The sequence below is a fragment of the Phragmites australis genome, chromosome 2, assembly GCF_958298935.1.
Source record: "Phragmites australis chromosome 2, lpPhrAust1.1, whole genome shotgun sequence".
Classification (NCBI taxonomy): Eukaryota; Viridiplantae; Streptophyta; class Magnoliopsida; order Poales; family Poaceae; genus Phragmites; species Phragmites australis.
Window position 1 is genome coordinate 44,965,359 of NC_084922.1, and position 72,089 is coordinate 45,037,447.

Genomic DNA, 72,089 nt, shown 5'->3' on the forward strand with positions numbered 1-72,089 from the left:
AATTGGACAAGTTCTAAGAAAAATGTACACGCCGAATGATCCGGCGATAGAGGTGTTGGTACACACTGAAGCATTCTTCCCGTCTGTTTTGTACATGCTAGATGGTCTAACGATGAAGATTTGGCTACACTAGAGCATATTTCAGAAGAGGTTGCTATTGTTGAAGATTGAAGATCAACACACTAGGCGTTTCGGTGCTCATACCAGATACTTACACCGAAGTAATTGCAATTGCTAGTTTTTGTGTGGTTGTAAATGCTGGATGTCCTGACACATTGAAGATCTACATGTTAGATAAATGCACAGTAAAGAAAAGTGGCTCGGTTGGCTCAAGTCTATACACTAGATAGTTCGATGATGGAGTTCAAGGTAAATCGGATCATCTGATGTTCACAATGAGATTGAATGGGGGTCCAACGGCTAGTTATTGCTTCTATACATGCCGGATGTTCCGGTGCCTATACTACTTTTAACACCGGAACATCTGGTATTCACGGTTTTTTGAGCCATCGAAGCAACGACTAGTTCGCGGGGTTGAGACTATATAAACCCCCCACTCAGTTATTTGAAGGTGCTAGAGTCCAGAGAAGCTTACATACATTTGATAATACATCCAAGCCACCAAAGTGCTAAAAGTTATCATCCAAGGCAATTAGTATAAGATTAGAGAGTGATCAGTGCTATTAGGCCTAGACAGAGTCATTGCTAGGTATTGCTGCATAGAGCAGGGATCAAGGAGTGATCCTATTTTATACCAAGTGGTACGCCGATGTCTTAGAGTCTTGGTGACTTGCCGATATCGTGAGCCTTGGTGACTCAAACTTGTCAGTCCTCCAGTTTCATATGGAGGGGCGGCAAGAAGTTTGTATGGAGATGCGGAGACCCTTGCCTTAATGGCTTAAGCTCCGAAATGAAGACGGTGGTAAGTGACCGGAAGAGTGGTTTGTGGTGAGTATTACCTTTGTAGCTTGGTGGCTCAACCTACTTGAGGTCTAGGTAGCTCAAGGATCGTGATTGGGTGCTGACCAAGAGCAATAGCCTAAGTGGCTCTCCAACATGTACCAGAGGTGGTGTTTATGTCATCGATACTACGAGATAAAAACCCTTTTGTGTCAAGTTTGCTCTCTCTACCTTCTTTATGTTTCCCCATTTATATACTTGCAATTTACATTTGCATGTTTACATTTTTAGAGTAGTTTGTTAGGATTGTCTATATGTTACAAACACTTTTGAACGGTAGAGTATACACACTAGATAACTCTAGAATACATTGAGATAGAAATTGATAAATATTTATCTTGTAAAGTTTTTGAAGCTGATAAATTTCAGATATCATAATTTACCCCTTGTTAGAACGTCATATATCCTTTCACCAACTTCGAAGGCTAAATCTAAAAAAAATACACCAACTATTTTTAAATAGAATTAGTTGATTAGTACTAGCCTACTACTAGATGGATGAACACGTAGCTCTTGCTCACGAACAGACGTGCCTGCTAGGAATTACCATAGGTATATGCATGAATATAAGCATGGAAATAGTTTACCGTAAAAAAGTATGAAAATAACAATAATGGAATATGGATATATCATCAGTGGTGAACAGGTTAATTATAGTATGCCATGCAGGCACCAGAAAAGAACGAAAAAAGTAGTACATCTGATGATGAAAAGATCAAGGAAAAGGCAGTTGAAATCTCATCTGCTTGCTCTTTCCTTGATCCTCTCGGATTCTGCATGTCAACGTTGGTAGAGCGTACAGCACATGCCGTATCTCATCTCGTACATCTATTGATGTTGCTAGCTAGAATCAAGAACTACACAATGATGTGCGCGACAAGGCGACAACCGCAGCTGCGGCCTGCGATCTAGAGACTGAAGCTGCAGAGCCTGAGCTCCAGCGGTGGATCCCGGCCGGCAGCGACGTCGAAGAAGGAGATCTCCCTGCACTGCTCGCCGGCGCCGCCCCTCACATACCGTAGCTTCTCCGGCTCGAGGTCGTACGACTTGAGGGGGAACAGCTCCAGCGTCTCCACCTCCCTCGTCGGCCGCTCCCACATCGCCTCTTGATGCTCCACCACGTCCCTCACGTAGCCTGCATGCTCGAGGTCAGCACACGGATGAGTTGATCTGATGAGGGCCAGTACATACGTAGCTAGTAACGGTGTGCATGCAGCGTGCTTACATGTCATGAGCCGATGATGGTGGCTGTAGCTTCTGGCCTCCCGCTTGCTCTCTGGAGGCTGCAGCACGAGGTCGGCCTCGGCCTCGTGGGAGGCAGCACGGCCATATTCCTCGTTGCTGCCGCTGCCGCTGTCGGGGGAGGACGCGCCGCGGCGGCGCTTCTTGTGGTGGTGGCGCTCGCGGGCCTTGTGGTTCTGGAACCAGTAGAAGACGTTCTTGCTCTCCACCTTGCCGAACGCGCTGAGGTGGGTGGAGATACGCTGGATCTGCTCCGTGCTCGGCGTCCGCAGCCCCGCGCGGAAGAGTTCCGTCAGGACCTTCACCTGCTCCGCCGTAGGGTTCCACCGCCCGCACTTCACCCCTACCCGCCCGCTCAGCGCCTCCATGATCGAAGAAGACCTATATGATGATCTTGCTATCTTAACTAACAATCCCGAATGGATTTGATTCAACTACGTGGTGTGTGAAAGATCAATCAAGAAGCTGGATGCAACACGCAGCTACGTGCTAGTGCAAACTACTCTAACTACGGCTTACGATAAGAGCTACGTTAAGCTTCTGATTTGGTTTCTTCCGGGATCTTCTTCTGGTCAGAAGCAATGCTGAAATCAATAGATGCGCAGAGGGGGCACTTATATAACCGAGCAGGGGCAGGGCCGAGGCCGTGGTCGTGGCAGTGGCAGTAGCGGATTGGAAGGTCTCGGTGCTTTCTTTTTGTTTTCTCGAACGGTGAGAGCAGAGAGCTAGAGCGAGCGAGAGAGGAAGAATGGGAGGGAGACATGCGCAAAAGCGGCCATTGTTTGCAAAAACGCTGCTCTCGTGGGACGCGCCCGACATCCTTAAGGGCGCTTGATAATGAGGTTTTGGTCGCCCATGCATGCAAATCTAAGTGCCGTCCTGTCGCTTAGCACCATGTCTTAGAATGAACCCTGTTTGCCAAGTTCATGATTATTCTAATGCGGCCGTGGCGAGTGCTGATTTGGGGTGCATTGTTCCATGTAAATCTCTGGCTCTTTGCATGGGTCGCGACTAGTCGAAGAGAATCGTGGTGAGGACCAGGCTCACGGCGCATGGACAATCTGGTTTCGGAGTTCGCTCAGCTGGTCTAGTCTGACGGACCCATCGAAGCGCTTGCGCATTGAATAAACGGCGTACATCTCTTGAGTAAAAAACTTCTGAAGAACAAGTTAAGTGGCAACAAGACAGACCTGCATTTCTCTCGCAGCAAACTACACCTACCACCAAGACGATGCCAGTCTCCCAGAAATTACCTTTTTTGTTTATTGCTTTCCAATCTTTACCTTATATGATGGCAATGGGTTTGAATATGCACGCGAGTTAATTATTGGTTACTGCGTGGATGTTTTCTGCATGCGGTTGTAGACTTGGAGTCAAACTTGTCAGCGGCTCAGCGCTTGCCCAAATTAGTGTGATCATGCATGGAATTCAAAAGAGATGTCAGGGCGGTAACATGTTACTGGGCCTTTCCTGTCCGTCAAGTGGAGCAAGCCCGATCTATCCAGCTAGTCAGTACCGCGGCAATTCCACTGGAGCGGCAACTATACTGTTGGTCATGTGAGGAGTAGTCGCTGCGCTAGCTACCAGCACCTCTGCCCTTTTTCACACGACGACAGCCACAAAAACGTGCGCGCCAATGAAACACGCCAATCATCACGACATGCATACGAGTTAACGCAAAACGCAAGCACCGTACGTGCATGACACTCGATCCGGCCGAATTCCTGTCGTCTGCTAGCTTTGCACAAACTCTCAGCGCCAGCTGAAAAAGGTGGCACCCACGTTCCACCCACAAGGCCACAACCAGTAGATGAGTAGACAGTACGCGCCTAAGCAAAGCAAGCCGTCCTCTCACCAGACAAACAAGACCAGGGCCTAACCTAATCAACCCGCGTCACTCGCCGCTCGTTATCCGGCTTGTTCGGAGTGCAGTAGCTAGCTTTGCAAACACCCGTTAAGTCCGCAGAAATCAAGCTTTTCGACGACCTGAACTCCTGAAAAGCTGAGGATGTCATGCTTTTGGGGCGTCGCTCGGCAGATACCAATGATAGGGCCACACGGCCCGGCCGCGGCAGGGGCGGGCAGTCGGAATGAGATCGCGAGCGGCCGCTCCGGAAAGCGGTGGCAGCACCACCTCATTCCTTTTGCTTTGCCGCATTTTTTAAGCCCGGGGTGTCACGGCTGAGGGGGGAACGGACCGTGCGGTTTGAATAATGGCGCCGCACCGGTGTGCCGAGCCCCCCCGGCCGCGCGCTCCCGCTGCATCGTGTTGCCCTGCGCCTGCTGCTCTGCGGTACTGTGCTCATCTGCATGCGGTCTCGGGCGCGCGCGTCGGTCGTGGCGCCGGCCGTGCCGGCTTTACGGCCTTTGGGCGTTCCCGAGCGCGCCGTGCACGGAAAATCCGTGCTGCGTGGGAGCCAATTCCCGAGGCGCGGGCGCGGCCGGCCGGCCGGCCGGGTCTTGCCCGTGGTCCGCCTGCGCGATCTTTCGGGCCTTCGGCTAGCCGGATCGCCCCTGCCTGAGCGTGGTCCAGCTCCAAAGACGTCGTGATTGCTAACGTGCCGCCAAGCGAGGAGTTGTTAAGTCGCGCAATCCTTTCTCGCGTGAGGAATGGATTGGATAGACGCGACGGTGACGGGGGCCATGATTGGTTTCTCCTCCTGATCGACCTCACCGAATCGTTTACGTGTGCGTCTTTTCGTGGCAAAAGTGATTGACGAGGGTGCATGCATGCATGCATAGCGAGATCCTTTTTATCATGAAGAGGTGTGCGTCATGTGTTCAAGGGTCGTGCTGGTGCATGCGAGCGAGCATGAACCGGCTCCTCCGCGGTAAAGTTGTTTCGGGGGGATAATTATCGTGGCTTTGTGTGATTCGTTATGATGTATTTGATCGGTATCCTACGTTTTCAGCATGACCCTCCTTGATTAGCTAGGACTACTTTGCCCCCCGACAAAGCATCAGCAAAAGTAAAGCAAATTGGAATTTGTGGAGCTTAAATGCATAAACGTAGTATGAATCATTATAGCTGCAGCTGGCTCATGTGGATACCCTGAAAGATGATACTACTCCTAACTCAAGATCCATGCTTGGCCACTTGGGCCATGTCAAAAAGTTTTTTTTTTCTTCTACGAAATACATGATGGATCAGTATACATAGGTTTTTTGCAAATTAAAGCGTACTGATAAGAGACGACTCCTGACATATAAGTATAACCTGACAACGATATTCAATTTTGTGGTCAATACAATACAGTCGATACAATCAGACGAAGATGAACATGATCAATACAGTCAATGATTAACAAGTAGAGTAACTAGTACTAGTAGATGTGCATGGCGGAAGACATGTTGTCCTGACATGTTCGTCGAAAACAGATTCGATCGCCTTACTTTGATCGCCGGCGATTCTTTTATCCTCGCGCGCACAACCATCTGGGATTTGGTCTAACCATGAGGCCTTCTCGCAGTCCGGCCTTACGTTGCATCTCCATGTCCGTTCTCCCTTGTCTTCCACAAAATCCACCACAGATCTCGATGCGACGCCCCACGCCACCGGCGCCCCTGACCCTGCACGCGCGCCGAACTCCGATCAACTCGATGCCCGGCCCGTAGCTATCTAATTTTCTGAACTCCAGAGTGACCAACTATTTGGGGTAACCAAATCTGGAGTTGTGCACGGCGATGGGGTCAGACCGACACGGGACGCCCTTTGACTTCAGAAGATGGCTTGGCGCGGCTCGGTTTGGACGGTTCCATCTGACCGCAAGCGCCGGTAATTCCCAATGCAGGGGTAGCCAAACGGATAGCGATCGGCGTCGTCGTCGCTTCCAACGAGCTTCTCTGCTCTGGTCCGTCGACAAGTAGTCTTCCGAGACGAACCACTGGACTGTACACTTCGATTGGCAGCAAAACACAGGCACGGCGCTTGATCTTTTTTTGGCGAACGGTGCTTCATCGTCTATCTAGTGTTGGTTCGTCTCTTGCATTCTACCGTTTGTTGGTTTAGAACAAGAGTTCCTTCACCTTTTTAGGTGATGTTTTCAGAGAATACATGGCAGGTGCACACACTCTTCTACAAATGCTAGAAATTTATCGGAGGTGACCAAAACAACATGGAAGACAGGTACGCACAGCATTGATTGCTGAATTCGCCAACTGGTTTTTTTTTTTGTCGGGCTTGGCTTTTTTTTTTTACTAGAGGAAAGTGGGGATTTTATTATGCAAAAAGTATATAATGCCTCTCTTAACTATTACTCGAGTCTGCTTAAACTATAAAATCAGATATCCCACCTCCTCTAACTATTCAAACTGGTGAATTTTACCTTCTTAACTAGTTTTTACGGTGGTTTCATCCTACGTGGTGACAACTATGTAATGCCGACTGGGTTCTGAGGCTGAGGTGGCTAGCACGTGGGATCGAGGTGGATAATGACTGGGCAACTGGCTGACTATGATTATGAAGGACATGTGGTGGCTCCTGACTGGTTGCTGCGGCGACCATTGAGACGGCGAAGGGGCTCGGGGACGACGGCAGCATCGCAGGAGTTGGGTGGAGACCTCATTGCCGACCTTGGAACTCGATAGCTAGTGGCGGGGAGTATCAGGGCCAGACAAGGATCTCACCTCGAGCAATAGGGAGGTCAAAGAGGGGGCGAGGAGGCTCTAACGAGTGAGGATGGTGACAACCTCGGGACTTCAACGATGACGACGCTCCGGTAGCTAGGGAGTGAGGGCGAGGGCGAGGGCGTTGGAGCGGCCAGCAGGCGACGATGAAGCTCTGGGTCGACCTGATAGCGGCAATATGGCGCGAAATCGACGTGGTAGGCAAAGAGTAGAGGCGGCAAGGATCCACAAAGGTACTGTCACCTCCTTCTTGTAGTTCCTGCCTCTACCACCCTCCTCCTTGTCATATGCCTTCGTTCGCCTTGACTTCCCCTCCCTTCGCCAGGGTGGTGCGCACCTCGCGAGCCCGCTTAATGCCACCGTCGACGCCAAGCTCATCGCCACCTGCCACAACCTTCGTCCATGCTTCTTCTTCTCCACCTCCGACCATTATTGTCACTCCCTCACTGTAGCGAAAATGACCCTATTAGATCAGGATTGTGATCTTGATGATTAATGACAACAGAGTCATTGAGATTAACATATTTGTCAAGAATATATATGTTAGTATATCTCATTGATGCAATACATCAAGAAACCACCATAGCCGGGACAAAGTTTGATTGAATTATAAAAGTCCCAGGAAGATTTGCCCCACTGAAAGATTTGGTGCAGAGGATTTTGCACTCACCGGAGCATTGTGTCCAGAATTTGATAGTCTCACCAAATAATACGGTGAATAGGACATGAGACCACAAGAGCATTTCTAACAAAGGGGGAGAAGGCTGAGAACCTCACTAGATAGTTTGGTGATATGCACTAGGTAAAACCGGAGTATTTCCTACAGAGAAGAATGCAAGTGTAGAAGACTAATGATCAACTCACAGTATAGTCTGATGCTTGGTTTGTCCACACCGGATTATAGCATCGGAGTATTTCTTGCAAAGATGACTGCAAGTGTTGAAGACTGAAAAAAAAACCCACCGGAAGGTCAGGTACTCTGAGGATGAATGCACCGGAGCATTTACACAGAAAGGTTACAAAGGCTCGGATGGATCAAGATAACTTAGTGGAAGGTACGGTGATAGATTTAAAGGTACACTAGAGTGTCTGGTGTTTACAGAGGTATTGAGTAGAGTTCTAACAACTAGTTTCTGATGTTGTACTCACTGGATGATTCGGTGTCAGTACTACTGTACTCACCTGATCATCCGGTGTTAATAGCTTTTTTGAGCCGTTAGGAAAACGGCTAGTTGGTGGATCTGAGGCTATAAATACATTTCCACTTAGTCATTTAAGGTGTGACATACTGCTGGAGTCTAGAGGAAGCTCATACATACTTTGAGAAATATCCAAGCCGCAAAAGTGCTTCAAATGACCGTCCAAAGCGATTAAGCACAAGATTAGAGAGTGTGTAATGCTTATAGGTCAAGGGTGACTAGTAGCTAGGTGCTACAGCTTAAATAAGGGATCAATGAGTGATCCTAGCTTGTACCGAGAGGTACACTGGCACCTTGGAGTCTTGGTGACTCGCTGGCATATTGGGCCTTAGTGGCTCATGCTTGTTGACCTTCCGACTTGGTGTGGAGCAGCGGTAAGACACGTGTACAGGGACGTGGAGACCATTACCTTGGTGGCTTGGTGACTTAAGAGTTATGACCTAGTGCTGACCGGAAGCATATCCTTTGTGGAGCTCCAGTATGGATAGGGGTGACATTCATACCATCGATACCAAATGATAAAAATCCCTTGTGCAAGTTTGTCTCTCTACCTTATTTACATTTTCACATTTACTTACTTGTAATTTTACCTTGTTAGAGTAAATTGTAATCCTCTTGAGCGGTAGAGTAAACACACTAGATCAACCTAGAGCACATTTAGATAGAAATCAATATAGATTTATCTTGTAAAGTTTTGGAGCTAATTTGGTTTGGGTTTTTAAGTATCGTAATTCACCCTCCCCTCTTAGGACGTCACCGTTCCTCATAATTGGTATCAGAGCCTCGTGCTCTTGATAGCCTTTACATCCTAGAGCTGTAACGTCCGGGGTTGGGATGGATACCCATAGCGCTCCATATTTCGACGCCACTAATTTTCCCCGATGAAAAAATCTTATGACTTGTTATTTGCAAGCTAAATGTTTAGATATTTGGAGGATTACCGAGGAAGGAATGAGACCTCGCATCACTAATAAGGAGAGGCAATTAGATGTATTGGCGAAGAGTATCCTTTTATCATCTTTAAATATTGATGCATTTAATTGTGTTTATTTTTTCACCAATGCACATGATATTTAGAATAGTCTAATTGAAATACATGAAGGCATAAAGGATATGCGCAATGAGAAATATCATGTGCTTGTTACTAAGCTTAATAGCATCAAATAATTTACCCATAAAAGTACTAATGACATGTACTCACGCTTGAATATTCTTATGAATGAGATAAATAGGTTAGGTTTGACGCAAATGGATAATGATTAAGTGGTGAGAAGAATATTTTAAGCTCTTATTCCAAAGTACAAGCTAATTGTCTCTATCATCTACAATAACTATGTCTTGAGCAAGATGACTCCTAACCAAGTTCGAGACAAGATCACCACTCATGAGATGACCATGAACATAGGGGTTGAAGCTTCTACTTCATCCTACATCAAGAACCTTGCTCTCACAAGTAAGAAAGCTCAATGCCAACTCATGAAGGTAAGGATGATGAGACAAGAGTAAGAATCAAGGTCAAACGAAGATGATGGTGATCAAGATGAAGAAAGCTATGGAGAGGATCAAAGCACATCAAGAGATAAAAAAATTGATCCAAGATGACCAAACTCATGTTACAAGTAGAGAAGAACATCAAGAGGATCAATACCAAGACTAATCATCCTCCTTAAAAGACTTGGTCAAAGGAGTGATCCTAACTTGTACCGAGAGGTACGCCGGTATCTTAGAGTCTTGGTGACTCACCGGCATCTTGGGTCTTTATGGCTCAAGCTTGTTGACCATCCGACTTGGTGTAGAGCGGCGACAAGATAAGTGTATGGGGACATAAAGACCCCGGACTTGATGGCTTGGTGGCTCAAGAGTCATGACCGGGTATCGACCGAGAGTATAACGTTTGTGCAGCACCAACGTAGACTAGGGTGGCATTGATACCATCGGTACCACAGGATAAAAATCTCTTGTGCCGAGTTTGTCTCTCTACCTTATTTATGTTTCAGTATTTACTTACTTGCAATTTACCTTGTTAGAGTAGGTTACAATCCTTTTGAGCGGTAGAGTAAATACACTAGATAAATCTAGAGCATATTTAGATAGAAATTGAGATATGTTTATCTTGTGAAGTTTTTGAAGCTAATTTGATTTAGATTTTTAAGTGTCCTAATTCACCCTCTCCCTCTTAAGATGTCATCGATCATCACACTCCCCGATGCTCCGTTGCCCCAACCGAGCACACCGTCATGCTCCTGGTAACTCACTAGTCCTGTTTTTGTCCTTCCCCAAGCCCAATTTTTGCCAAAGCTAAGATGCCCAAATCAGACCACCACCGCTGTCGAGCTCAATTTCTTCTTGTCAGTAAGGGCTCCATCCAATTCCCCTCTTCTCCACCATCTCCTAGGCTCTATCTATCTTGCCACATCTCCAATTTACACCATCATTCATCGAGCTATACCGGCGTTGTGTTGCCACCTCCGCTGCTAATCGTGCACCGCCGTGAGCTCAACCCCAGCAAGCATTGATCCCCCATCCACTTTCTCACATACACCACAACATCTAGCTTTATCTCGAACTGAGCCCGATTGAACTCGATCCCTTTCCTTTGCCATGGCCACATTAGACACCCGACGAGCTTCGTCGCCGCCGCTAGCCACCGTTGGCTTTTCTTTCTCCAATCCACTCTGAATACACTGTCTAGTAGACTCTACCTCACTCCTCGTATCTTCAATTCGAGCCTTATCTCACCGAATATCTCCCACGCCGAGCCACCTCTCTCTCCGCCTCAGTGCACTGTCACTGGCCCATCTCTGGCAACCACGTGCGCTCTTCCCACCTCCATGTGTGTTGCCTTGCCCTAGAGATGCCTCAACCCGAAGCAATTGAGCCCGAGTGCCTTCCGCACCGAATGGTTGCTGGTGGCTGAAACAAGTGTTCCGCCACCGACCTCCGTCAGCCGCTCACGCGCCCATCCGAGCCATTGCTCAACACACCGTGCGCGTGGTGCATAGGAGCCGAGTCGCTAGCATGCAAGCACGTGCACCTGATCCATGGTGCTTCCAGGCCCGTGCCCATCTCCCTCGTACTCCTGCCACGTGTCATCTGATATGTGGGCGGCCACTGCCACACGTGAGCCACTTAGGACAAAACCAGGGTTAAAACCACGCGGGGAAAAAATCTAGTTTAGATAATTGAGAGAGCAACAATATCTGATTTTGCGGTTAAAGGGGGAAACTAGACTCAAACAATAATTGATAAAGGTAAAATGGACTTTTTCCTTTTATTATTCATCCAAATTTAGAGTTGCTTCCAAGATTACAGGAGTAACAGGCCATACGTGGCGGGCTGGAACATGAGGACAAGCAAATCAGCCCAATCTATATTGAATCGGTCCAACCGAGCTTAACCCAATCAGTGGCCCAGGGATACTATACAGGGCCGGATTTATAGCCTATGCCATTTTCGGTTGGGTTCTAGCTTCAGTTAAGTCCGTCATATTTCTAAGGCCCATTTACACCCTCACAGAACCGAACCAAACCCAACCCAGTCAGTGGCTCAGCACAACTGTTGACCTGTTGCGGATTCGGTCCGTTATGTAAAGGGTATGATCAATACTATGTGCTTATAGTTAGGTGTTTAATAAAAGTATCAAGTATTATATAAAATACAAGAAAAAACTGTACATGCTTAAATATGATTAACTATCTTATTAACACTAATATAAGTATCGGTGCTAAATAAATAGCTTGCTCCTCGGCTAAGCACCTGTGCCCATGCAATTGAGAAAAAAACTCAAACCTAATTTTTTTTTTATAAACACATCCTCTAAATACTCCATTGTACATTCTCTAAGGATCAAAGAACAGTCCAATAAACACAAAAAAAATTCACTTGTCTTTTTAGGGAACTTTATTGATTACTCAACAATAGAGGTACAAACCTTAGCAGAGCATGGTGACAAGACTCCAGGGTGGAGTCAAGCCGACGAAGATTCGATTCTCTCATCCTACACTCCTAGGACTCCTATAAAGTCCATACAGTTTGAGAGGCACCGGTAAAAAAAGATAGAGGTACAAACCTGGGCAATCAACTGCTTCACAAAATGGGAACCTGCCACACCACAAAATTGTGCGAGCTCACGAGCAATAGTGTTATGTTCTCTCCTCACGGCTTAGAATTTAACTTCCGGCACCAAATTCTTCACTCATCCATACATAATACCGAATCAATAATTCTGCAAGATTAGCAGAATTTGCCTATCGTTATTTTTTATTATTGAGGTTGAACGTATGAAAATGATACATGTATATTTGTTACGAAAAGCACTTTTATAATTTCATGATTTTACTGTGTTTTGTAAATATAGTTCAAAATAATTAGTAGCCAAAGTCGTGAGTTGAATGTTATCATTGTCCAAAATAATATATTTTTTACCGGTAGGAGTACGTCATAAATGGGGGCAACTGTGCCAACTCGTTAGTCAGCTATCAACAAACATTTGATATTTTATGGACGAAACATTTGGATTTTATGCATCCTAAATTGTAACTATAAACAAACTTTGTTTTAATTGTACTCAGCAATACCTGGAATTTCTTTGACAAAAATAGATAAAGGAAAAGAACGTCTGATTATCTCGGTATTTACTATCCTTTGGATATTGTCGACCCACATCTCTTCGTACGTACAATATTTTGCTTCCTGCACATTTAAATTTTGTTTCTTATTTAATTCGCCGGATGAATATTTGTAGGCGAGCTGCAGGATATTTCTCACCAACTACTTTGCCAAGTTATGAAGCAAACTTGGGAGGATTGCCTGCTTCTAGTACGTGAAAGGTGAGACATTTGACGAATCGGATTGGTAAAAGTATGGGCAACCTTCCCGGTAGTTGCGCTAACAAGAAAGAAAGCCAGAGCTCTTCAAGGCAACACACGCACTTATTTTTCTGCAACGAAACCATTGTCCAATACCTACAGCGCTCCTTGCTTTCTGTTACACTCTTAACACTCTTAAAACAAACAGCACCAACCGCAATTAGTTTAGTCGCTAGCAGTACGTTCACCGAAGTGAGCAACATTGCTAAAGATTCTTGTTGAGCAGAATGGCCAACAAGGCAAGAAGTATGCACAAGAGCAACCCGTTTTATTTGCCTTGATGAATTCAAAATCTTACGAGACTAGACCACAATAAAACTTGGGCGCTGAGGAAACTCTCACCACACGGCTCGTGTGCAGAGTATAAATATACACGAGGGCGCCAAACACATTTCCCAACTCACCAAGCACCACGCCATTTCTTAATCGCAGCGCCTAAACCCAGCCCTCTTAATTATATCGCTACTGTGTTAGTACAACCAGTGCGGTAACAAGCTTAAAACGCACTACCATGGCCACGGTGCCGGATGGCGGTGTGTTGCATTTGCACCCCTATGCCGTCGCCACGGCCGCGGTGGCATTGGCTTCGGCGTACATGGTGTGGTTCTGGGCGCTGTCACGGCGACTGTCCGGGCCGCGAATGTGGCCGCTCGTCGGCAGCCTTCCCAGCGTCGTGCTCAACCGGGCGCGGGTGCACGACTGGATCGTCGACAACCTGCGCGCTACGGGCGAAGCAGCCACGTACCAGACGTGCATCCTGCCGTTGCCACTCTTGGCGCGGCGCCAGGGGCTGGTGACTGTCACGTGCAACCCGCGGAACCTGGAGCACATCCTGCGCACGCGCTTCGACAACTACCCCAAGGGCCCCATGTGGCAGGCGGCGTTCCACGACCTCCTCGGCCAGGGCATCTTCAACTCCGACGGCGAGACGTGGCTGCTCCAGCGCAAGACGGCGGCGCTCGAGTTTACCACACGGACATTGCGCCAGGCGATGGCACGTTGGGCCAACCGCATAATCAAGTACCGTCTGTGGAGTATCCTCGCAGACCACTGTGAAGCCGCAGCAAGCGTTGACCTCCAAGACCTGCTCCTGCGTCTCACCTTCGACAACATTTGCGGCCTCACCTTCGGCAAGGACCCCGAGACGTTGTCCCCGGGGTTGCAGGAGAACCCCTTCGCCAACGCTTTCGACACGGCCACTGAGGCGACGATGCAGAGGTTCTTGTTCCCCAGCTTCCTGTGGCGCATCAAGAAGGCGCTCGGCATCGGCAGCGAGCAGAGCCTCCGCGAGAGCCTCGCGGTGGTGGACCATTACATGACGGAGGCCATTGCGGCGCGCAAGGCGACGCCGTCCGACGACCTGCTCTCCAGGTTCATGAAGAAGCGCGACGGAAACGGCAGGGCGTTCCCGGAGGACGTGCTCCAGTGGATCGCGCTTAACTTCGTGCTCGCCGGGCGCGACACGTCGTCCGTCGCGCTCAGCTGGTTCTTCTGGATGCTCATGCAACGGCGCGAAGTCGAGCGCAAGGTGGTTCTGGAGATCGCCTCCGTGCTCAGGCAGACACGGGGCGACGACACTGGGAGGTGGACGGAGGAGCCACTGGACTTCGACGAGCTGGATCGCCTCGTTTACCTGAAGGCGGCATTGGCGGAGACGCTACGGCTGTACCCGTCGGTGCCGCAGGACTCCAAGTACGTCGTGGCGGACGACGTGTTGCCAAACGGCACCGTAGTTCCTGCCGGCTCGGCGATCACCTACTCCATCTACTCTGTTGGAAGGATGGAGAGCATTTGGGGGAAGGACTGCGCGGATTTCCGGCCTGAGCGGTGGCTGTCGGCTGACGGGACGCGATTCGAGCCGGCCAAGGACGCGTACCGATTCGTGGCGTTCAACGGCGGGCCGAGGACTTGCCTCGGCAAGGACCTGGCCTACCTGCAGATGAAGTCCATCGCGTCGGCCGTGCTGCTGCGCCACTCAGTTGAGCTCGTCCCGGGGCACAAGGTGGAGCAGAAGATGTCACTCACGCTGTTCATGAAGAATGGTCTCCGCGTGTACGTCAAGCCGCGGGACCTTGCCGGCTACGTTGCGCCACCGAACGAGGCACCGCATCAGGGAGCCGTCGTGATCCCGACCACCACCGCAGCAGCTGCATAGCCTTGCATTGCATGTGCCCACGCACATTGGCTTCTCATGCCTGCTGCCTGCTGAAGTTGTTCTGCCTGTCAAAGTCACATCGTTTTCACCTACTTTCCCCTGCATTAGATTGTTAGGTTTGTTCGCACCAGGTTTCATATGGTTGTACTTGTGTACGTTTGCGTGCATCGGTTTGTGTACTTTTGTTGAGGTCTGCTGAATCGACCAAACTGGAGCTTTTACTTTACACATACGAACGAATGTCAATACAGATATTTTTAAAAGTTCTGTATGGCGGGACCTGTATTCTCAGCAACAGCAAGGCCGGCGAGTTCTCGTTTTAAACCAGATTTGATTAAAAATCTGTTCATACGTGGTTGGGCGATGTTCCTCTAACTACAGTAGCGAAACATGAAGAAAACTTAATTTTGTTTCGAGGGAAATGCAACGGGAAAGTAGTATGTTATGCTGGATACATGCAGGACGCACACAACCGTCATACACTACATGTACACGCACACATGCGTGCATGTTTCTTGTCGGATTCTGATTTGAATTCTAGTTGCATCGTATGAGAGACGTCTTCAACCCACATTTCAGAATAATTCGTATTAAACTTGAGTCGTATATGTCCATATTTAAAATATATCTTATAAGTCGCACTAGAAGTTAAGATGCTTATTGTAATCTTTTGTATTGTATATATCTTCTGATACAGTGAAGATCGTCGACTGATGCTCGTGATTCTTTTCTCATAAGAGTTTTTCATGTAAATATCGTGTCTCGTATTCAATCGTATCGTGCTTAATTTATAACATTTCTTACACACGCTAGGGATAGATCGGAGAGCTCTAGACTCTCTGTGCATGAGAAATGCACAGCACAACTGAATGCGCATGTGTGTGTATCTGCAGCCTATTCGAGATCTAATCTTGAGGGTAAACATGCATAGAATTTAGTCCCAGGCAAAAGGTGAGCACTTGTGCCGAGCGAGGCTAGAATGCAGGTGGACTTGGTGGTACGCCAGTAACCTTGCCAATGGAGCTGAGCTTGCCTATGGTAAGACATTTTATAATTTCTTTTCAAAGAGTTCTCCCCCTCTCTAACTTGGCAAAGCCCTAACATAGAGACCATGCGCACACGCATCGCCATCCTGAGAGCAGAGGAGGTTGAGCTTGCCTGATCGTCAGATCAATAAGAGACCATGTATCTAATCCCACTTATATAAATCGATACTAGTATAGATAGATATATGACCATTGCAGTAAGTGTGGTGCATTATTGGATCACCCATAGTCAATCATTGTAATTGAGAGAAGTTGCTTGGCTACTATTGAAATGAAACACCGTTTTGCTAAAATTTGATTCAAATTCTAGTTGAATAGGGGGTGCCCTTGTCACTTGGTGGTCCACACTTCATTCGATTTGATCCAATTCTACCAGCGAGAGGAAGACTGCGAGCAAGAGCAAGATGGTGGTTTTTAGAGCTTAGATCTAGTCACTAAGGGCCCGCAGCCCTGGCTGACACAGGGGTACAATGGTCCAAGCTGACATGGCTGGGGAGGCAGCGGCCTCAGTCGACGTGGTGCAAGCGCGAGCATCCCTAAAGGAGAGGGATGGCAGCGCCCGACTTCAACTGCGGGTAGGGATGGCCATGGACTCTGTTCCCATCTGGGAATTCCTTTACCAGAGGATTAAGATTGAGGTTCCCCCCCTCCCCGACGGGTTGCGGGGACAGAGAGTTCCTTTGCCCCCCCCCCCCCATGCATGGGATCTTGATTAAAAGTATAACAAGTGATCTATAGTTAAATACTAAAATAAAATAAGAGGTAATTCACTACCTATATCTTATATAGTTGATAGAACATTGTATTACATATTAAATCTCTTTTAATAGGTACATAAGTCAATTTATATTAGTTTTGACTCTTTAAAATTGTTATCTTGATAATAAACCTATGCTATTTTGTTGTTATTCTTAACAATTATGTGTGACTGCTATCGGGGATGGGGACCCGTTCCCCTGACGGGGAGCGGGGATGGGGAAAAATACTTCTCTAAGGCTAGGGCGGGGACGGAGACGAGGAATTTTCTTTTGCTCAGGGACGGAGATGTTTTAGTACTCCCCATGGAGAATTTCTCCGTTGCTAATCCCTAGCTATGAGCGAGAGTGGGCATAAGAGGGGGTTAGGGGTATTTTTGCCATTTTTGAAGAACATAACGAGCCTTAAAGATAGCAATGGCATATATGAAACAAAATTTGAATCTAGATGGTATGGAAGGGAACTAGGCTTTTTTAGCAAATCATGGGTTTTCTCTCGTCATGTTCATCTGATTGACTCCTTGACTGTTGGGGCATGAAAAAGTGCCCCAGGACAGAGTGCGATGAGAGCCTCTTTCAACGAGGAGGCTCAAGCTTAGGGACGGCTAATAGCCTTCAGGAAGAAGGAGAGCAAGAGGAAGAGAGCCTATATAATGTGAGGGGAAAATCTATGTCCCTTCTATTGCCCTTTAAAGACTTATTTTATAGAGAGAATGGGCAGGAGAAATTACCACCCTACATGTCATGTGGTAACTGAGAGACTATGATCGCTATAGCAATGCAACAACACATTGTCTAAATATCTCAGGTTGGGGCGTTTCGCCCAACAACACCCCCTCATCCGCTGATTCCGCAGTTCTGAGGGATGAGCAGATACAAAGAGATTTAGCTCCAGCCCCTTTCGGAGGAAGAATACCCTGGACAACCTTTCGTCATCATAGAGCGGACGTCTTGATTTAGGAGCGAGGGCCGCAAGGTTCGCGAGTGGCGCGGACGAGGCTCGACGGAGGAGACATCGCTTGGAGCACCACAATAGGAGGAAGTTTGCAACACCCTCGATGTTAACCATGGCGAGGCTCGACGAAGGCAGGGCCGCTTGGAGTAGCGCGGTGATGGCCGAAGACGTAGTCGACGGCGGGACTGAGGGAGGAAGTATGCGACCCCCTTAGTGCTAGCCGTCGTGAGGCTCGACGGAGGCAAGGCTGCCTAGATCCATGCGACGGTGGCTGGAGGCGTAATCGATAGCGAGGTTGAGGGAGGGAGTCTACGACATCCTTAGCACTAGCTGCGATGAAGCTCGACAAAGGCAGGGCAACCTGTAGCCACGCGACAGTGGCCGGAGGTGTAGTCGATGGCAGAACCGAGGGAGGAAGTATGTGACCCCATCAGTGCTAGCCGCAGCGAGGCTCAATAGAGGTAGGGCCGCCCGGAGCCACATGACGGTGGCTGGAGGCGTAATCGACGGCGAGGCTGAGAGAGGGAGTCTGCGACCCCCTCAACACTAGTCGTGGTAAGGCTTGATAAAGGAAGGGCTGCCTAGAGCCACATGGCAGTGGCCAGAGGCGTAGTTGATGACGAAGCCGATGGAGGAAGTATACGACCCCTCTGCGCTAGCCACGGTGAGGCTTGATGGAGGCAAGACCGCCCTGAGACACGTGGCAATGGCCAAAGGTGTAATCTATGGTGGTGTTGAGGGAGAAAATTTGTGACCCCCTCAGCGCTATTCGTGGTGGGTCTCGACAGAGGTAGTGCCATTTGGAGCCATGCGACGGTGGCCGGAGACGTAGTCAATGACGAGTCTGAGGGAGGAAGTCTGCGAACCCCTCGGCGGTAGCCACTGCGAGGCTCGATGGAGGTAGGGCCGCCTAGAGCCGCACGACGATGGTTGGAGGTGTGGTCGATGGTCGAGATGAGGGAAGAAATTTGCGACCCCCTTAGCGCTAGCCGCGGCGAGGCTCAACGGAGGCAGGGCTGCCTGGATCCAACCGGCGATGGCTAGAGCTGTAATCGACAGCGAGGCTGAGGGTCATCTTTATGATGGTGAGGCCCCGGAGCCAACATATTCTGAGCCCCACTCAAGTTCCTGGAGATCTCGGTCCTTGCCTTGTTCCTGCAATTGTCTTGAAAATAATGTATTTTGATAGGGTTAGCGAAATATGTGTCGTATGCAGTGCGTCATCCCCCGACCCCCTTGCATCTTTTGGTCGCGAGCGAGCGGAGGGCACATCCCACACCTTATGTGCCGCATTCGATGCATGGCGCGTCATTGCCTAACCTAGTCACGCCTTTCTGCGCGAGCGAGCGGAGGGTGTGACTGCGGGGACACTTAGCTGCCACTAGAGCGACAATGCAACACACTAGTGATTTCATTTTGAGGATCTTGGTCCGAGGCCTTCGGTCCTCTGAGCTACAGCTCAATGCGATGGAGGCATATAGTCTTCGAGGTGGCAGAGGAATTTGTGCTCGATGTGACGGAGGCCTATAGCCTTCAAGGCGACTGGAGGTAGGCCGTCAAGGCATTACTGGCACGATGGTGGACTTTTATTTTTACACCGAGGCTGGAGCCATAGAGGTGTTCTCCAAGGCCTAGGGTCATCGACGTATTACTGCCACGTGGTGGACTTTTATTTTTACACCGAGGCTGGAGCCCTCGAGGTGTCCGCCGAGGCTTAGGGTCATCGAGATGTTATTGCCACGGCCGTGGGCTTTTGCTAGCACGGGACCGTCGAGGCGATACATCACGCGACCAAGTCTTATAACCTACGAGGTCTGGAGCAAGTTCCACTATGATAGGCTTTTGCCATCATCGTGGGTTTTTGTCGAGGCACGGGAGCGTTGAGGCGATACATCACGTGACTGAGGCTTATAGCCTATGAGGTGCAGAGCAAGTGCCATTGTGATGGGCTTTTTCCATTGTCGTAGGCTTTTGCCAAGGCACGAGGCTGTCAAGGTGATATGTCACGCGACCGAGGCTTATAGCCTACAAGATGCAGAGTAAGTGCCACTGTGATGGGCTTTTACTATCCTCATGGGCTTTTACCGAGGCACAGGACCATTGAGACATTTTGTTACACGGCTAAGGCATGGAGCCTGTGAGGTGCGAAGTCGTACCACAACAGTGGATTTATTGGTGCAACCGTTGTTGGCTTCTGCCGAGGCGCGGAGCCTTCAAAGCGATGTTCCCGCTGCAACTTATTCAGTTTTAAACACAACAATGAGGGGCTCCGCTGGGTCAAAGCCAGCCAGTCGAAGCCAGAGAGGGCGTCCGCCCCGGCCAGAGCCAGCTGAGGCCGGAGGAGAATTTTTTTATATATTTTATTTCTTTAATATTCTCAAGAATACAAAGTTGTTTAAAAAAATCACAGGTTTAACCTACCGTCGCCCGTTCAGCGGGCGAGAACAAGATCTCGCCCATTGAACGGGCGAGATCTTGTGGGCCCTGGCAATTAACAAATTAAATAACCGGAGAGAGGAAGATCTCGCCCGTTCAACAGGTGAGACCTTGTTCTCGCCTGTTGAACGGACGAGACCTTTATGTTGCTGGTTTAGCAAGCGAGAAATTGATCTCGCCCACTGAACGAGCGATATGTGCATATAATTTTTATTTTTTTTTTGTTTAACTTTTTTTATACAGAAATTTGAAAAATAGTGCATATTGGTTCGCTGAGAAATGTTAGTTATTCAAATAGTTGTCAACAATGGTTATTGTTTTGAAAATTTTGGTTCGATGTAAATTTGTCGACATTTGTTTAGTTCTTTGATTTAAAATTGTATGAGTATTTTTTGTGAAGTTATGTTGGGAGGATATAAAATCTATTTTTTCGAACAATTATAGTTGTGAGGTACTATTAGCATAGACTCGGCACAGAGGTTACACACGCTGACAAATATTATATGGAACATAGGTTTTATAATCGCTGCGCGAAATGACCCTAACCATAAACAGATTACGACAACAAACATTGGCATGTATGGTACGCCTAAAGACTAATCTAATAGTGTACCACTACTAATCCTAATATGCCTTAGGGAATGAAAAAATATCGGATTACAATAGATGATCTCTACTGAGTGCACCTAGGATATTTACCCTTTCACAATGCTTCGGGACCGTGCATCTTAGCGCGACGGTCCCTCTCCCGCTTCCTTTCCCTCTCTGATTTGCGTGCTTTAGCCGTGGCATGCTCCTTCGTTATCTTCCTCATGAGCTACTCCTCTTGACGCTTTAGTAATAGCTCCTCCTGCTGTTGCTCATACTCCCGATGTTCATACGCTTCTCTCCTCCACCACATGCTCATATCAACCCACCGATTTTGATGTTTATTTTGCTCCATATCGAGCCATTCCATGATGTCAGAGATAGGTGTAGGAGACAATACAAATGAAAGAAGATGAGAGATTAGTAAAACAGTATATGAAATCATATGAAAAGTGTCACATGAGGGATCTATGTCGCTATATTGGTGGATACTCGTACAATCCATGTTGAGGCTTGTCGTAATGGTAGTTGGCACATATGAAGAAACATAGGCTACATGTGTAGGAGATGTCCTGGGACTCGTGAAGCATATAAGGGTCGCCATAGAAGCACATCGGTGGTTCGACCCCATACGGGATGAAAATCCCCCAATGTTTCTTGGGTGGGTTTGGTGGAGCTGAGGAAGATATTGCAATTGAGATAGTTGAGAAATGAGTGGTGTATTAATGGATGAGGGTGGGTTTATTTATAGTGGCTAGGAGCTGGTGTATGGATCAAGTGCATGGGCTTTCATGGAGCTGGAGCATAGGATTCACTATGAAAGCCGAAAAAGGTGTGGCATTGATGCTTTATAGAGATTTCCTGCGAAAGTTATTGCCTGGTGTACTCATTTTATTCTATAAAAGTTCAGCAAAGAGTTATTATTGCATCTATATGTAAGGCAGGGAATCCTATGAAAGCATTGGACTTAGAAAAAACGTATTGGTACAATGATAAAACCGTATCATTTTATTGAAGAAAGTAAAGTACATCACAAATAAGAGTCATCGTAAGCATTCATTGTCTGTCTGTGAGTACAATACATAAGGCAATATGCACCGACTCGTCACACTTTGTGACAAGTTACACAGGCCCTGGCACAGCTGATACACCACACACGCATTGTGGAGAAACCTGCATGTTACTGCATGTAGTGAGGTACTTATCCTACCACTCTTCATTGAGCTCCTGTAGCCTCATCTTCGCCCATTCAACAGCCGTGTAACTCACTGCCTCAGCCTTATCGTAGCCGTAGTTGATGTTCGTATACTTTTCTTCATCCAGATACCATTCGAGGTCTAAGTACCCACCGACTTGCCGGGTCTCCATCCCCCTGCCCCGGTTGGGGCAAGATGGGCGGGGCACCGGCCGGGATAGGGTGGGGACGGGTCAAGGTCTGCCCTGCACTGCCCTGCCTTGGAGTATATGGTATATGCACGCTTAGTGAGTTTATTAAAAAAAAATTATTATCCTTTTGTATTGAAACTTTTAGTAAACTAATGCATATGTGTAACTATTGTCATATTATGTTAGGTCTTGTAAACCTCAGATGCAGTTTTTTATTGATTTGTATATTGTGGTAGCTATTACCTCATAATTAAACTTGATCTAGAGATTTTAATGACTTTAATCGGGGTGGGATGGGTCGGGTCAAAGTTGGGGCTCCACGGGGCAGGGCGGGGGACATGCGAGTGGGGACGGGTGAAGGCAAAACCCTCCCTCGCCCTACTCCATCTAGATCTCTACGTACCATTCATACTTACACCTAGGCTTGTCATACCGTTGGAGGGAAGCAGATAAATTAGATGAAATTCATAGCGCGATAGGATGTCATGCGCACTTACCCCACAATAGAACCAAGCAACCGTTGCAAGCAGGAACAATTTTAGACTTGCTATTGTACCGCAGTCGCACCGTGGCATGTGTGTCTCATGCTCTTCTATCTCCAACTCCAACTCTCTCTTGTTCTGCTCTTGGTCTTCATTTCTTCTTCGCTTTTTGTCCTCATGCTTCATCTATCAAGGATGTTGCGCCATAGCTCGTAAGGGCCCATCTTGCCCTTACCCTTGTCGGACTTGGAAGCCATGGAAGGTATTGTGTTTGACTGTGTTGGAGAACAAGTAGCCATGGATGGGTTACCCTTACATACACAAGGGGAGTATAGTGTTAGGAACCGTTGAGTGTGGCTGAGGGATTCCTTTCGCGCGGATATTGAAAGCGCCTGTAGACAGAGAGAGAAAGATGTGCGGTACTATAGAAGAAGGGATAAGGTCATGGGTGAGTGTTTCCTTATCATTTTACCGCATGTAGTTAGGATGTGTCCAAGCTATAGGATAGGATGCTTAAAGCTCTGTCGTATGGTCACTTCGTGTGTAAAGTCTAAGTCATAATAGAGGTGCTGTCATTTTATGGTTAAAGATGAGTCGTGTAGTCACTGTATTTCTAAAGTATGAGTCACGACAGAGATACTATGCTGTAGTAAGGTGTTGTCATTTCATGCTAAAAGTTCAGACGTGTGGTCACTTCATGTCTCAAGCACCATGTTCTTGTTTGGAGCTTGTGACGACGATGCCTTTTTACTCAATGATAAATGATATTTACAGAAAGTTGAGTATACATCCGATTGCATCTATTTTGCAAAACAATGTAAAGAAAGAACAAGTGTTGCCGCATCTACTCACACATCTCGTGACCTCAAATTGAATAGAGAGAATGGCATATCCTCATCCTCTCGATGGCCCCATCGATCCACCACCTTCATACCCCCTTTTAGAGGTCTATGATAGAAATTTCTATGAAAACCATAATGCACTTTCTTGCTTGTTTTGGCTGCCATGTCGACATGGAGATGATGTTGTAATCCAAATTTATGAGCATTTCGATGACGTGGGATGTCGATTCTTCCGTTATCCACATTTTAGAGTACGAAAAAATAGTACTCATCTTCTTTCCTATTTTCGCAACACCATTTACTTATCTCATCTATAATTTTTTTCCAAATGGATGATTATGGGTTCCAGTACTGTATTGACCCGCGCATAGAACCACACATTCAAGCATATATCCATCACCTTCACGTCGTCATCGAGGAACTACAGGAACAATTGCACCAAGAGAGAGCCACGTAAGAAGAAGCTATATCTCGCCTCGCATGACGGGTCAAAGGAACAACTGGGAGTAATATCAATGTGATCTATGGTAGATAAAGGATTTAATTTCGTATTTGACGTGTACTTTTTCTCATTCCCTAGGACATGTAAGGTGAAGCGCCAGTACACCACAAAGGGTGTCGTATATGCCATTGTACGTTCGGTTGACATGTTTTTCATGCCACTGTTATAAAATGGTCATTGTACGAGTAGTTTGAAGAAAGATATTATGACAATAAAAATAATCAGAGCTGCTTAAAGAAAGACAATTACAGAACACCATGAAAGTAGCAATGACATAGCTGCCTATAAGTTACGTCCCCTATTAGGGATGAGACCTCTAGTCGCATCCGTCCTCAGGACCCTACGCCTCCTCGCTCTCACCTAGTTAGCTAAGTACGTGAGGTGGTCTGGTGGAACAATCGGTCACACAGGACGTCTAGCCGGCAATGGAGTAGCGTACTCGTCCTGGGAGGGTTGTGTCCTCAAGCTTGGCGTGCTAGGTAGTTGTGACGAACCAAGCTCATCGCCATGTTCAAAGATGAAGTTGTACCTAGGGACCTAAGTAACATCCCTGCTAAGCTAAGCAGCTCCATATAGCTACCATGCACCTCTATGTCCCGGAGACCCTCGATCTCTGGACATGGAACAAAAAAGAAAACATGTTAACATCGATAAATTGTGACATACGTAACAATTTGTTATGCATGAAGCGAATGTCGTACCTAAGACGGAGATGTCAGAACTCGAACGACCTGGGTCTACGGAGTAAGGGTGTGTCACCCCGCTGGTGGCGTAGAAGGGGTGACCAGCTCCAGTGAAGGACCATCTCACCGTATTAGGGGTCAAATAGGAAGTTGGGATCGAAGACGTCCTCGACGAGTCGATGTTGAAACTCGAATGTACTGGTGGGTGCGGCGGCTCGGTGAAGGTGGGGGACGGGCATAACAGGATATGAGCCAACGCTCGTGGTCCCGTCCTAACATCCGAGGACGAACTACGGCTCATCGATCAGAAGACCTTGGCCACATTCTAGATAATGCGACCAAACAACATGCTCATCTCTGCCCTTGGGACCTCGCCGCCACTGTCGAGCCGCAGCTTCGACCCACGTACATCGGTATCAATCTGGCGCAATATGTTCTTCTGCAAAGGAAACATTCAGTTAATTAAACAATTTTTTACCATCTATTGTAGTAAATATATATTCGCGTAGTGTTATTCGTACCTCAAGAGAACGCGTCTGATCCCTATGCGTCGGGTACGTGTCACGCACGTTTGCCACAAGGCGTGGAAGCTCAGCTGGTGTGTGCATGATCTGGATCCACGCCCGAGGCACGAACCATGAGAAGTACGCCGCGTACGCTTCCATAGAGTGTGATCCATCCTCGTCAACAACGTGCTCGACAACTTGGTCCCTTTCGTCAATCCACCGCTGCACATGCAACGCAAACATGCTCGTGGAATGAGCCACTTCTGTGTCAACCTGCAAAAGCAAATATACATGAAAATAGGTGGAGAAGAGTATCGTATGAAAATGTAATTACAATGTTATGCACCTGTGTATGTTGATAGGCACCGACCTAGCCACCTGTAGTGGGAACGCTTTGAACTTCTTGAATTGTTGTATCACGTGATGTGGTGAGTACTCCTCAACGTAGATATCAAAGATGAGGGCACAAGTCATGAGTCAGTACTCCCGATCACATAAGCATAGCACTTAAAGTCCAAGCAGAGTGTGTCGATGTACCTCGACCTCCATGTATGGAGTCCAGTGGACACAGTCCACCATCAGATCATCGAACTAGTGAACAAAGTCTAGGTACACGCTATGTGTATGCACGCTGGACCAACTCAGTTGTGCAACCAAACTAAGTTAGAGAAACAAAAATATATCCATAATGAACATATACGTACACAAGTAGCATAGCACTCACCCTACGTCTACACCACAAGGACCCCATGGTCGGGCCGTCGATGTCGTCTACAGCAAACTGGTACGTGCTATGGTCAACAACGGGCTTGCCAATGGCAATGCGCTTGTACGATCACATCTAAAGCAGCAGGGGGCACCCGGTCAGGATCCGTTGATGTTGGTCTTCGTGTAGCCGTCGCACAGTCCACGGTATGTCGTAGCCAACATAGTTGAAGCCCAACTGTACTGCGGGACCTCCCAGGGTCCCGCATCCGCAACCTCTCTGGCGTAAGGGATCATACTCCTCGAGACCGTGTTTCCGTGAGTCTCAGTGAACATGATCCAACCGAACAATCATAGGATGTATGCCTCCAATGGCACGAGACACCCTCGTCGCCTGCCTGAGGGTGAATGTTGTCAACCTATAAAAAAGGCACAAGTACCAATATCTTATTGCATTAGTGACCTAACAAAGATGATAAAATAGTACGATATATACGTATAACAAACTAAACGAGAAAAGTCTTTGTCGGGTCGTGCTTCTTGGTCCTTGAAAAAGGTCTGAGTCAGAGCATTGTCCTCATCATCCGAGATATCATACTCAGGGGATTCGTTAGCCTCATGATCATCCCACTCTATCTGTTCAATTAGAGAAGGGATTCATTCCCCTTCATCAGCCTCATCGGCAGATTCATTCGAATAATTCGGTGAATGTGCACCATCCAGATCGACATCCTCGTCATACTCTTCCTTAGCACCCTCCTCCTCCGCGTACCCCCACCCTACATCTCCCCAACTACCTCCTTATTCTTTCATTGCACAAGCAACATAGGAGACCAACCTCTGTGCACAATATCTTGTAGGTACCTCTTCCACACTTCATCTTCCCAGAGCGGGAACTCCTTCCAATACACACATTCTCTGTAATTGTTTCCCACAATATTAATGGTCTTCTCTTGAATCTCAGGATCTATTATGAAACCCCGCATTAATCAGGCATACAAGTGTCCGACACTTATACATAGGTCTGAAAATACCCTTATTCATTGACTAAAATATGGTCAATATTACCCATTCTGAACCATATAATATTTCACTGTCCCTATAAAAATCATAAACTGACATATATCTGACATACCTAGAAACCATCGACAAAATCCTAGCATTATTGCAACATAATATAAATAATTATGTAAAACTACATCTACAATAGAAAATTCATTACAGACATAACCCAACATATAATCTATACTGCAACAAAATATTTTTGGATCATACATCAAATACATCTAAATTCTACATCTACCACATCAGTTATGACTACACTATATATAAAATCTATATTTAATATCTAACATATGTATAAATATTACATCTAATTGCTAAAATATACTTATAAATATGATATTTTTTTAACATATATCAAACCCTAATTCTAAAACTAGATCCATAATCTAACCTACGTCTAGTGGCTATCCTACTAGATTTGTAAAAAAAAAAATCTAAATCTAGTATCTAACCTATGTTAAAATCAAAGAAAAGAAAGCATACCTTTTTCTCTGACAAGGCTTCGCCGCACAATTTCCTCCTCTGCCCTCCCCTCCTCTCCCTTTCTCTCCTCTCGGCTTAGTGGGAAATAAATAAGGCGTGACGTCGGTAAGGCCGGCCACACTGATTTAAATACCCAAGGTCTCGCTCCCTCAACGGGAGGGATTTTTTGGGTGGGCTCACACGGCGAAGACACCATGAAGGTTTCGCCCGTTCAGCACGCGAGAACTTAATCTCACACGATGAACATGCGAGATTTTACTCTATCCGGTTATTTAATTCGCTGCCCGCTAGGGCCTATAAACGGACGAGATCTTGTTTTTATCCGTTGAACGGACGACGATGGGTTAGATCTGTGATTTTTTTCAAACAGCTGTGTATTTAAAAAATATTAAAGAAATAAAATATATATAAAAAATTCGTCGGAAGAGGGGCTCAGCTTGGGCCTCCGAGAAGGCGGCTAGGTCGCCCTGTCGGAGCGGGCCTCATGCGGAGTGGCCCGGTACCGGAGGTGATACCTCAGGGGAGCCTTCGCAGCAGGAGGTCCGTGGGTGGTGGTGGCTCCGGTCCCGGGACGACCACTTCACGTCGCCCATCCGTGCGTCGTGTCCCGAAGATTAACGAAGGCACTCTTGTTCCTCGTGAGGGCCCGGCTTCGCGCGCCTGTTTCCGTTCGGCCGCTAGATGCAGAGTCGCTCTTGCTGCATGCTCGGTTAGTGATGCAAGAAAAGGAAGCTGATGTCCCATCACGAGATCACCTAGCACTTGAGGATAAGATATTTATTGGGTATTAGATCACCTTTAACCGTATTTCTTTTATTTTGTTTTTTCTCATTTTTATTCTTTTTATTTTTTTTATCTCTAACAGTTTTTCTTTAATAAATTAAAAAGAAAGAAGATAATTCTAAAATAAAAAGAATAGCTTTAAAATCCCGTTATAAAAAATCATAAAAGAAAACCATTAAAACACTTAAGTGAATAAAAATCACTTAGGAAAGAAACGGGACTCGTGCAAGTACTTGGAAATCGCCTTACAACCTACACAAATCGTTGTGCTCGTGCAAGTTATGGCGATTTAATTATATTTAATTAGCACAGTTTCAGCGCCTAGCCCAGCAGCTGAGCAGTAACCAGCGATCGCCACGCCTGGCACTATAGACCTTTTGGCTTTAAGGCACCGTGACACAAATGCTGAACGTACAGGCCTATTGCTGCTGTTACACTCAGTCCCGCCTCCTACCATTATGACCCTGCTGTGGACAGGACTGAATGATGCGTCCTTTTTCCTCTGAGCGCTTTAAAAGCCATCTTCAATGTTATAAATAGCTAGTATCTTTTTAAAAAACGAACATATTTTTTAAAATTTATATAGATCTTGTTATTCATAATTTTTTATATTTTATAGAGGTAAGATGTGCTAAACTAATTTATAAGTACTAATTTTTTATCTCTACTTTTTAAGAGCTAATAATTATTTCTCTTTTACTTTTATGTGGTATGAAAAAACATGCTAATCACACCATTAAAAATTATGCTCTTTCAATTAAAAAAATAATAACTACCTTCATGTCCTCACGGATCGAACAAGCTCGCGACGGGCGCGGAGGCAGGAGCGCATCGATGCGTCCGTCCTCACTCCTCAGGATGCCATCATATTCAATCACCCTGGAATCCGGCCAGGCCGTGCATTCATTCACTGCACCGTCTCCGACGCCACTGCGCCATGGCAGGCGGAGCCCGGCGATGCGAGCTCACACGTCTTGTACGTGCGGAACTCTTGGCTTGAAGCGCATAGGGCGACGGACTTCGAGAGGGCGTCCATGTCATGCATGCCTAGCTACCTGACGCTAGGACCGGACAAGACAACACAAGGAGCGCAAGCTTTGCCAGCGTTGTTCGAAATTGGTCTAGTCGAGGTAGTTGGTCCATAGAGCATTACGGTTTACCTCTAGTTCCTGGACTTGTGCTTCGGTACTCCCTCGTGATATACCAGTTGTTGCTTTAAGACATATCGCTCGTCATGTTATTAATGGTATGATCTTTAGCATAATTTTATTGCTGAGATCTAGTGTGAATTGTTATGATCTATATCAATTTTTGATGTTGTTTTGAGGTTTATGTGCACTTGTACTGCAGGCAGTAAGCACTTGTATTGTTTCTATGATGAGGAAGTTTAAACTTGATGTTAGTGAGCATGTAGGTCATGATAATAGCAAGGATGGGCGGTTCTTTGTTTGAAGGCTTCATTTATCTTTGTGAATTTCCTAAATCAGTGGCTGATTGAGTATTGTGAAGTGGGTCTGTATTGGCAGATTGAGTACTATGGGAATAAATGGCCTTCTTGCATTTGCATAATTGGGAAAGTATATGAGTTAGTGGCACATTGAGTACTATGAAGTGGTTTTGTTTGGAATCTTGTTTCAATTTTGTCTTTTTGGGGGGCACAAACAATCATGAAAAGAGGAAAAAAATTGAACTTTTGTGCAGTAGACTAGTGGCTCTAATGGAGCATTTCTGAACATTACATTGCATGGCTTGTGTGAATGAAAGGCAACCAGGTGCTAGATATATCAATTTTTGGTTGAAAATTGAAGTATTTTTTTCTTGTGATGTGCAGGTATTCCATGGATCTTTTTATGAGAGTTTTCTTTAGGATGGAGTACAGCGGATGACATGGTCGGAGCCGCCGATGCAAGGGGACCCTCCACTTTTGCACCTACGGCGGAGATGGGCCACTTCCTAGGTGCGGAAACTCATGACTTGCAACCCTTATCCGATGGGGAACCAGTCAGTTCAGCATGGGTAGCGATGACATAAGAACGAACAAAGGTGACCACCTCCAAGAGGAAGAAGAAGAAGGCGCTGAAGACAGACCGAACAAAGTGGACATGCGTGGAGGATGAGTTGCTTGTGTCCGCATGATTGAACGTGAGCTAGGATCCTATAGTGGGAGCTGATCAGACCAATGATATGTATTAGGAAAGGATCACGAACTACTTCAACACATATAGGAAGCTGTCTATGCTACCATGGTCAAACAAGGCTTTGATAAACCACATGAAGCTGATCACGGACGCAGTTAGCAAGTTTGCGATGCATGTGAGGAAGGTGGAGCAGCTGAATTCTAGCGGGACCAACGAGCGTGATAATGTATGCTCATAAAACATGTTGCATACGAGCTATGTTATCACTGTACTGAGCTAAATATGGTTGCAGCAGCACTAAGCCTGCTCTGAAGTCAATTAGGTAGCAGTCATGAAGAACTTTTTTCTTCATGCACGCGTGTATTAGTATTTCAGCAAACTATCAACCATTGCATTGTTATTTCTGCTCGCTATTCGTTCATAATATCTGGTAAAAATAATTATTCGCACATAATATCTGTTATATTTGTGCAGTACCTTTCGAGTTCAGTAAGCAATAATAGTTGTTAACTTAAGGCTACTACAAGTAATATGTACTCCCTGTAGACCTTTCTTCCAATTGCCATACTACCAGAACGGTAGATGTTTTCTTGTTGGTATTCATCATACATTTTCAACGCACCCATATTTTCCTTGTTTCACAGATAGATCGAGCTCGCACGGCGTATAAGGGGATTAAGGGGAAGCCATTTGCATACACGCGTTATTGGGTCATGCTTGCTGACCACCCTAAGTGGCGTGGGCACGAGGCCACAAAGACGTAGAAGATGCAAGAGGGAGTCGAATCACATTCCACCCCAGTCGCATGCAACGAGGTGCCTAACGACGCAGCATCGAACGCTTCTACGGAGATTCCAAGGCCAATAGGAAGGCAGGTAGCTAAAGCGGCACGTGCTCAGGGTTCACCATCCAGTACGTCTATGCCTACCGTGTTGGGTGGGATATATGCAACACATCTTGCAGAGCTAACTGAAATAAAGAAGGTTGTGATGGAGTTGAAGAAGGAGCATATTTCAGTCATGTGTCTGGAGGCATCCGTCTGAGTAAATGATCAGGACTAGCGTATAATAAAGGTAGACTTGGACACTGTTAGAGTCCCCTTAGAGAGTACTATAAATGGAGGCAGGAGATCCTGGCGCGATGGAGCGCCGCTGAGTAGAACCCGTAGACGCTCGTGATTACGTCTTTGCAAGGTGCTTTTGCCAGATTTGCAAGAACTCATTTTGGTGTCTTCTTATGTGTAATAATTTCACAAGAATTTGTAGCTACATGTGGCTTTGCGACAACTCCATTCTAACCACCTAAATTGAAAAGAGGGTCTGCTCGTTGTATGGACTTGCACTTTGGAACGAAGTAACGTTCTATTCCCGTTGTCTGTTGGTTTTCTTGTTAGTATTCATGACTTGCAGATGGGAATTTCTTCATTAGTTTGACCATTTGGAATCATGCGTATGTGCATACAGGCCATGTCAAATTGCTGCAATGATTAGTTGGATGGGTGGAGAAGGAAACATGTGTATGTGCATACAGGTCATGCCAATCGGTTCTTCAAAGAGATAAGCCCAAGACCTCATTTACACGTTACTTAGAGAAGACAAGATTATTCACAAAAGGTATATCAAGGTCACATATAGCCTAGTTCATTGCAGACAAGATCCTTCATACAAGGATCTTGTCTGCAATGAACTACCATTCAGACATTAACGATGACTACCATTCGACATAACTGAAGCTCACAGTACATTACATTACGATGCCTACCATTGCAACTGATATAACTTAAACGCATATTACGCTACATTACGATGAGTCATATTGAATGACCACACATGAACTAGATGGAGAGTGATGACCGATCTACTGTGCTCCATGAAGACTCCGAAGGTGCTCCACGAGATCATCACGGAGTTGATGGTGCAATATCCTGTTTCTGATTGCTTCAATTACTTCTATGTACTAGAGGACGACTTAGTCTGGATCGCAACCCACTGTCGCTTTCTTGCCCATATAGTCAAACACCTCCTCCACATCGGTGCCTCCCCTCTCGTCCTCAATTATCATATTGTGCATTATGACACATGCAGTTATAATGTTGTGCAGTGTGCTTTCATTCCAAAGTCTTCCTGGACCACGAATTATGGTGAACCTCGACTGCAGGACCCCAAATGTGCGTTCAACATCTTCCTGGACTGATGCTTGCATGGTGGAGAAATGCATGCTTGTGTTTCCCCTTGGTGATGAAATTGTCTTCACTATGGTTGTCCATTCGGGGTAAATTCCATCACCTAGGTAGTAGCTCATGTCATATATGTTACCGTTAATGGTGTATGACATAGGAGGCGTAGTCCCGTTCGTGAGCCTGCTAAAAATGTTACAGTGGTGCAAAACATTTATGTCATTCAGACTACCGAGCATTCCAAAGAAAGCATGCTATATCCATAGATCATACGACGTAACCGTCTCTAAAACTATGGAGGGTTTGCATGTATGACCGGTATATGCGCCATGCCACACATTTTCGGGAAGTTCTTCCATACCCAATGCATGCAGTCGATGCTCCCTAACATCCCAGGGAACCCTCTCTGCTCGCTAATGGCTAACAGTCGAGTAGTATCCTCCGTAGTCAGAGCGCAGAGGTACTGATCAAAGAAAAGCAAGACAACAACTTTCACAAACTTTGTCAGGGCGAGCATCGCAGTGCCACCTCTAATCCGAACGTACTCATCCATTGCGTCTGCACTGACTCCGTATGCAAGTTGTCGTATAGTGGTTGTCATCTTCTGGAAGGGGCTTAGGCCTAGCTTCCCATTAGTATCCCTCTTCTGCCAAAATCATAGGTTGTGGTTCTCCACAGCAGGGGTAATTCTCAAGAACAATGACCGACTCATTCGAAATCTTGGAGGGTGACTAATCGTTAGAACACATCAAAAGATACAAATGTGTTAGTAGGGAAGATGGCCTCGCCTACGATGAAACAATGTGTCACATTGGGACGTCGGCGAAGTAGTCCTGGAATAGCCTAGCGGCATATTCCTAGTGCCCATGGTGTACGACCGCATGTCCTAGCACGGAACCATAGTGACACGTGCGACCTTGGGTAGCAAGCTCTTCCTCCTCAATGGCGATCAGCAACATCAATTCGTACTCATCATTGCTCGAGTCCGATGAGAACAAGAACGGATCGCCAACCCTAGACGAGCTCATTGTGAAAATGTGAAATGCAGAGGTAGTTGTGTCTCTCTACTTTGGCAACCACCCTCTTTTATAGCAACGACAGTTTTCTCAAGGAAGTAACTCGTGCCTGGCTTCCCATGTATTCTATCAGGCATTTCCTTCCTTGCTTCCACGAGAAGACTCATGACCACGAAGGTGGTAGTCATGTGGTTCCCGGCTTCCACGAGAATAATCTTGCACACAAAGCTAGCAACAAAATGGGTTTGGAAATAAAATAGATGTATGTATCACTTGTTTGTTTGTGCTTGGCGCCATGAAGTGGGTAGCGTCACGCACATCTGTTCTTTGGATTTGGGAAAGCAACGAAACAAATAAAAAAAAGTGGTAGAGAAATTGGTGGAAAAAAATTAGGTTGAAGACGCAGGAAATGTTCTTCTCCCAGTACAAAATACATGTATAATGTATACATAGTATATATTGTAGTCATATTATATGCGTTGTGACAGTTATGTTAAAATATTTGAATATTGAAAGTCTGTTAGGAAAGAGAATGCTGCTAAAATATAAGAACTTAGATTGAGAAGTGAATTCATTTGGAAAGGGATTTTAGATTGAGAAGAGAACTAAAGGGAAAAAACTATTGGGTGTGGTCTTAAAGTAGGCACGCTTCCTCAGATGCCTCGGATGCAAGACCGGAGGCACCTCGCTAGACCCTGATGGTGGCCTAGGCACGCTCTGCACCACCCGAGAGTAGCTCTGTTCCGGACTCGTCTGCCAAAGTACGGGCTGGTGGTGAGCCCTCACGCGCTCCTCGCTTCCGGCGAGCCCGTGCGCTAACAGGCAGTGGTTTCACAGCATACCCACGTGCTCGGGGCAGAGGCCTCCCGCACGTCGGGATGGTGACAAGCCCCACGCTGGAGCGACGTGTTGCCTCCGGTTCGCCTGAACGCCGGTGAGCCCACGCGCAGAAAGACTAGAAAGCACTCAAAGAGCTGCGCTACTAGTCAGCGCGCCGGCGCAAAACATCAACTCTACATGTTGCGTCTCAATGCTCTTCTCGCGACATGGCCGACACTCCTCTCCTTCAACGAGGCTTCTCGTTTCGATCCATCCGTATAGACGGCACGCAGTTAGAACAAAAAAATGCGTCTCGAACAAAATAGGCGAGAGCGAGAGGAGAAGAGGAGCTAGAGAAAGGGAGCGAGGGAAAAATATTCATCCCTTTTTCTTGTTATTTAGCTTATCGATGTGATCTTCGATAATCACTTTTAACTGTTATTTTTGATAAATACTTCTTAGTTAATATTAATGATTAAAAATTCTAAAATTTAACTGTACGTATTTAAAATGATATCTATTTAAAAACAGAGACATTACACTTATATACACATAAAAGTATTTTAAATCTTTAAATATGACGTGATAATTGAAAGACTCGCTATAGCACATCGTCTGGTCGTTCCCCATCATTGACGAAACCTAAGAGTCAATCATATAATTACTCATCCATCCGTTGCAAAAATGAACTTTTCGAAAATTATGATCTCCAAGCCTGTACTAATACACAGCTCACGTGACATGTTCCCTCGGAAACAATGAGCATTTGACAAACTTTTTGATAAACAACAATTAATCGTGAACAACAACAGTAATCGGCTGCCCGAGTCCGGAGTACTGATCGTTTGCTGCGGGGACCGTGATTTCACAGCTAGTTCTTCTTGTTCTTGGACAGGACACGGCCATCGGTGCCGGCGAGTATGCCGTACTTCTCCTTGCGCGTGATGGTGGTGCACTCGAAGCCGAGCTGGCCGCTGAGCGTCTTCTGGATGTAGTTGGCCACCTCGATGGGCGACTTACCGCCGCTGCAGGTGAGCTCGTTGGGCAGCTGGTTCAGGAACGTGATCTCGTACGTCGGCCGCGGATTCATGAAGAAGAAGTATGGGTCCATGAGCTTGAACCCGCGCACGGTGGATCCGTGAAACATGCTCTCCTTGGTGTTGATCGCCACGGGCACGATGCGGTCGGTGAGCTCGGCGAACAGCGCGCTGAACCGCAGCAGGAACGGCTCGCGGCAGGTGGTGCCCTCGGGGCAGATGACCAGGTCGCCCTCCTCCAGCAGCCGGCGGATGTTCTCGGCGTCCTTCTCGCGCTCCCGCGACAGCGCGACGGTCTTGATCGGCGAGATGAGCTCCGAGAACTTGGAGATGCTGTACGTCACGCAGCTGACCTTGCGGCCGAGCGCGACGGCGATCTCGACGGGGTCGAGCATGGTGCGGTGGTTGCAGACGAAGAGGACGCCCGGGTGGCCCTTCTTGGGGGGAGGCGGCGGGTTGCCTTTCACGATGAGCCTGATGCCCATGAGCTTGTAGGTGTAGAAGACGATGCGCTCGGGCAGGGGCAGGTTGATGTACACGCGCATGAGCGCGAGCACGAAACCGAACGGCATCCACAGGAAGGTGACGAGCGCGACGAGCGGCGCCGGGCGCTGCACGAGGCGGCCGTCGTGGAGGATGAGCGGACTCAGCAGCTGGTTCTTGGGCACCGGGCTGTACTTCCTCGACGTGACGAGGTAGGCCTCCTGCACAGCCAGCCACAGTACGTACCTTGTCAGCGACTCAGCGTGCAGAAGAAATGTCAACAAGTACCATAGCCCTGTACTACTGTACCAATTTTAGGAGCGTACCATTCTTTAATAGATATCATTTTAGAAATTTTATTTTATTTTTAAATAGATATTATTTTAGATTTTTAAGATGATATTTTACTAAAGTGTATATATTAAAGACTATTAGGAAGTGAAATTTTAAATTTAATGAGTAGGGTAGATTAATGCTTTATATACCATTAATTAAATGTTAAAAAATAAAAAAAATAAACATATCATAAAAAATTATTATAATCTTTATTCTGTATGTCGAATGTTAAAACATCTGAGGTAGTACTAAATATTTTCGATCAGCATACTCATTAATTCTGCCATGTGCCGAGTCTGTGCACCAACAGCACCAACCACGAAGTGAGTACTCTGCTAATAATAATGAAACGGTCGATGAACTGCGAAACATGTACAGCGAGCACACCAAAAATAAGGAAAACCGATTTTAGAGCTAAAACCCCCCCACACAACTGTACTGCGAAACAGTGCAAGAACAGAGTGCAGCAACAGCTGCAAAACTGGCATCATAGATCTGTGGCCACAAAGACAGAAACAGTTAGTTTTACTCCAGGGCAACGCCAGAACGACGGCCCCAGGATGAACAGTGCCCCGTGCCGTATTTACTTCTCTGCAAGGCTGGCTGGCCGGACGATGGAAAGAATGGAAAAACTGGAGGAAAAGTGACACTCAGGCCCGTTTAGATAGGCTCTTCGAAGCTTCTCCTTAGCTGAGGATAGGAGCGGACTGTTAAATTTTAATTATTAGCTTCTTGTTTAGATAGATTATAGCTTTAAAGTTTCTAATTAGCTAAGATAATAGCTATGATCATTGAATTTTGATGGTTAGTTTTAATAATAAACTTTTAACTTCTCAACATACTTAAAAACAGAAAAAACATATTAAACTTGTTTCTCAGCTTTTAATTCATTTCAATCATAATTACTTACTTAGACAAAAAAAATCAAAACTAGAAAAGAGTGTTTGAATAGATTCTAACTTTCTTTCTTTTTTAAAGAAAAGCTGAAAAAAAATTGATCCAAACGGGGTCATAGATCTGGCACACTCAGCTCCAGCTTTCATGTCTCGCACGCCAGTCGGCCGGGACCGAGGCGAGACCACCCGGACGAGCGTGTCAGTGAGTAAACCGCGCATTGAATCCGCCGGGGCCACGGGCCAGCGAGACCCGATCGTCGGATGATTCTCTCTCAACTCTCGAGCGGTTTGTTGTGTTGTGACAACAAGCCTGATTTAGTGGGGTGTGATTAAGGATGATAGCAGTGGAAAGATATTACACGGTCGCTGTTACTGCAGTGGCTTGAATGGGAGCTGTTCAGTGTTCAGAATGTGCAGCTTCTGCATATATGTGTCATAAAGACCTGACATGGACTGAACGATCTATATTCGTTAGAAAACAAATGGACTAAAACACTCTGGGTCGTGCTCAGCCTCAGCAGCAGGTGATGATGCATGCCTACTTGATCTGAGGACTGAGGCCATCCATAGCCTGTTTAAGTCTAATAAATTTCAAGTTTGCGTGAGTAACGATAAACAGGTCCTTAGATATCTAGACGGTGATACAGACTATAGTCAGACCAGATTTACTAGTACTCCCGCGGTCCCTCCGATCCCAAATAATATATTGTTATAGATATTATTAATCAAAGTGTCACATTAGATAAATTCCAATCTGGGTTGGCCTTCAGGCAATGAACAATTCAAGAATTTAGTGAGATGCTACCTAAAATTGTGAATGGGCTTGACGGGCTGAGTGCTGTTTCTATTTGAATGGCAATTTGCAACTACCTGATCTATTCCATGTTGCCGGCTCAAGCCAAAACAGTTTGTATCCGCTAATTCGGAGTGCTACTAATTCCCCCACCAGATCAGAAAACAGTGTAGAACACTACCAATTCCGCCACATGATCACATATCAGTCCCATAATATACTAGAATTTTACGAGTAAATTAAGAGGAAGTTTAGCCACAGGAGTACGTCAAACCTTGCAGATGGACATGAAGTCAAAGTCGGTCTCCCTATCCCCCATGCCGACGTCGGGCACCGCGTCCCCCAGCTCCTTGACGACGGCCTGCTTCTTGTGGTCGCCGACGAGCACCCCCGGCTTCACCATGAACCCCGTGGCCTTACCGTTCTTGCCGACCTCCAGCTCCGTCCCCACGACATTGTCGGCGCCGAGGAACGCCTTGGCAAAGGGCTCCACCATGATCCTGGGGCTGGCCGTGATGATGTACCGCTTGCCGAAGGAGTTGAACACCCTCCAGCTCTCCGGGTGCACGTCGCCCGCGTAGAACTTGGGCAGCACCGACCGCGCCACCATCTCGATGTTCCGCACCTTGAGCCCCGCGACGGAGATATACACCAGCGTGCTGATGGCCAGAGACTCGGAGAAGAAAATGTAGGTGACGTAGACGAACGGCACGGACAGGAGCAGCAGCACGGCGCGGAGGACGCTGCCGGCCTCGAGCGCGACGAGGAGGTAGTAGGGGAAGGCGCTCCGGGAGATGAGCAGCGTGCCGTCGAGGTCGGCGGCCACCGTCTGCTCCGACCGCCCCTCCGAGCTGCACTCCTCGATGGTCTTGAACCTTCGAGACACCATTTTGTATCGTTTGTTCTATTGCTTCGATCTCACCAACAGAGAGTGAGAGGGAGGAGAGACTGCGAGTTGGCGGTGGAGTGGAGCGGCGAGACGGAGTTAATATACGGCGAGGTTGGTGCGATGGGTCGATGGGAGGCCACGACGGGACGGTGTATAATTGCAGCCTCCCTCCGTTTGCATTGCTTGCAGCTAACTTGTGTGGCCATTATGTTCTAGAGAGCGATGTGCTGTATTCGAGTGCATCGTTGAGTACGTGCGTTAGGAGGTTAGCTGATGCCTCACTTTGTTAGTACATTGCTGAGCACGTACCACGTAGCACTAGAAAAAGCTAAGTGCACAAGCCACGCGCTAGCCCGGCCGTTTTCTCACCAACATGTCGAATTTATGAGACAGAAGAGTGGCGTGGCGCCCCCATCTGCCCTGACCTGTCCACGATTCCCTCTTTCCCGTGCGTCGCTGTTACCGTCTCCAGGACGAAACGCAAATGGACTCGCACGGTTTTCTTAAGCCCACAGGAAAGGTAAACGCGGCAGCATGGAGCGGGGGCGACTACGCAAAGGAGGGCAGTGGCTTTAATCGAGTAGGAATAGTTGGTTGGGAAGTTGGTCACAGGCTCACAGCGTCAGCCCATTGATTAGCGTCGCCGCTAGCCGCCTCGTCGCGGATCAGGCTCGATAGTCAGCAAATGACAGCCAGCTGATAGCCAACTGCAGGGACATTCAAACTGCCCTAAAAGTCGAGCAGGGTAATTAAGATACGTATTAGAAGAGGATATCATACACCCCCACCCGAACACTTCTAGTGAATTAATATACCACATGTCCGTAAAAAAATAATATACCGCAGGATAGATTGATGAGGAATGTGCAGAGCCAATACTCTTCGAGCATGGATACGAAGAGGAGTGAGAAGCATGTTCGTCACAGGTTTCTCGTAGTCTCATTCCGGCATTGCAGACCACCTTAAGGGCTCTGTTATGCTATGAAATCGTTTTAAGAAACAACTGTTTATCCGAAAAGGTCAGTCCCAAGATGCCAACAGGGTGAATCCACGATGGAAAAATGCAATTTATTTTGATCAATCATATTGGGCTATCCACAGCTGCAGCAAGCAGGCATGCATTCCTTTGGAACCTGGAAAACTTCACACAACATATCATCTCTTCTGGCGTCTTGACAGCCTTCTACCGTATTGGAAATTTTCTCGAAGAACAGCATGGAAAAAACGGTTGAACCCCCAGAAAGGTTTCTTCCTACCAGAAAGGTAAACGTTCACCTGCTCGTGTGGTGCAATGTGTGTTTTGTGTTCATTCAGAAATAAAAGTATCCCGTTCAACATATGACCCAAAAATCTCTCTGGAATTGCCGATTTGTCTTAAAACTCAGGAGAGAGAGAGAGAGGAAATATCTATAAACCACCAATAATTCAGCCTCATACGCCTTGCACCCTATAACTTATTTATCTCATTGCCTCATTGGCAACCGATATAGGAATATGCTGCTAAGAAGACACCCAACCGCAACTGCAACAGAATGACATATGAAGAGTTCATGAACAATTTGTTCACTTAGCGGGCGACAGTGTAAGAAATTAAATTACTGAAGGCAGAGTGAAAAGGCGGATACCTTATGGAGGGTGCATGGACTTTTTCCAAAAAGAAAAACCAAGCAAATCATGCTTTCTCTACTCGTCAATACTCAATAATATCAATATCACTTGTTTCCTTTTAGATTGTTTTTTGATACACAACGGGTCATCTCTATTAGTATGAAACCTCAGTATCAATATGACAACAACCATGTGATCAGTTGAGATAGCGATCTTGATTAGAAGCAATGTGGATCTGAGCCGTCGATGATCAGAACATTTTGCTAATTTCGAATATCTTCACCTTCCAGAGCGTTGTATTGTGAATTCATATATAAGAAAATTATGAACTATTTTGCTATTCCTCCTGTATTAACACCCGTCATGCATAAGCTATTTTGATCTATGCTCTGAATTCTGAGGTGCCCATCCTAGTTCCCACTCCACCTTGATCTTAACCATTTTGCCGAGAAGAAACTAGGAAAGAGAGTACTAAAAGCTGCTTAGATGGGAACAAAATAAAAACCTAATGCTGATGCTGACAAAGCAGTTCATAAGTGGTGACTCGTTATATGTCACTGTTGTAACATAATTGTTGGGCGATACAAATAGTACTAGGTCTAGGCTACGCTATCATGGTGACTGAAACAAGTCTATGCATAAAGCCATGTCAATAGACCACGATTTCTCAGCTGAACATGCATACTAGAAATGCTAAGTTCACCAACAACCAAGGCATAAACATTTCAGCCAGTTTTTCCTAGGCCATGGCCGGCAGCTGGTACTCAAAATTCCAGCCCAAATTCATTTTTCTATAAATTTGTTCCAAATTCTCTATAATTTCCAACTCCAAACAACATGTAAGCACGTAGGAGTCAAAAGAGCACAAAATAACATAAACAATATACTCTCACCTACGAACAGTGCTACAGGACCTGACCATGAAAACTGCAAACCCCTGATTGTCGTCGGTTTGTCTAACCCTGGATCTGACATATTGGTATTTGATATAGCCATGTCACTTTGATTCTTGCGCACAAAAAAAAAAGGAAATTGAGGCCAGCTGACAAATTAAACAGGAAATAACACACTCGTGATAACAATAATCAATGCTGCCAAAGTTGGGCAGGTTTTAAGGATTAAAAGGTGCATGTGACTGTGTCCCTTTTGCAAATTTACTGATGACAGTTGGAGCTATACAGTTGCAGTCTGTGGGCCAACCTGCGCAGCAACAGAGATGACGAAGGCTAAAGGAGCGGCAGATTAGTCATGTTTATGAGATTTGTGACATTGCATTCATCTAGCAGCAATTTGAGTGGCATTTAACCAATTCTATCGATAGGCTGTATCACTGATTTTCTACAAGACTCGTAAAATAGAAGTTATTAAAAGAAACGCTACAAACAAGTTATCAAAATAAATGTAATGTGTCCCAAAGAATAAAGTATAGTAAAAGCAATACCTTCGGTGCAGTGTAGACTTTCAAATCAATGATCCCAAATAAAGACCTCCAGCAAGAAAGATCCTACAAAACAGAAATGCAAGCTAGCTGTTTCAGGCAGCAGATTAGTATCCTTACTGTTAGATGTTGAATAGAAGAAGCAACCTACAGGTGCATGAACTGATCAACATCACGGCATATCACAACTTACCATCTTAAGAAACATGGGTTTTCGAAAGTGGCAATCATAGTTACTACTTCAAAAACATCATGCGTTCATACCTGCGGAACCGTTCTCTTTAACTGCCAATAGCAGCTTCATTGACAGATATTACGATGAACCAAAAATAAGCACACATCCATACAAATTATTGTCTACCATCATAAGGAAACAAAAGGAAAAGGTGGTGAGGGAGATGAGTTAAGATTTCAGATGTTGCTTTTTGGATAAGCAAGTTCTCAAAGCATGAAAGCAAGTAGGCTGGCGTAAGGAAAATAAGGCAGATGCCTGCAGTGAATAAACCATGCAACCACTACTGGGAAAAAGAATCTTGTGGAGAGAAATTTAATGAGGAGCAGCTCCTATTGTTGACATAGAATGCACGACAAGTAATTCCATTATTCCCACTCCCAGGTGGCAAGGTTAAGGAGTAGAAAAAGGAAGATTGCCAACACACAGGGTTTTCTTATCACATTTGTTCATAGTGGTATTACTAGCATTAACTGCACAACTTCTTAACCAGTGCACTTTGTGTTCATGTGCGCATTTGAGGTGGCTCAGGCTGGTCCTCAATTTCCATCTCAACTTTTCTTCCCATTTTCGAAAGGGATAAAACTTTGGTACCACTTGGGGTCGATCAGTCATTGCAGAGCTACATCAATCTAATCTATGCCGTAGACATGAATAAGCATCGGGAAAATGAAGTTAGCAGATACACTATCATATCGCCTAGATAATTAGCAACTTGTCAAGGAGTTGGAAGTAAGCAACAATCGTCAAACAAAAACCTATCTGCAGAAATCGGGCACTCCTTAACAGAGGGATAGAAATTCGGATACCGCGGATCAAAACTGCCCGGTTAGATCGTAGGAATCGAGGAGGAAGGAGAAGAGACGCGAGGGTTGCTTTACCTCGGTGAGATTGCACGCCGTTGCCGATCGAGGCGGAGGCGGAGACGCGGAGTTAGCTGAAGCGCGACGCCTCCCCGGATCCGGCCATCCTGGTGAGCCTGCGCGCATTACATGGGCCGTGACAGCATTGACAAGTAGGCAGAGGAAGACTGGGCCATTACGTGGGCTTCTTTCATTCACATGGGCCTCCATTATGCCCTAATTATCGGCCATATTTGCAGTCTTCTTTTGGGCCCTCTCAAGACAGAAGGTTGTATTGTGAATCTTTTTATATATATTTTTCAATATTTGCAAAACTACACGCCCGTTTCAAAAATTACAAGTCTAACCTACCGCCTGAATAAATGTGGAGGTTAGAATCTTCATTGGACCAAATAATATGATATTGACATTCATGTTGTTATAGACTTAAAGTTCTCACCCTCCCAAAAGGACATCGGAAGAATCAACACTCTCCATGAAAGCTTCCATCGTACATCTAAACAACGCAGTCGTAGCCATAAAAGCACTTGGCCATGCCTCATTCAGGTAATCGTAATGCCTTAGGTGAATTGGAGGACAGAACACACTCTTATCCTGCAAAAGAGAAATTGTGGAGCGGCTTGTCGTACTCCGTTGGACCAAACAAACCCTCACATCTCACCGCTGGTATCCCCGCCCCCTTCTTCCTTGGCCCCTCCCACCCTTAGCCTCCATTAATCACTATGATTTTGGTTTGAAGATACATGAGGTTTTTATAGATGCATAGGAGTGACAAAGCTCCTTTTACCAAGCCAGAGAAGGTGGCTCTGACAGAAGGCGCTACTGTTGGGCGTCCGACATGTGAAGGCGGAAATGAGTAGCGATGTTGTTGGCCGGCGCGAGAGTCTTGTGTGTGTGTGCGTGTCTATAATACAGTGGATACTTGACATGTGGGCCTGATTGTTCAGAGTGTGTTGGCGTGAGGATAAAAGGGACTTGTACTGTTACTGAGAGGTTCATCGAATGGAAAAGTAATCTTCCTCTGCCTAAACCTTTTGTTATCTTCTTCGCCCCCTCTTCTGGAATCTTTCTCCTGCTTCAGTGATCATCAATGTTACACTGGTATCAGAACCCAACCATCGCTCATCACACTCTCACTGTCTTGAGTGGTAAAATCCCAGGGGAAGGTTTGTTGTGATTCCGTTCACAACTGTAAATCCGTTACCCGGTTCACTCAGCTTGGAGAAGAAGCAACCATGACTCCCGTCACGCACGATGTGCAAGTCTGGCAAGTCATCGAAGACATGAACGATTTCGAGAAGAGGTTGATGGATTGGCTTCAATAGAAATTGGATTGCATCGAGGCGAAAGCAGACGGTGTCAACCAATTGAAGTAGAAGCTGGAGGCATTGGATCTGAAGGTGTCGACGCAAGTTGAACATCTCGATCAGCTGTAGAACATGCTCGTCCATGGTGTCGATTGGCAAATCCAACAGGAGCAGGAATTGGTGGGGGCCACGGGCGTGCTCAGAAGGCTAGTGCTATCGTCGTTGATGATTCCTGCCAGGGACATCATCATGGACGAGCATCCCGTAGCAAGGTGAGTACTACCACCACCACCACCAACACCTCCACCACTACCTTGCTACATGCCCATCCCATTTCCCACACACATGAGTCAGTTCCACCTAGCCATGCATGGATGTCTAAAATGGAGTTTCCTAAGTTTGACGGTTCTGATGTCCACGTGTGGATTGATAAGCTTGAATCCTTCTTCGAACTCTATCAGATCCCACAAGGTTTTGAAGTGCCCGCAGTCACCATGTATATATGTGATCGCACTGCCCATTGGTACCAATCCTTTAAGATTGATCATCTTCGTTGTTCATGGGATCAGTTGAAACGGGCCGTGGTTGATGATTTGAGGCACACACATATAGAGATAAAGTTATCGAGCTGCTGAAACAATCCAATTCAGTGGAAGAATACAAACACAATTTTGAAGGGTTAGTATATGTAATATCTCGAGTTTTAGCATTTTAGAAGATAATAAAATTTATCACTTTAAAAAAAATCTAATTATCTAAACCAACATAAAATCAAGGAAATATATATTTGAATATACACACACATGTATGTATATATGCAAACATATTATTTTAGCTAAGTACTCCAAAAAGCATCAAATTAATTTCTAATTTAATCGTTGAAATAAATTAATCATATGCATTTTAGCTTATTTGTTTTTATGGTTCTTTGAGTGAAGATTTGAATTTGTAATGTCTCTCAAATTCAAACCTATTCCTTATATTCAATTCAGCTAAAATCCAAATTAATTAAAACATTTTAAATTCAAATCCTCGTCGATTTCATATTTGAATGTAAATTTGAATTGTTTGAGATTTAATCGAATTCATTCCAGTATAGTCATTGTGCAAATTCAACTCTATTCAATTCAAATCTTGGTGCAAGTTCAAATCTCATATTTTAGATCCTTGTTCCAAATCGTGTCAATTTCTAATTCAAATTTAATTAAAATTACCCCGATCCAATTCAATTCATATTATTCAATTAAATTGTCATAAATCCACTTTTCAAATTCAAATTCATTCATTTGAATTTTCATTTAAATCTTTCTCTCAAATCTTTCCCCTGTCTACTCTCTGCTCTCTGTTCTTAGTCTCCCCTGCTCCCCCTCCTCTCCCTGACTCTCTTGACCGCAAGTGAAAGCTCAGAGCAAAGCACCTCCATTGAAGCTTGGCCCGAGCTCGAATCCGCGCAGCCAAGCTCAGACCCGCCCCAATTAAGCCTCAAATCGTGCCTAGGAAGGCCGTGCGAAGCTTTCCCCTCGGTCTCCCGTACGAATCCTCAACTTCCCCAACCAAATCGAATTTTTGCGTGCCATTCTTTGCCAATTCCGATGACCCGATCCGGTCGCACGTCAATCCACCGCTGCAGAGCTCCTTCCGGCCAAACAAGCACACGGTGAGCTTCCCCACACCCTCCTCTTTCTTTTGTGTGCGTCGCTTTTCCTCCGGCCCGACCCCGACGCGCCTGTCCGTGTTCGCCGCTAGCCGCTGCTCCTGGGTGTTCGCCGCCGGCCATGCGCCGGCCGAGCTCGATGGCCGGCACTTGCCCGTGAAGTTTCCCCATTGCGCGTTGGTCCCCTAAGTGCTTCCGGCTGGCCGTGTTCCGCCTCCATTCGCCGGCAACAAGCTACGCAGCCGCGCGCTCCTGCGAACGGAACAACAACACGGGCCCCGGCCATCCAAGTCCGGCTCTGCACCGCCGTCGCCTTCCACCTGCGCAGCTGGGAAAAGCCGCTTAGCCCTGGTCCAACACCAGAGGGCCTCTTTCCCGGCCGGCCATCTACCTCTGCTCCATCGCCACCCTGTCTGGTCTCTCCCTCTGCCTATTTCTCTCGCCGCCACCGCTAGCTCTGGCCGTAGCCTGGGCCTTCTCCGTCTGCTGAGCATCGTCGAGGTCTGGCAAAACGGAACCCCGAGACCCTATAGATCCCCAGCACATAGCCCTTGTCGTGAACCATCGCCATTTCCGCCACTCCGGCGATCTTCCAGTGACCCGCCACCATGGAATCTCTCTGTGCACCGCTCTGCTTCTGCCCGAAGGCCTTCGGCTTTCTCCTTTGGGCCGAGCCACAGACCTTCGGCCTAGTTGATAGCTCGGCCTACCAGGCCAGCAGGCCATTGTGGGTTGGCCCACAGTTGGGGCAAGCTATCCCTCTCAAGTCTCAACTCACTCAGCCTCAGGCCTCCTCTCCTTTGGGCCTTAGCTTTTGATGGCCCAGCCCTTTGAGTCCTTTCAGCACAGTCTAAATTCCAATTGAATTCCTGTATCTTATTCATGGGTTGTCTTTCATTATTTTCAAAACAACTCATGGCCATATTTAGTGAACACTTTCGGCACAAATATCCCTGGGACAAAAACCCAAACCCTAGCTGACCCAGGCTTGTTCCTGTCCAGCCCAAACCCCAAATCAACTATAGATTGTACAGCCCATCCTTGCTGGACCATTTAATTCAGCTGTTTGAGTTTTTTTTTAATATTTTTTTAATTAAAAATTTAAATAAATAGATTCCTCGTAGAAAAAATTGCAAAACTAGACGCTGCAACCCTCTCAGGGGCTGTAGCCCTCTGAGAGGGCGGTTGGGTCACCTAACCGCTCCCTGAGAGGGTGGGAGGCCTAACCGCCCCCTCAGATGGCGGGTACGGTCTGCCCGCTCGTGCCACCTCTCTTACCGCCCCCTGAGAGGGCGGGTAGGGGTCGGTAGAGGTTCTTACTGCTCTCTTAAAGGCGGTAAGGGGCCTTCCCACCCACGCCGTTTGGTTCCCCCCATCCGGCCTCTTCTATAAAAGGGGCTAAAATTAGCCCAAAATCTCATTTTATTCAGAAAAAAGAAAAAGTTGAGAAGAGGGAGGAGAAAAGAGGAGAGGAGAGGGGAGGAAGAGAGCCTGGCGAAGTCCTGTTGTATTTGAGCCGTGGATTTGAAGATTATTTTCGGGTAAGTCTTTTTTTTCCTTTTATTGTTATTAATTAGTGCAGTAGTAGTATATGACATAGGTTTTAGACATGTATGACCTAGGGTTTAGAAAATTGTCAAATTTACTTAGAAAATTGTACAATAGTAGTGAAATATAGAATATTATTTTTACTATATTATTTTTACTATATTAGGGTTATAATGTGCGGCATAGGAGGTAGCAGTATATGATAATTTGCGAACCTAGGATGTAGCATTTAGAAAATGGTAGCGTTTAATTTGCACACGGTACAATAGGTAGTAAATATAGATTGTATAGGGTGATATTTATAGGTTAGTTTGGTTAGGACTAGTATTGAAAACCTATTATTATGTATGAATCGGTGTCGGTAAATTATTTTATCCGATAATTAGAAATATAGTTTGTTGGTCTTAATATTAGTTATGTTTGCGGGTGTTTCTAGGGATGGCAGATAAATTAATTTTTCAGATATATTATGGTGAGGGTGAAATTAGGTACGGTCCTAACGGTGTAGATCTGTCTGGATTTCGTCATGTCATGAAGGGTCTTAGTAAAGCTAATGAGAGGACCATTGTGGGTGTGTGCAAATGGCTCACACGGTTTTTCCAACTGGATCCGCAGCAACATGAGCTGAAGGGTTACGGGTAGGCTACGCTAGCACAAAATAAATTTTCTCTACCGCATTCAACCAGGAAGCCATGCGAGTAGGGGATCATGAATCGTTACCACTTGACGAGCAGTGCAGCGGAAGAAGAGTTGGAGCAGACCAATCCAACGTCGTGCGCGTCAAGTAGTCGATCGTCAACCTCGTCCCGAGCACGTCTCGAGCACCTTCCGAGTACTCGCGGGTACGTCCCGAGTACTCCCGAGCAGATCAGCACCGCAATAGTAGCAGCGCCTCCACGGTATCCACACGTACAAGGATGGAATCGCCGTGCGCCGGTGTGCTAGCACCGCGCGCCCGGCTAGGGTTTCGAAGGGAGTTCGGGAATAGGAGGCGGCTAGGGTTTCTGAAAAACTCAATGCGCCTTGGCCCCTGCCTATTCTTATATAGAGCACGCTAATGGGCCTTTAATCAACATTAAAGCCCATTATGACTCTAAACCCTAATGGTCCTTTAATCAATATTAAAGCCCATTAGCAGATCCAATCCGCAAACTCAATCGCCTCTAGGGCATATCACCAACAATCTCCCACTTGCACTAGAGTCAGTACAAGTTTTATATTCCATCCCCTTAAGTGTGTGACCTGTTAGGTTCATGTGTAAACGGCCGCTATCCGGAAACCCTTTTCCGAATTGCAAGTCAATAGCGGTACCTAGCAGGACATATTGACTCCCGAATGCACACAAAGATCATATCGGCTGAACCTTGATATACTCATGCACCAATCCCTTTACCACACGATACCAGTCAAGCTCAAGGCGAGATTCGTGCCACCCTTGTGATAGCTCGACCATTCACTCGATCAAGTAGTGGATTCACCATGATTAACTCTTTAATCACATTGGCATGGCCATGCACTTTCCAATCCAACTACCTCGAGGGGCCCAGAGATATCTCTCCCGTTATTTAGGAGGGGTAAATTCCATCTTGATCACTCACATCCCACGACATGTTTCATAACATACCCGAAAGCAACCTTTATAACTACCCAGTTACGGAATAGCGTTTGGAAGCTCCTAAGTGTGTTACTACACATTCTGGAATCAATGATGATCTCAGGTCAAAGGATTCTGTAGGTACACCATTTGAGATAACAACTGATGGAACATTAAAAATAACAATCCCAGCAGTATCTCAGGGTGGGTCTATCCAACATCATGTTCTCTAACATGTGTCCACATTACTGATTTGATATCTCCATATCTATGATCCGTGAAACATGATCATCATTCAGTCAAATGTGCTAATCTATAAATCATTATTGTCCCACATAATGATATGAGATTAGGGACTATTTAGAATAACATCATAAAAACAAAGAGTTTCACAAACAAGTCACATACTTGCTGATCAATGTAAATGATAATTATTCATGGAACCAGATAACAATTATCCAAAAGTACATTAGCATAGACAGAACACATTCTCTCACATGCACTAGAGTCTATCCCGCAAGTATCTAATACCCATAGAGCTCAAGTGTGCCTCATGCTTGGGCTGTGAGAGAGGCTTCGTCAACGGATCAGCAATATTCGAATCCGTGTGCACCTTGCATATTTTTACATCACCTCTATCAATAATCTCTCGAATGAGGTGATAGCGCCGAAGTATGTGCTTGGACTTCTGGTGCGACCTAGGCTCCTTGGCTTGTGCAATGGCACCACTATTGTCACAATAGAGGTCCATTGGACTGGACGCACTAGGGACCACACCTAACTCAGAAACAAATTTTCTGATCCAAACAGCCTCTTTTGCAGCTTCCGAAGCTGCGATATACTCGGCCTCCGTCGTGGAATCAGCAACCGTTTCTTTCTTGGAACTCTTCCAACTCACCGCACCTCCATTAAGGCAAAACACAAAACCAGACTGCGATCTCGAGTCGTCCTTGTCGGTTTGGAAGCTAGCATCGGTGTAACCATTTACAACGAGCTCCTCCTCACCTCCATAGACTAGGAACATATCCTTAGTTCTTCTCATGTACTTGAGGATACTCTTTACTATAGCCCAGTGACATTCACCTGGGTTCGATTGATATCTGCTCGTAACACTTAGAGCATAGGAGATATCTGGGCGTGTACAAAACATAGCATACATGATGGACCCGATAGCAGAAGCATACGGGATCGCACTCATCCTCTCGAGCTCATCAGATGTCTTAGGACATTGATTCTTGCTGAGAGTGATGCCATGTGACATTGGCAAGAAACCTTTCTTGGAATCCTGCATATTGAACCGATTCAATACCTTGTCAATGTACGTGCTCTGGCTTAATCCGATTAGTCTTTTCGACCTATCTCTATAGATCTTTATGCCCAATATGTATGCTGCCTCTCCTAAATCTTTCATTGAAAAACTCTTTTGCAATGAAGATTTGACAGCATCGAGCATTGGAATATTATTTCCGATCAATAATATGTCATCCACATATAAGACCAGAAACACAAGTGCGCTCCCACTAGTCCTTTTGTAAACACAAGGCTCTTCTTCATTCTTGATGAAACCAAACCCTTTGATCACTTCATCAAAACGAAGATTCCAACTCCGAGAAGCTTGCTTGAGTCCATAGATGGACTTTTGCAGCTTGCAAATCTTCCCAGCATTTTTCGGATTGACAAAACCTTCAGGCTGTGTCATGTACACATCCTCACTTAGGTTTCCATTAAGGAAAGCCATTTTGACATCCATTTGCCATATCTCGTAGTCGAAATATGCAGCAATTGCTAGGAGAATCCGAATAGACTTTAGCATTGCGACGGGCGAAAACGTTTCATCATAATCAACACCTTGAATTTGCCTGAAACCTTTTGCCACCAATCGTGCCTTATAGATGTGAACATTTCCATCAACGTCTATCTTTTTCTTAAAAACCCATTTACACTCGATAGTTTTCACACCATCAGGTGGATCGACCAAGTTCCAAACTTGGTTTTCTCGCATGGATTCTAACTCGGATCTCATGGCTCCAAGCCATTTTTCGGAGTCTGGTCCCACCATTGCTTCCGAGTAAGTCTTAGGTTCATCATTGTCCAACAATAATATGTCGCGCTGCCCCGTGGTTAGGAACATAAACCGCTCGGGTGCACGACTGAACCTTTCCGACCGACGTGGGGCTGGTGTCTCGACAACAGGTTCTGCAACATCTTGCATACCGAGTTGTGGTTCAATAGGAGTTGAAACACTTTCAAGTGGTTCCCGAATTTCTTCGAGTTGCACCGTACTCCCACTAACTCTCTTCGCGAGAAACTCTTTCTCAAGAAAGACACCATTCCGGGCGACAAACACTTTGCCTTCTTCCCGGTTATAGAAATAATATCCTTTGGTTTCCCTAGGATACCCCACAAAGAAGCATTTATCAGATTTGGGAGTGAGCTTATCAGACGACAAACGTTTTACATAAGCCTCACAACCCCATATCTTAAGGAAAGATAATCCGGGACGCTTCCCGGTCCATATCTCATATGGTGTCCTCTCTACAGCCTTAGATGGAACCCTGTTTAACGTGAAAGCAGCAGTTTCTAGAGCGTATCCCCAGAAGGACAATGGAAGATCAGATTGGCTCATCATCGACCGGACCATGTCTAACAAGATTCGGTTCCTCCGCTCGGACACCCCGTTCCATTGTGGCGTACCCGGTGGAGTCAATTGTGGAACGATTCCACATTGCCTTAGATGATCACCAAATTCATGGCTCAAATATTCGCCTCCACGATCTGATCGCAGAAATTTAATTGTCTTGCCTATATGATTTTGTACTTCATTCTGGAACTCCTTGAACTTTTCAAAGGATTCAGACTTGTGCCTCATTAGGTAGATGTAACCATATCTACTAAAGTCATCGGTGAAAGTAATGAAATACTGAAAACCACCTCTAGCTGTAGAACTCATCGGTCCACATACATCTGTATGTACTAGGGCCAATAATTCATTTGTCCTCTCACTTTGACCAGTGAAAGGCGTCTTAGTCATCTTGCCAAGTAAACAAGACTCGCATGTATCAAATGATTCGAAATCAAATGAATGTAGAAGACCATCTTTATGGAGCTTCTGCATACGCTTCTCATTTATATGACCTAATCGACAATGCCAAACAAAAGTGGGATTCAAATCATTAAGCCGAGGCTTCTTTGTATCAATGTTATAGATAGTTATATGCTCAAGATCCAATATATATAATCCATTTACTAATGGACAATTACCATAGAGCATACCATTCAAAAATATCGAACAACACTTGTTCTTTATTATGAATTCATAACCGTCTTCTTCCAAACATGAAGAAGAGATAATGTTTTTGCCCAAGGCAAGAATATAATAACAATTATTTAATTCCAAAACTAATCCTGAGGGTAGCGATAAGGAGTAAACGCCAACGGCCAACGCAGCAACTTTTGCACCATTGCCGACGCGAGCATCCAGTTCGCCTCTTGCACACTTCCTAGTCCTTTTCAGTCCCTGCAACGATTTGCAAGTATGAATCATTGATCCGGTATCAAATACCCATGAATCATCAGGACGAGTAGCAAGATTAATTTCAATAACATTTATACCTGAAGATGAAGTCTTACTTCCCTTCTTCTTTTTGAGTTCTTCCAAGTACAATTTGCAGTTCCTCCGCCAATGACCAGTCTTATGGCAGTGGTGGCAAGTGTCAGAAGCGGCAGGGCTAGCCTTGGGCTTTCCAACAGGTTTAGGCTTAGAACTCGAGATCTCATCCGAAGTTTTAGCCTTGTCCTTGCGCTTTCTCTTCTTGCTATCCTTTTGAACCATCATCACATGACTAGAGCTCTTCTTAATGCTTTCCTCAGCAGTTTTTAGCATCCCATGCAATTCAGCCATGCTTTTCTCCATGCTGTTCATATGAAAGTTCAAAATGAACGGCTCGAAGCTCGCAGGGAGCGACTGGAGAATTACATCCGTAGCCAACTCAGGGCTAAGGGGAAAACCAAGTTTTTCCAGGCTTTCAATGTAACCAATCATTTTGATCACATGAGGACTGACTGGACTGCCTTCTGTTAACCTGCACGCAAACAAGGACTTTGAGGTGTTGTACCTCTCGGCCCGAGCTTGGTTCTCAAACATGCCTCGGAGTCCCACAATCATATCATGGGCATCCCTGTTCTCATATTGCTTCTGAAGCTCAGAGGACATACAGGCAAGCATGAGGCAGCTAACATCCAGTGAATCGTTGGTGTGCTTCTCATAAGCCCTCCGATCCGCGGCAGGAGCATTATCAGCTGGTTCATCAGGATAGGGGACCTCTAGAACATATTCCTTTTTCTCTTGTTTGAGAACAATTCTCAGATTTCTATACCAATCAATAAAGTTTGTTCCAGAAAGCTTCTCTTTTTCAAGAATCGATCGCAAATTAAAACTGGAAGTGTTACTAGCGGCCGGTGCCATGATCTACAACAGAAAATGCAGGTTCAGCACTATGCCTATGTGAATCTTCTATTAAACAATTTAACAAAAGATACTCCACTATATGTGTTTTCCCTCTAACAACATATAGAGGATCAAGATCCATATTCAACTAAGTTCTAGTGAGCTTTGGCATCACTGCTAGAAACTTAGTGACATAGGTAAGCAACGCCTTGCTAATCACATCCCTATGTGACTCTTGTTTGCTGGGTGGCATCGAATGCCCCGGCGCCCAACACCATGCCCCAAAGCCCAAAACTATTTTGATAGCTTTATCAAGTAAACCAATACTATGCGTGTGGATGTCCGACATCCACTCTAACTGGTTAAGATAAATGATGGCACCCTGCTTTGGCAGACCTACCACACAATGATCAAAACCTTTGTAGGTGCAGCTATTGGAAGGGCATCAATTACTCTTGATTTTTCTGAGGGAAACTACTCTATCATGAAAATCATATCCACCACATATAAAACATGAAAGAATAGTATGACAGGAACATAAAAATATCACAGGCAATCATATTAACTGTGACATAGTATGGCCCCTTCACATGGTGATCTTCATCGCCACGGTTCCTGTCCTCCGGGTCATCATGCTTCAAATCTCCATGATCTTGTTCTAGTCTATTACACCTAATAGCACTAGATAAATTACATGAGAAGAAGCATCACAAGTCGACACGCAGGCCGTTATACAATAACATGACAGCCTTGGGCTGCAATTAACCATGACACGCAGGCCATGAAAAATTACACACATGCATCACATATCACAAGGCCATACCAGTCACAACATTCTCTGCAAAAACGAGTTAAGCGTAGAATCGAATTCTAATGTCGTGATGGGATCATGTTATTACAACAATCTATGCGTGTACAAAAATCATGTTATTACAACAAACGATGACAGCACACATGACCTCGATCTGCTGTTCTCCCGACCATGTCGCGATGCATGCAGTTAGCCCCGATGGTGATTCCAGCCGGTAGGGGCAAGTCGCACGCAAAAACAGGTGGGAGATCGAGCTAATCTTTTTGGCTATGTGGTTTCATCGACTGGCATCTCATCCGATCTCTAATTCACCTAACCAACCGTGCATTGATCAATCCATCATATGAACTGATCAAAAACAATAGATCTAATCTATTTCTATCACATATCTTCTATATGTGACTGATCCAGATCGAAAACTACGCAGGATGGCTCTGATACCACTGAAGGGTTACGGGTAGGCTACGCTAGCACAAAATAAATTTTCTCTACCGCATTCAACCAGGAAGCCATGCGAGTAGGGGATCATGAATCGTTACCACTTGACGAGCAGTGCAGCGGAAGAAGAGTTGGAGCAGACCAATCCAACGTCGTGCGCGTCAAGTAGTCGATCGTCAACCTCGTCCCGAGCACGTCTCGAGCACCTTCCGAGTACTCGCGGGTACGTCCCGAGTACTCCCGAGCAGATCAGCACCGCAATAGTAGCAGCGCCTCCACGGTATCCACACGTACAAGGATGGAATCGCCGTGCGCCGGTGTGCTAGCACCGCGCGCCCGGCTAGGGTTTCGAAGGGAGTTCGGGAATAGGAGGCGGCTAGGGTTTCTGAAAAACTCAATGCGCCTTGGCCCCTGCCTATTCTTATATAGAGCACGCTAATGGGCCTTTAATCAACATTAAAGCCCATTATGACTCTAAACCCTAATGGTCCTTTAATCAATATTAAAGCCCATTAGCAGATCCAATCCGCAAACTCAATCGCCTCTAGGGCATATCACCAACATCGGTGTCGGTAAATTATTTTATCCGATAATTAGAAATATAGTTTGTTGGTCTTAATATTAGTTATGTTTGCGGGTGTTTCTAGGGATGGCAGATAAATTAATTTTTCAGATATATTATGGTGAGGGTGAAATTAGGTACGGTCCTAACGGTGTAGATCTGTCTGGATTTCGTCATGTCATGAAGGGTCTTAGTAAAGCTAATGAGAGGACCATTGTGGGTGTGTGCAAATGGCTCACACGGTTTTTCCAACTGGATCCGCAGCAACATGAGCTGAAGTTGAAAGCTGTCCTCAGCCGTGCTAGTCATGGATACTTTGGTGAGTTTGTTCCCATCGAAGCCACATCAACTTGGAGGCAGTATATAGATATATGTTGTGAACGTGGCCTGCCGCTGGTTTTGTTAGCTGAGGCATACATGAAAGATCAAGCTAAGGTGAACTCTGCGGAAGCAGTAGCAGGAACAAGTGAGGCAGTGGAAGATGAATCAGAGGCGGCTAATGTCGGGTCCAGGGACGATGTTGGTGATATTCCAAAGCTGCAACCGATGGGTGTAGCTGATGAAGGGGAGCACATCCCTGGCATCATTGAAGATATGGAGTTGGAGGATGAAGAGTTGGAGGAAGGCCTTGCCGATGGGGATTCATCTGACGAGGAGGGTAATGCTCCAGTTCCTGCAGAGTGGAGGGATCACGAATTTTTGAAGCTGGTGGTTAGCGAGGCTGACCGGACACCGTGGCAGTACCATGAGAACGAGGTGTTACAGGGTGCTATGTACACTACAAAGGAGGCAGTTATTGATGCAGTGAAATTCTGGTCATTGTCTCTTCGGAGGCAATTTAAGGTTGTTAAATCCAGTAACAGGGAGTACGATGTGAAGTGTTTGGTGCCGCAGTGTCCTTGGCGGGTGCACACATTCAGAGGGAAATGGGTAGACTACTGGTAGTGCTCAATAGTTAAGGAACATAATTGTCACATTGAGGAAATAGAGTTCGCCCACCTGGCTGAAGATAAACTCATCAAATTTGCAACGATATGGATGAATCCGAGGCTGGCCCTAGGGTCAAGCGATATAGTCAGTGCAATGAAACATGTCACACGTACAAGTATTGTCCCAAAAATACACCTGGTGATGCACCTGTTGTCTAGGTGAGTTTTATGGCGCGTTGTGCTCGATTTGTACCATTTGAACCTTCGTTTGTAAGTCACTGTCGCAGTGTGTTAATGTTACATATAGAGATATAGTTAATTTGCATTCAAAGTATATTGTTACTGTCTATATCTAACAATGTATTAATGTAAATGTCTTTGAAATGCAGATATGGCGGACCCTACGACCCCCGAGCTTCTAGACCCTGCAGTGAACAAGAAGCATCGCAGCTTCTTATCCGTCGAGCACCAGACAGAGTTAGGAGTGTTTCGACCATGAGGCCCTGGAGAGCTGCTCACGATAGACGAGCGATGGAAGCATAGGTACTTTGATAATTTCATACGAAATTGCCATATCACTGATGTAATTTCATATTATTGATATACTGCAATACTTATAGGTTGGCAGCGGTGGGACTCCTACCACTTTGCCGGTTGGTCGAGGCTCGATCGACGGAGAACCCCGAGGCAGCGGCGCGTCGTTTCTACTTTGACCGGTCACTGATAGCAGCCCTGGTCAACCGATGGAGGCCGGAGACACATACGTTCCATTTCCCGTGCGGTGAGATGACCCCGACCTTGCCGGACGCCGCATACGACCTTGTTCGTGACTTCTTTGGGGGCACAACTGACTACGACGTCCTCTAGCGGTCCCAGGTACCCAGTGCTCCACTTCGGACACAGCCCACGCAGGACGAGGCCTCGACACCGGTGCTCCCTACTAGACCTACCAGACACGTCGGTCCACCCGACCCCCTCACCTACTCCAGGGGTCACGTGAGGGTTAACCAGTGGTATCGGGACCACGATGGGGCGCACGGGCGACGGCAACGAGGGAGGTAGCAATAGAATTTTAGATTTTATGTAACTTAAATATGCATATTCGCTTCGCGATGTACTCCTACGTATTCATACACGTTTACTCTTATGGTCCACTTAGCATGTCGTAACTGCATTTCGTATTCCAAAACGATGGCATCCTAGTTGCATTTCTTAATCTGACACGATCACAAGCTACATTCTGTCGTCGTCATTATATCTTACAAAACAACTTATGCAACGAGTGATACCTCGCTTCCTCTGTTGGGAGTGTTACTTTAATGAAGAAGTGACCACACTACTGAACTTTAACCATGACATGACAACATATGCCTCCTTGCGCAGGCTTGAAACAAGAAGTGACAACACTACCCAGCTTTTTCCAAACAATAAATGACAACACAGGCCAATAAATGTGGAATCTCTGACAATGATCAATGACACAACTTTCCCATTCTTCAAGATGGAATCCGATGCTCCTGCCACCAGCTGCGCCTCTGCACTCACTCCTTTCTTCAAGAGCAAATCTAATGCTCCTGCCCCCCCCCCCCACTATAAATAGCCGAACCTCCTTACGTTAATGCACCACTCATTTCTCAGATCTCTCAAGTGCAATGTCTTCCTCAGCTCCATCAATCCCACCAAAGAAACATTGGAGGACTACCATACCTAAAGGTCTCGAACCACCAATGTGCTTCTATGGTGACCTTTGTAAGCTCCGCGAGTCGCATGACATCTCATACACCTATGGCATGCGCTTCTTCATGTGTGCCAACTACGAGTATGACAAGCCTCAACATGCAACAACTGGTTATCGACCGGTATGACAACAGATATCAGCCTCATCTCTTCCGATTTTGCACCCTGTTTTACTAACCGCTATCTTGTTCCATTTGTTCAGTCCCTCCACCGCTCTGTGATTTTATTCAATGGCTCGACAATGAGCAAAATGACGTATGAAAGCAGTGGGTCGACATGGACATGAGGTGGAGAAGGGAAGCGTACGCACGTCGGGAGTACGAGCAACAGCAAGAGGAACTTCACCTCAAGCGGGAGGAAGAAGAGCGCATGAGGAAGGCGGCGCACGACCGTACCGTGGCTCAGGCTCAGGAGGCTAAGAGGGAAAGGAAGCGGGAGAGAGCCCGCCGTGCTAAGGCGGCAGGTCCCGATACCCTCCGAAAGGGAAAGTATCCTAGATGCACTCAGTAGAGAGTATCTAATGTAACCTGACATACTTTCCCTCCCTAATGCATGTTATGATTAGGATTAGCGCACTAATAAGTAGGTCTTAGTGCGAACTGTACATGCCACCTTTGTTTCCTCGTTGTGTCATCGCGGTTACAGTCTATTGCAATGTTTTCAGCCTATGTTTACTATGTTTGTCATCGTACGCACCCCATACCCACGTAAAATGCTGCGAGTGCTAATTTCTGATTTTTTATTCTCCGACTATTACATAACCTACTCCAAATTTAAATTCCAAATTTTCTTAAACCTTTTTTTATTTCTTAAATTACACAAAAGTTACATTTTTAGTGAAAAAAAGGCCCTAACCGCCCCCATCAGAGGGCGGTTAGGTTGCCTAGCTACCCTGAGAGGACTGCAGGCACCTAGTTTTGCAATTTCTCCTACGAAAAATCTATTTATTTAAATTTGTAATAAAAAAATCTTTTTAGCTAGCCAACAAGGCCTCAACCTTCTCGGTCTAGTTAACTTGTAGACTTAAACCTTAATCGGACCGTCCCAACCCGGATCCAACCCTTTCGGCCCAGGCCAGACCCAGTCCAATGTTGACCTAGTTAATAGGACCCACCTGTCAGGTCCAATGGTTAACTGTCGACTGTTGACTTTTCAGTGGGGCCAGGGATCAGTAAATTCGGGATTTTTGAAATTTACTTAAATTAAATCAAGGGATATTCTAGAAATATTCTCTTTCTTTGTTTTTCCTGTAATAAGTCTCCATTAATATTCTGGAGCTCGTATATTCTCTGTCCTGATTATGATTTTGTGATTCTTTCACCGATATTTCTCTAAAATCATAATTTATTTATTTTTGCTAAATCTTGTAATTTTTGTAGCTCTGGTATTTTTTTTGGCTTCGTATTTATTTCATGTCGCAACATTTAACCTAGAATTAGATTTTATCTTTTAATAAATAAAGTAGAGTTTATATAATTCTATAATTATGTTTAGGTTGAATTGCAGATTAATCGCTTATGTTAATCTAGCTTAAGTGTAGGTTTACTCATTTTATTAATTAGAATAGTTTCTTAAATAAGCTAACGAATTAATCTTTTAATTAAATGTTTAGAATAGATTGTTATTTCCTGTTTAGGCTATAAATTTAATCTTAATATAATTAATGTAATAAGTTAACCAGTGTAGTTGCTAGATAAATAAATACTAGTCATTAGAATATAATAGAATATTTTAATATTGTTAATTAAGTACATATCCTTTAAATAAACAATAATTAGATTGAAAGAATAATTTAACCTAGTTAATTAATTACATATAAACTTTTATGATAGTAATTAGATATAGTTTAATTAGAGTGGCAATTATGCAGTACTAGATAATTAAGAATATATATACTAGATAACTATGAATTAGTACTATAGCTTAGAATAATTAATTCGACACTATAGCACATATAATCACCTAAAGTTACACTTTTATATATATATGCTCACATACATATAACATAAGTATCACACATACATATATACCAATACACGTGCACTTACCTACATGGAGAGAACCTTAACTATTGCTTTTCGGCAAATAAGCTAATAAACACTCACCTAATTATTAATGACTTGATTAGATTTTCTCTTAAGTAAATAAAACAACTAGTTAACAACTTGATCTAGCTTCACTAGCAGTATGAGGCATGTAGCACTTGTTATGTCTTATAGTATGGTTTAGTAAGGGAAGGTGATTGAAGTGCCACGGTATGATTCGCTCATTCGTTTGCAATGGATAGATACTAAGCATATTGTTTGAGTATAGTATATAACCTCTATAGAGTGTAAATCTATTTGAATAGTCGTGTCCACGGTTATAGATATGCAAATTAATGACCTCATTGGTTAGATTGGGGGGGTGTATCTTTGAAGAGTGAGTGTGTGGACTAGATGTCTATGTGATGAGGTTACTAGCTCAATCCATCAGAAGCTGTGTGGTACTAGAGGTACATCAGATATAATGACACAGATTGCAGAGTGAGGTATAGCCCCTTCCAGGACTGAAACTCCTTAGATATACCTTGTTACTTTGCTTAAACTGTTTCAAAACTTCAGTAGAGAATATATAGTGAATATCTGTATAAACTGTTTTACGCTTAAAACTAAAACCATAAAGCCTTATTCTTGAGTCATCCCTTATGCATCTATCAACATATTAAAGTAGTATAGGACTTGCTAAGTACCTTCTGTACTCAGTCTTGCTGCTTTCAGATCGTTGAGATGGAGATCAACCTTAACCCAGATAAAGTTAAAGAGAAGAAGTCTAAGGTTGTGTCTGCATCTGAGTCACCTGTGACGTTGGGTTGTTCCGCTTTGTGCCACTTCGTTCCACTATAGGCTCTTCTGCCTAGCTCATCTGACGTGGATCCTAGTTCATTAGATCATCGTTAACTCTTTTTAGGTAATTATTTTATTTAAAGTATGTATTTGATATCATTCTGTTGAATTCTGTGCGTATCAGCTGATCTAGAAACTGATATAGTAGGCACAGAGGAACTTGAGGTCGGGGTCCTGATAATATACCACATTAAACTGTATGATAGATCTATCAGTGATACTATGCTTGTTTCTTAGTTTATATTATGCCTGAAGGAGGAATTGCACGCTGCAATGGAAATGCAGTTACCTGAATCTGTCAGCCGTGCTACACATGTTGTAGCAATTCAAGAAGCTATTCTGGACAGATGCAAGAGGACACCCTCCAGGACATAGCATGTTAAGGAGCGTACCTGATAAACCAGCTGTCAAATTTGAATCTAAAGCCTCATGACATACTGGTAAGATCTGGAAGGTAAGCAGTTGAAGGAATACTGTAGGGCCAATGGGCTTTGTTACAGGTATGATGATAAGTACACACCATCTTGCAAATGCACAACTTCTTTAGAAGTCCAAGTCCATGTTATGGATACTTCTTCCTGTGATGGTGGCATGCATCTTTCTGAAGAACTTTTGGACACATTGGAACTTCAAGTTGTGCAACCAGCTGGTTCATATGCTTTTTTGTCTTTGAATGTTATATTAGGTACTGATCATCCTAAGTCAATACAATTGACAGCCTTGGCTGACAATCAAGTACTTATAATCTTCATACATTTAGGAAGTCGTCACACTTTCATTAACTCTCACATATTGTCCAAAGTATCCACCCAAGCGCTTTCAGTTCAGCCACTGAAGGTTAAGGTGGTAAATGGCACCATTTTATACACAGAAATACCTGCATTCGGTTGGTGGATTCAGGGATGTCCTTTCACAATCCCTGCAAAAGTGTTGCCTCTAGGAGGGCATGACTTGATTCTAGGAATGAATTGGTTAGAAAAGTTTAGACCTATAAAGTGTGACTTGTTATACAAATGGATTGAGTTTGAATATCAAGGCAAAATGGTCAGGTTATAAGGTGTCTTACTATCTAGCACTTCTCATTTGTTGGAATTTCAACATGAAAAACTGACCAAATAGTATTCTGGTAATGAAGTCTAGGCTACAATCTTACTCTAGTCTAAACAAACTCCTCACATGATTGAAACTGCTCATGTGCCTCCACAAATCACAACTGTGTTGCACAAATTCAGTTTTGTTTTCAGAGACCTGATGAGTTGCCACCAAAGCGTGTATATGATCATGCAATCTCTTTATTGCCAGGCTTTAATCCTTTTAATTACAGACCATAGAGATACACACCATTACAAAAAAGATGATATTGAAAGACATGTCAATGCAATGCTCAAGGCTGGTATCATAACACTAGTCTCGGTCCCTTTGCTTCTCCTATTTTGTTGGTGAAGAAAATGGATGGGTCTTGGTGATTCTGTATAGACTATAGAAAGCTCAATGCAATAACAATTAAAAACAAATTGCCCATGCCCATAGAAGATGAGCTTTTTGATGAAATCTCATAAGCTACATATTTCACCAAACTGAACCGTTACTTTGGATTTCATCAAATCAGGATGTTTGAGCAAGATGAACACAAAACTGGATTCAAAACACATCATGGCCACTTCCAGATTAAGGTAATGCCCTTTTTCCTTACCGATACTCCTGTTACCTTTTCAGTGCCTTATGAATAGTGTGTTTGTAGCATACTTAAGAAAATTTGTGTTGGTATTCATGGATGATATTCTAGACTATAGCAACTCTTTGATTGACTCCAAATTAAAATTTTCTAATCAAATAAACCAAATGAAATTAAGGAAATATGTATGTGAATATATATATACACACACCATTATGTATATATTCATATATATTAAATTGGCTAAGTACTCCAAAATGCACTGCCTTAGTTTCTAAAAACCTCTCTGTGCATTAAAGTGATTCATGCGCATTTGGTTTACGGTTTTTCTGGTTCTTTGAGTGGAGATTTGAAATTGAATGTCTCTCAATTTTAAATCTATTCTTAGATTCTATTCAGCTCAAATCCAAATTGAAATCAAATCTTTTTTATTCAAGTTATATTCGAATCTCAGAGATTTACTCCAATTTCATAAATTCAGATATTTCCATTTGAATTTATACCAAGTCCAAAGTCAAATCCAAATTCAAATACCTCATTCGAATCTATCCTAAAATTCTTTCTCTTTCTCGTATTCCATTTTCTCTCCTGGGCCGTTTCATCTCCCTTTCCTCTTTGTGGGGCCTGGCAAGCCAGCCCACCAAACCGGTATCCCCTCCACGCTCTCTCCTCGGGCTCCGCCCACCGTGACGCACCACTTGACCTAGCTTGCCCGCGTCGCGCTCACGCACGGCAGCCCACCCGCTCGCCAGTGCCTACTCGGGAGCCCGGCCATCCACGTGTCACCTTCCTGCGGTCTCTTGCCGACACTGTCGTCTCCCTCCTCTAGCGTGATGTTGCATTGTACTGTTCCACGCCACCACGATAGTCGTCTTCCCTCCTGAGAAATATCATGACTGGCGCATTCAATGCATCGGCAACTTGCCCCAGGCCCTCGCTTTCTTTCCATCTCGTTGATCTCTCACCGTGCGCTGTCCGAGCGTCTGACACCACAACTTACACGTCCAAGCACGCGCGCGAAAAGCGTAGAGCCTCCATGCCACGAAAAAGATCGTCGTTGCTGTCTTGTTCATCATGGATAGCACGACGTGCCCACCGCCTTACTGCTAAGCCTCTCCATCTATAAAAAGGCCTCTCTTTCCCCTTTTTTCCTTTTTGTCACCGCCGTTGTGCCATTTCTCTTCACCGCAGCTCCGTCGTCACCATTCCACCCTCGCATGATGCCGAGGAGCACCAGGAGGTTGTCGCCATCCTGATGCCATTGTCCATCCACCAGGAGCCCGACGGGAGGCCGCCAGCGCCGCAAGCCAAGCCGCTCCGCCACCGCCGCATTGACATGCCACCGGTCACCATCCAGCATCTTGCCGGTTCTAAGCTCGGTGAGCTTTCATGTCCCCTTGCACAACCTCCTAGATAGCAGGTCATCATCCCTATGCTCTCTCTTCGCGTAGCGGCATGCAACCCGTGTTTTTGCTCACTGCTGGCATGCCACTGCTCATTGCCGGCGTGCTTATGCCTTTGTGTGTGGCCCAACCTTCGTGCCAAGTAGTCCAGAGAGCTTTAGCCCCCTTTTTCCTTGCTGTTTAACCACTTGTGGTGCAGAGGAGGTGATGCCCAAATTCTTTGCGTCGTCGCTGTCTGCTTCGACCACCGTCTGGCACTGCTCCGGTCACGGCTTGCTGTTAACGATCCCCTAGCTGAGTCCCCCGTAACATATAGGTAATTGGCGTTAGCATCTCGTCGTGGAACTCCAGTGGAAGTGCGATTTCGGTGAGCTCATTGGCGCGGCTCTACAATAATTTCTCATCGTTGGTCGATCCCCTTCGCCACTCTACTCGCCCAGCGCGCCCACGCATGCGTGGACCGGTCAAGCCAGGCTGTCTCAGCTTAGTAGCGGCCGGCCTGCCTGGCAAGCTCAACCACCCAAGGGTCGGTCCAGCTTCAACAGCCCGCGAACCAGCCGGTCCAACCCAAGCGGGTCGAGTACTGTGCAGCCCAATACTATACAGTCCAAGCCTGGCTCAACCCAGTTAAAGCCCATTTCAGCCCAACTGGTTACTATTTATGTGGTCCTAGGCTACTGTTCAGTGGGTTTCACCCATGGGTCCCACCCATAAATAGTGTTATTTCATATTTTTTTGATTTAATTTTAGATTTAATCTTCCGAAGGCATAACTTCTCCGTTATGGCTCCAGTTTTGGCGATTCTTTCACCCAAAATTCATCTAAATTTAAGGTCTACCCATCTACCACAGTTAGGATTTAATTTATCAATGGTAAGTAGTCAAAATTCATGGTTACTGAGCTTACTGCTCCAGTCCGATTTTAGAAACCGAACGGTAACCAAATTTGAATTCAAAAAATTCAAAAAAAATAAAAAATCAAAAATCAAAAAATGCTAAAAAAATTAGAGACAATTCTAAGACCTTCTGTGAAAAAAAAATCAAAAAAAATATTGTTTGCATCATATTCTATAGGGAGAAAGTGTGAAAAAAATGAAAAAAGTTGAAGCGTGCGGCTCAGTTATTAAATCATATTAAGGAAACACTTAACATGTAAACACATATTTTTCTTATGTAGAATGTATCTTAAGAGGATCTTTAAAATTGATTTCACTTCATTTAGAGTTTTATTAATTTCTCCATAATTTTACAAAGTTCACAAGCATAAAGTGAATATGTTAAGAAACATCACTGTAATTAACTTTTTAATGTCTACCATTATTTTTCTTACATAAAGCTAGTATAAATAAACTAATAAAAGTGGTTTCACTAATTTTGAGGTGTGATGGGTCAGTCATGAATTAATCTAGTTGCAACACATTTACACAATCCTGCATGTTACAATAACTAATTCATGAGTTTATGTATTTTTAAAAAATATAGGATAATGTAAGAAGACTAACAAAATTTTTGGATTAGCAAAATGTAAACTATGCATTTAACTTGGTTTAACAAATACATTTTCTCACATAAAATTTTCAACTTTTTTATAAGTATAAATACTTTTATCATGTCGAACATGTTACAAGGAAACAACAAAATTTGTTTCATTTTATTTGAAGCTCAGATGAATTAGTTATTGATTTCACAAGATTGAGCTATGTTTTGGGTTTTTTTTTGTTGAACTTCACTAAAAATCGAGAAACCCGCTCGATAAATCGAGAAAACCGAGCGGTTACCGACAAAATCGAGCGGTTAGCGATAATACGGAAAATTCGAAAAAACCGGTCGATAAATCGAGAAAATCACTCGGTAACCGGTCCGATTCGACCGGTTACCGAATGGAGAATTTGATTTATATTTTTTCAAATTTTAAATTTTAGCAAATGAATTTTGTGTGAATTTCAGCCAAATTTTATCGTGATAACCGCGCATTTTCGGTTATCGCTTGGGAGCGGTTACCGTTTGAAAAATGGTAAATTGAACCCTGACCACAGTGTGATATCTATTAGGGCTCATTTAGCTTTTCATTTGGTGTTACTAATTTTTCTCCAGTATAGCTTGTTATTGATCGTAATCATAATTGTAGAACAACCAGAGTTTTGTGAGTGCTGCGCGGGAAGCATCAAGAGTGAGGTGGATCCTGACTACAACCAAGACTTTGAGAAAACTTCGGAGAAGGCAAATCCTATCTCCTTGATCATATTGAACCTATTTTTTCAATTAATGTACACGATCAACTAAAATTAGGCTTATTACCGCATGTGCTATGTATTGTACTTTTACAAACTGCTTATAATAGTTAATCCTACCAAACACATGTCATGCCTTAAATATCATCATTCAAAGTACATATCACCTTAGGATTATCTATCATTATCTATATTAACATTGGACAACGTCTTGTTACCTAGCATGCTTAGGATTGAATGCGTCTCCGAGGAGACGTCACCTTGAAATGCATCTCTTCAGAGATAACGTTCATTGTTTATCAAAATTAACTCATGTGACATGAATTCTTGATGGATGTGAATTTCGTGATGGTTTAAAAATCCTTGATATCATATGGGAAATGGAGGGTGGTGTGTAAAATAGATGAAAATTATTTTGGCGAGGGCAGGTAGAGTAGTACTCTAGTCAAGGATGCTCTTGGGGCTTGAGTTACCTCTGTGGTATTCATTGTCAGAAGATACCTTCCCTGACCACTTAAGGATCAAGTCATTTTGCTGCCATGCTTAAGCCACCACAGTGCAACAATGCATTCCGAATGAGCATGACTTGACTTTTTCTTCTTCTGACCGTGTTGGGAAACATACTCGGAAGCTGAGAGCAACGAGCAGTCAAGTGACCATCTGTTCCTCTGTTTGAATGTTTCTAAAACATGCCAAGCACTTAAAAAAGAGGATTGGCATTCAGTACAAGTCCTTTGGTACTTGGGGGTAAATTTCATATAAAAGCCCGACAAAAAAAAGGTGTTGGAAGGGTCTCGGTACAATTCGCTCCTCCGCTTGAAACGGTTGGAGGCTGAGCATATCACATGAGTAGAGTGCACAACCTCTATATATTGTAAATCTATTCGAATAGCCATGTCCATGGTCATAGGTATGCGAAGGCAGAACCTTTTTAACTAGACTTCGAGTGTGTGTGTCTTGATAAGTAAGTGTGTGGACTAGATATCCATGTGATGAGGTTGCTGGCTTAATCTGTCAGGAGCTGTGTGGTACTAGAGGTACATCAGATGTGATGTTAGGGACTGGGAAGTGAGGCCCATTCGCCCCTCCCAGGACAAAAAACCACAAATATAACTCATTACCTTATTTTTTGGAATTAAACTGTTTAGAGTTAACAATAGAGAACATAATTGAACTCTTGCATAAACTGTTTTATGCTAAAACTAAACCGTAAAGTCTTATCCTTAAATTACCCCTTTATGCATCTATCAAATACTTTCAAGTAATATATGGCTTGTTGAGTACCTTCCGTACTTACTATTACTATCATTCAGATGAGGAAGCCGATGTCGACTTCGCCGAAGGTGAAGCTGAGGATAAAAAATAGTCTTAGAAGTCGTGTTCGCACCCTAGCTATTTGTGGCTTGGGTTGTGGTTTTCCACTGTGCATTTGTTGGCCGTTTGGCCAGGCTCATAGTATAAAGTATGGCTTGCAATCTCATGTAGTCTTAATCTTAATACTTATATACGAAGTTTGACTGTAATACTACAACTATTACACTATGCGTATCAGCTACTTGATCCATGGACTAATATAGGAGGCATAGAGATCCCGGGTTTGTGATCTTACATCTTAGGGTTGACTAGTTACTATAGGAAATTTGTTAAACATTATGCTTTAATTGCTAAGCCACTTAATGATTTGTTGAAGAAGAAAACGTTTGAGTGGACACCTTCAGCCCAGACAACATTTTGAAGAGCTTAAAAAGGCTATGATCTCTACTCCAGTTCTAACAGTACCAAATTTTCAGAAGCACTTTGAATTAGAAACTGATGCATGTGACACTGGAGTTGGTGATGTTCTATCCCAAGGGGGTCAACCACTAGCTTATTTCAGCACAAAACCTTAAGAGTGGTGAACCAGAAATTACCTACTTATGAGAAGAAATTCATTGCAATCATGATGGTTGTGGATAAGTGGAGACGTTATCTCATGAAAGGGCTATTCACCATAAAAACTTATCAAAAAAGTATCTGTCACCTTAATGATCAACATCTCACAACTGAATTACAAAAGGAAGATATGACAAAACCGATGGGCCTCCAATTCTGTTTTTAATATAAGAAAGGCATGGACAACAAAGCTGTTGAAGTCTTGTCTAGAGTGGGACATTTCTTTGAGCTACAAGCAATATTAGTGTACCAACCAAAATGGATTGAAGAAGTTACAAATTCATATATGCATGATCCTAGTGCTCTCAAGCTTCTCATTGAATTATCTATTGTCTCACCTAATGATCAAGGGTTCAGTCCGGAGGCAGGCTGTCAGAGGATTAACTCCTGTCGCAGGGATCCCGAGAGACCCCTTTTTAGAGATTCGGCCGGGAGGATGATCCTGAATAAGTTCGTCGGAGAAATAAATGGAAGTGGAAGTAAATGCAACGGCCGGTGGTGGGGGATGATCGACCTAGTGCAAAGGGAAGTAAATGCACCGGAGTTTAGACAGGTTCGGGCCGCACAGGGGCGTAATACCCTACTCCTGTATGGATGCAATAACTATCCTGGGGGTGATCCCTCAAGGATGTAGCTGGTTACAAGAATATTGTGTCTAACTGAAAGCTTGAAGCCCCTTGCTCTTGGGCAGGGACTACGGTTTTTGTTCTTGGTGCTTTTGTGCTCGATGCTTACGGTCTCTTCTTCGTTGGTTGTGGCACGGTCGAACGCTTGGGCTTGTTCATCTCTCCCTCTTTCTCCCTGTGTGCCGACCCTTTTATGCACTCGCCGGCTGCGACATACCCCGAACGGGAAGGAAGGGGCACAAGTTCCAAGACGCCACGACTGAGAGAGGCGTCATCTTTTTCTCTGGGCGAAGTGACTGGGGCGGTGGAAAAACACGGTGCGCGTCCGGTCACTTGTCACTGTGGACGCCCTGGCAACGGGCGCCGTTGAGAGGGCCCACCGGGCAGCCCCAGAGCCACCCGACGTGCCCGCCCTGTCTTGTTCCTCTGCCACGGCAGAGCGGCAGGCGGAACGCCTTGATCCTGGCAACGTTATCCCGAGATACGCCGGATGATACGGGACGGGACCCGTGCAATTAATAGCCCCACGCCCCTCTGCCAAAACATGGCAGGAACTGACGCCGCGGCGGGAGCAGTTGGATATATCAGGCCACGCGCGCTCATTTAATGCGACCTTGGACCTCTAACGGGCGGACACCTCATCTGTGGGCCCCTTGGGGGTCTCTCTGGGTCGTCGGGGAACCGAGTGCTCGGGGGTACCGTTCACCTCCCCGAGCACTCTTTCCCGGGAATGCCTATCTTTGTCTTCGGGATACCGGATGCTCGGGGGTACTGGTTACCTCCCCGAGGACTCTCTCCTGAGCATTCGTGCATGATCCTCCGGGGAACCGAATGCTCGGGGGCTGCCACGATCAAACCCGAGCACTCTCTCCCGAGCACTTTTGCACAGACCCTTCGGGGAACCAGGAACCCGGGGGCTGCCATGCGCAGCCCCGAGCACTCGCTCCCGAGCATTCTCACGCTGGCCCTCGGGGAACCGTGCGCTCGGGGACTGCTGCACGCGGTCCCCGAGCACTCTCTCCCGGAACTTAGCTCTTCTGATCGTCGGGGGGCTAGGGTGCTCGAGGATGAGCGGGCACCTCCCCAAGCACTTTCTTCCCGGTACTTGGACTCTGCGGGTCATCGGGGAACTGGGGTGCTCGGGGACCAGAGACTGTGGCCCCGAGCACCTTCTCCTGGAACTTAGATTTTCCTCATCCCGCAGGAGGGACCTCGCGGGATAGTGACACGTCGCGGACGGCTGGCCTGGCCTTGGGACTCAGGGACCCCCGGTTCCTGATACACCGACACGGGCCTTATCAGGAAGAATGGTAAAATATAGATTGTAGCTAATACTACCATACAAACATAGATTATCGATGCCTTTCATGCTTCAGCAATAGGAGGGCATTCAAGCATACAAGCAACATACATCAGGCTCAAGAAGTTATTCGAATGGACATGCCTAAAGTTTGCAGGTGAGTCTTATGTGAAGCAATGTGTAGTTTGCCAACAAGCAAAGCATGAACATTGCAAATCTCTAGGTCTCCTGCAGCCATTGCCCATTCTTGATAGTGCTAGGAAAGATTTGTCCATCGACTGCATAGAAGGTATTCCACGGTTTGAAGACTATTCAATGATAATTGTGGTGGTCGATAGTTTCACAAAATATGACCATTTTTTACCTCTGCAACATCCTTTTTTAGCCCAAAATGTTGTCAAGCTGTTTCTGGACCAGATTATTAAGTTGCATGGGATTCCCTCCACAATCGTATCAGACTAAGATAAGATTTTCACAAGTCAGTTTTGGCGAGAGCTGTTCAGATTGATGGACACTAAACTTCACCTAAGCACACAACCTATCATCCTCAAACGGACGGCCAAACAGAACGTATCAACCAATGTTTGGAGATGTTTCTCAGGTGTGCAGATAAAGAGTACATATGTTGAGCTACTAAGGAAGTAATAACCCCTAAGGATGCAAGATTTGCTCAAATATATCTTTTTATTAAAACAGTGATTCAGTTCTAGGAACGGAGCTATCAGTTGAATTTAGGCTTCCTCAAGTAGTCACTGTCACTTTTAGCTAGCAGTGCATGATTGTCCAACTAAGTGGATGAAGTGGCTACCTCTTGCTGAATTCTGATATAATAACAGCCACCATACATCATTAGGATGCTCACCATTTAGAGCCCTCTATGGAGTGGATCCTAACTATGGATTAGTTCCTAATCTTCCAACTTTTGAAAGTTCAGATGTCAGCTCACTGGTCCAAGAAAGGCAATTGTATTCTAAATTCTTGAAGATACAATTGCCTCGTTGCACAAAACAAAATGAAACTGCAAGTGGATAAACACCGTTCTCTTCGGAATTTTCAAATGGGAGAAAAGGTCCTGCTCAAGCTTTAACCATACGCTCAAACATTGGTTGTCAATGGACCATGTCCAAAATTATCTTTTAAATATTTTGGTCCCGTCAAAGTGCTAGAAAGGATTAGTCAAGCTGTATACCAGCTAAAGCTTCCTGAGCACTCTAAGATCCATCCAACCTTCTATGTCTCTCAATTGAAACCATTTGTTGAAGATATCCCTCTAGTATTTTGGTGAGCTTCCAGTACCGCAAGACATTGGCACTCTTGACTTACAACCCAAGTTAATCGTGGATTGACGGCTGGTCAAGAAGGGCAATGCGGTTACTACGCAAGTGCTAATTAAATGGTCATCTCTACCGGATTCTATGGCAACATAGAAGGACTATTATGTGGTGTGCAATCGCTATCCTACTACGCCAGCTTGGAGACAAACTGTGTCTCAAGGGTGGGGCACTATCGTAGCCCATATACACGTGGACCAGCTGGAGAAGGCGGCTCCAACAGAAAGCGCTACTTTTGGGCATTCGACATGTGAAGGCGGAAACGAGTAGCGTTGCTGCTGGCCATTTGGCGTGGGACTCTTGGGTGTGTTTGTGTGTCTATAATACATTGGATACCTGACATATGGGCCCGGTTGGCTATAGTGTGTTGTCGTTAAGATAAAAGAGACTTGTACTGTTACTGAGAGGTTCGTCAAATGAAAAAGTAACCTTCCTCTACCTAAACCTTATATTATCTTCTTCTCCCCTTCTTCTGGAACCTTCTACTCCTGCTCCGGCTATCGTCGGCGTTACATGGTGTTTCATTAAGACGTCCTGGAGGTAGCATGAGCTCGTTGATTGGTTGGTACTGCAAGCAGACAGTGTTTCGACCGTATAGCAGAAGAAGTATATTGTGGGGCTGCTACGTGAAAAACTGCATTTGTACAAGGCAAATGATACAATCTGACTGGTTAGTGACTATTCCATGG

At 45.2% G+C, this 72,089-nt stretch overlaps 4 protein-coding genes and 1 long non-coding RNA gene across 5 annotated transcripts; 2 read left to right on the top strand and 3 right to left on the bottom strand.

The window, feature by feature from the left end:
- Window positions 1–1,606: 1,606 nt before the first annotated feature.
- Window positions 1,607–2,862, bottom strand: LOC133910166 (WUSCHEL-related homeobox 9). The gene is made up of 2 exons (XM_062352678.1): window positions 2,186–2,862; window positions 1,607–2,095 (listed from the first exon to the last, which is right to left on the bottom strand). Exons 1-2 carry the CDS (start codon window positions 2,568–2,570, stop codon window positions 1,869–1,871), a joined length of 612 nt encoding a protein of 203 aa, XP_062208662.1. The 5' UTR covers window positions 2,571–2,862; the 3' UTR covers window positions 1,607–1,868.
- Window positions 2,863–13,261: 10,399 nt separating this feature from the next.
- On the top strand, window positions 13,262–15,391 carry LOC133909185 (cytochrome P450 86A1-like). Its single transcript, XM_062351502.1, has one exon. It carries the CDS (start codon window positions 13,407–13,409, stop codon window positions 15,048–15,050), a length of 1,644 nt encoding a protein of 547 aa, XP_062207486.1. The 5' UTR covers window positions 13,262–13,406; the 3' UTR covers window positions 15,051–15,391.
- A 19,701-nt stretch (window positions 15,392–35,092) lies between these two features.
- LOC133909186 (glycerol-3-phosphate 2-O-acyltransferase 6-like) lies at window positions 35,093–39,127 on the bottom strand. The gene is made up of 2 exons (XM_062351503.1): window positions 38,236–39,127; window positions 35,093–36,157 (listed from the first exon to the last, which is right to left on the bottom strand). The coding sequence occupies exons 1-2, from the start codon at window positions 38,848–38,850 to the stop codon at window positions 35,288–35,290; spliced, it is 1,485 nt and encodes a 494-aa protein (XP_062207487.1). The 5' UTR covers window positions 38,851–39,127; the 3' UTR covers window positions 35,093–35,287.
- Window positions 39,128–45,646: 6,519 nt separating this feature from the next.
- On the top strand, window positions 45,647–57,504 carry LOC133910168 (uncharacterized). Its single transcript, XR_009908489.1, has 3 exons — window positions 45,647–45,955; window positions 56,671–56,824; window positions 56,902–57,504. It is a non-coding gene; the product is annotated as an uncharacterized LOC133910168 (long non-coding RNA).
- On the bottom strand, window positions 52,480–52,999 carry LOC133910167 (uncharacterized). The gene is made up of 2 exons (XM_062352679.1): window positions 52,707–52,999; window positions 52,480–52,611 (listed from the first exon to the last, which is right to left on the bottom strand). Exons 1-2 carry the CDS (start codon window positions 52,993–52,995, stop codon window positions 52,595–52,597), a joined length of 306 nt encoding a protein of 101 aa, XP_062208663.1. The 5' UTR covers window positions 52,996–52,999; the 3' UTR covers window positions 52,480–52,594.
- Window positions 57,505–72,089: the final 14,585 nt, after the last annotated feature.

Coding starts and splice junctions, on each gene's coding strand:
- LOC133910166 (XM_062352678.1), bottom strand. CDS start 2,570: ATGGAGGCGCTGAGCGGGCGGGTAGGGGTGAAGTGCGGGCGGTGGAAC. Junction 2,096..2,185: donor CCATCATCGGCTCATGACAT/GTAAGCACGCTG, acceptor TCGAGCATGCAG/GCTACGTGAGGGACGTGGTG.
- LOC133909185 (XM_062351502.1), top strand. CDS start 13,407: ATGGCCACGGTGCCGGATGGCGGTGTGTTGCATTTGCACCCCTATGCC.
- LOC133909186 (XM_062351503.1), bottom strand. CDS start 38,850: ATGGTGTCTCGAAGGTTCAAGACCATCGAGGAGTGCAGCTCGGAGGGG. Junction 36,158..38,235: donor ACTTCATGTCCATCTGCAAG/GTTTGACGTACT, acceptor CTGGCTGTGCAG/GAGGCCTACCTCGTCACGTC.
- LOC133910167 (XM_062352679.1), bottom strand. CDS start 52,995: ATGGCTGAATTGCATGGGATGCTAAAAACTGCTGAGGAAAGCATTAAG.